We start from the raw sequence: 72,089 nt of genomic DNA, 5'->3' as shown, positions 1-72,089 counted from the left end.
GTCTTGTGCCCGACACCACAACTGCCCTGTGTACGCCTACCTTCAACACGATTGCGCACTTGAGCACACATCTTCCCAAGTTTCCTAGGGGAAGAAAAAACAACGCCTACACCATAGCGCTGCGCTACATTCTTTAACCCACGCGTCAGTCTGTGAGCATAAGGAACAACTGCGTACGGCCTCGGTTTTGAGGCAGTACTATCGCGCCCAATTTGACTCGGAACAGGCGAGCGGCCGCCGCAGCTGCTCCCCAGGAGGAGGTGGCGCCTTGCAGCGAAGCACTCGAGAAGTAAAGGGAGATGGGGTTTGCTCTTCCGATAATCATCACCAACCACCGAGTGCTCTGCTGCCTTTCGCGCTCCGAATGTGGTACGCATGAAGCTGCCCGATGTAGTTCAGCTTGGTGCACCCTTGCGACTCCAGAATAGTAACGCGTGATGGTTTAGTTGCGAAACGAACGGTGGCTCAGCTATTGTTATAAAACGTATTTTTAAAAAAACTTTGTTTTTGATCGTCTTAAAAATTAACACTGTCGTTTATGTTATCCTTAAGACGACTTGAAGGTGAAAGCCCGAGTGCCGCTGCATTAAAGACATACGCATTATTTACATGGTTGCACGTTTGTTTACGCATTCATGTCCACAGTAGACATACCTTTCTTCCTCTTCTTGTGCGAATATTGTACCGAAAGCCATGATATTGAAGTCCGCTAAAATGCGCTTTTCATCCACATTTCCCACGTTAATTAGTATGCTTAATTAGGCTCGTAAATTAGCGAATTAAATTAGCGTAAATTAGCGAATTAATCCATTATTATTAGCCCTAATTTTATTACTCATCCACCATATTACGGTTCGCCATCTCCTTTAAACCATCGAGTCGTCTACTTTATTCGCTTTTAGTGATCCATCTTAATTTGCTGACTCATTCCCTTCTATCGCATAGTCATCCGGCTTCAATAAATTTAACTAACTTTTATTCCCATTATTTACCTAGTCAGGCACCTAATTCACTTGATTTCACTTCGATTCCTCATATTCTCTTTTATAACCTTCATTCACTTATCAATCCCCTTTCATTCATTTTGATTCCTCTAAATTAACTTCGAATCATCTTAATTCCCAATAATTTCTCTTTGTTTTGTCGTCCTTCCTAGTCCGCTTTGATCGATCATAATTCAATTGCGCTCATATTAATTTAGTTTCATCCACCTTAATTCGCTTTGATTGCTCTTAACTTTAACAACTCTCAATTCGCTTTGTCAGCCACTCATGCGCCGTCAGTTGGTCCACTTTAACTGCCTTGAACTCGCTGGAGTTGTCCAGAACTTTTATACAATGGGTATTGGCGACCTGTTTTCGCTCAAGGACTTGACGGAACGACGATATAAATAAGAGTCTTGCCTTATTGATATCAACACTTTTGGAAATACACAAGCCATATTTACCTATAGATGTCCATTACAAATTTGAACTCACCAAAATAAATTCAGAGTTAACAAATTGAAACTGAAAGAGTTTATTGACCTGCGCCACTGTAATGCCGTTACATATCTGTTCGTTATGAGGCAGCAACAAAGCAAAAACATGCAATAAAGATAACTTTATTAAAAAAAACCTTATGGAGACGAAGTTGATGGTGCCTCAGTATCGAGTCATGCCTCTTTTAGCAGTGATCACGTGTTGGATTCTGGATGGAAGCGATGCATAAGGAGCCGCCACGTAGCCTCTGTCCGCCTTAATCACGTTCCATGCGGCTTCAACCACGTGCCACAGATCGTCCACCGATGCTCTATGGAAGTCTTTCCTTCGACAGCGCTACCTTTATCCTTGCCCCTACAGGCTCGATAATGCTCACGTCGGCGCCTTTAGGGATACATTCAAGTTGCGCACACCGTGGTCAGTTAACAATTTCTTGACACTTTTTGCGGTGTGCACAGCGGCCAGGTCTTGCTGGAAGAGGTAATCACCGTCAAGGAATAGGCCATCTAGGGCCTATGGTATCATTACATTTTCCAGGATTTCGGAATATTTCTCTGCAGTTAGGGTGCCTTCGATTCGGTGCAGTGCGCCAAGTCCATCTCTGGACATGACGGCCAACACGTTTACGGAGGTCCTTCCGCTTGAGGCCACTTGTATGTATTCCGGCTCGTAGCGAGTGCTCACACGACGCCAGACGCGACGTTTCTGGTCCAATCTTGTGGTAAACGTCAATTCGTCCGAGAACACCGCCTGCTTCTTGTCGTCAACGCTCCAGATGTTGTGCTCAGACGCCAAACTGAGACGTGCTGCTTTGTTTTCGTCGGATAGAAGAGGCTTTTGCACGGCGACACGGCTTTTCAGTCCGGTTTCTGCCAACCTTCTTTTCACAGTAGTCAGTGAAGCTGAAACATCTGCAAGTTAAGCATGCTGCTGTGCAGTGCCAAACGGATTAGCATAAGCCGCGGCGGCCAAAACTTCGTCTTCAATGGCGCTGGTAACGCGAGGGCGACGATCATGAGGGGCGTCACAAATTCGCCCTTCATTTCTATAAGCCTGAATAATGCGGTTCACTTTGTTCGTTAATCGGACAGTTAATTCAGCGATTTATCGCTGCGACTTCAAGCATAATTCCACAATGCGCACACGTTCACTGTAGAGGCACTCTTGACATGGTGCGGCCTGCTGTGAAAAGAACAATGCAGCCGAAAAGGGCATTGAAAGGGGCGTATAAAAACTGGCATCAGCATAGAGAAAGGCATCAGTGCTTTGTGCTCTCCTCTCGTTTTTCAGCGTGAAAGCGACGCTGTGAACAACAGAAAGCAGTAGGCGATAACGGTTCCTCGGAAGATAGCGTCGTGCATATTTTCTTTTATTCTTAGCATATTGTTTTTTACGGCACTTATAGGTTTTCATTGTGGTAAGTGAAGCATAGCGGCGCAGTGGCCATCAGTGACGTAGCTGAAAGCATTATTGTGCATTTAGTACCGTGAGACATTGTCAGAATTAGAGGCACAAGCAATAAATACAAAATGCGGCCAGCCAGTGTTTCAGATATTTTTATTTGTGTGGAAGATTGAACGTTATCGATATTTCGCGACGCCCTATTATTGCCAAACTGGAAGGCTTCCGCAAATGCGCATAAGTGCATTGCAGCCAATGATAAAACTTATCGATGGCGATGCAGTAAGCCACCGCGAAAACTTCTGAGGTAACAATTTATACCAGCCGCAAACAAAAGAAGCCAGCAATGGTGCACACGGGGGATGCCGATGGGTATCGGAACAGCTGACCCCTCTCCCTTTACTTCTCGAATGATTCGCTGCGAGGCGCCACCGCCTCCCGGGGTGCAGCTGCGGCGGCCGCTCGCCTGTTGCGATTCAAAGTGGGCGCGATAGTTCCTGGAGCTGCTGCCGATTCCGATGTCCGTAGGCGCTTTAGCAGCTTTTTGGATGCGCTAGACACTACATGACGTGAGAACCCAGCGCACATTAGTCGGTTAACTTGCTGGTCAAAGCTTTTGTGAACACTATCATGGCACGACTTTAACAGGGCGGCCCGAAGTGAAGAGAGGGCGATACCCTGCTTAATCAGTTCGGAATGGCTAGAAGCGTACGGAAGCCGAGGTTTTCTAGCACGTGGCTGATAGCACCAGCAGACATGGGATGGCAGGAACGTCAAACTCAAATCCAGGAACTCGATCACACTTTCTTGCATTACCTCGACAGTAAACTTCAGCCAAAAGGCCACACTGATGGAAAACGTCGAGAAAAGAATAGGCTGCACTGGTATAATCTACGGCTTTAAACAGTACAAGGAAGTCATCAACGTATACCTCCACACATGAAAGACCTTTTGATGAAGGTTGGCCGCAAGCTTCCTATCCAGTCGGCTCAGATAAATTTCACTTAGTACGGGCGCTCCTCTGGACCCTATACAAACACCCTTCCTTTGTATAAACAGGCCTCGCTCAAAGCATACAACAGTGGACTTGAGGTAGAAGGAAAGTAGTTCAATGAAGGACGGAATGGGCCTGACTGAGCACAGGCAGTCACTGAAAAGGAGGTCATACTCTCGGCTGGCAGAACATTGTAGCGCCCATGGCTGCTACCCGATATTAAAAGAAGCAGATGTTCTCTCTAGTCATGTGAAGCAGACCTGCCGGGAAATAATCGAAGCGTTCCACATCCGAAGGTTGGGGGACGCATGCGTCAGTAAACCGTCCATTACACTTTGTGAAAAGGAATACGGCTTCTTATCTAGCACGTGCTATGATACGTGATTGCTGGGCTGGGATGTATTACGCGTCTTTTGAAATTGTGATTGCCCTAGCGGTTATCATTTGTACTAGCTGCACGGGTGCGAGAGTGTGCTCGCTAGGGTTGCTGTTGAGTGTTTTTTTCTCCTTTATCTTTCTGTTCCTTTGAAGCCAAAGTGATAAATTATGCGTTTTCAATGGAATAAAAACCAGTTGTGGGTCAGCGCTCGTCTTGTCTACTTCTTCCGTCCTCGTCCGTATTGCGCTGTTTCCAGATGTCTCCACAGAAATTCTCGCGGACGATTATAGTGCTTGTGTCGGGGAAGCCAAACTCACAGACTGGAGCAAATTTCGATAGCGTCGGGAGACTCAATCCCCGAAATAAATTGAAAGAATAGAGGAGTGGGCAAGTGAAGTAAAAGCGGACATTAAAGCCACGACGAAGAAGGTTCACCTCACGACGGAAATCCCGCACGCCGAGGCTACTCCACATGTGGGAGGCCCGGTGGGGTCTCATTTGTCATTGGAAGCGGCAGCGACTTAACCGGAAATTAAAGAAAAGCATTGCCTTCTTACCGAAGAAGCAGCCCGATACGCAGTGCAGCTCAGTCGAGAAAATTGGCTCGCGCTCTGTGACGAGTAAAGGGAGACCCTAGTTCCCCCAAGATTAGGAGGTTGTTGAGGTACCTTATACACTTGACAAAAAGCAAGGGTGAGTCCGCCAGATTAATGGCCACTGTTGTGCATTCCTTCCCCGGTACGCAGGACGACCTCCTTCAAGAACTTCAAACAAGGTACATACCAATCTCTTCCGCTTCACCCTTCCCGAACTACACAGGGCAGCCCAACCCCAATTGGGGAAGCGACATTCATATCTTCGAAGTCAAGGCAGCACTTGCGAAAATTCGCAGGAACAGCAGCCCTGGCCCAGATCAAATAACAAACAAGACATCTTGATATGTCCAAGGTGATTGCGCTAACCTCATTTCTGAATACTTGCTGGAGGAACGGTGCGCTCCCAGCGGAGTGGAAGACGGCCGAGGTCCGCTTAGTTCCGAAAACGGGGAAAAAGCCAGACGTCTAAAGCCTCCGTCCGATCTCCCTCACCTCTTGCGTGGGGAAGCCACTCGAGCATATAATCCTCGACAGACTTCAGTCCTACCTGGTAGAAACAAACAAGATGCCACCAACCATGTTTGGTTTCCGTCGTCACCTTTCAACCCAGGACATTCTCCTACAGATAAAAGAAGTTGTAATGTGCCAAGCCAATCGCCACACTCCGAAATCCATCCTGGCTTTGGACCTGAAAGAGGCTTTCGATAACGTCACTCACCAAGCGATTCGGACCAACCTGAACAGCCTTAACTGCGGGACACGGACTTACAATTACGTCCGAGAGTTTCTTTCAAATAGACTTGTCCTCCAGTCCCATTGACGTGGGTGGCAGAGGCACACCACAAGGAGCGGTTTTATCTCCCGTACTTTTTAACATAGCCCTTATAGGCCTACCTACCATCCTGGGGGCCATCCCTGATCTGCATTACGGCTTATATGCCGTGTTGCGACCGGGCGGGGGCACCCGATCCGAGCTCCGTGGCCTCCGACATACGAGTGGTAGCGTGTATGATGCGAGCGGCCAGCCGCTGTTGCAGCCGTGAAGAAGTCCAGAAGCCGTAGGCTAACGTAACTGTTTACTTCATAGCGAGAGGTGAGCCGAAGCCAAAGAACAATGCCCCGACGGGCGAGGTTACAATACAGGACTCGAGCAGAGCGACAACATCGATTCGCTGCTCTAACAGGAATGGTTTACAACGCTTGGGAGCTCTATTTATACCCGAAAGCGGTAACGGTCAAACGCCAACACGCTGGAACACGCACTACACTCTTTCCAGAGTTCGTAAGCTGTTCATAGCCTCGGGCACGTTGAGTCCGAGAGAGGGGAGAGAGGAGGACTCCGTTGCGATCACCGGGGCCTGCCTCTGTGTCCTTGAAGAGCGTGGAGACGAGCCGTGCAGGCAGCCGCCGAAGTTCAGCCGCCGCAGGCAGCCGCCGAATGCGCAGAGAGCGAAGCGTCTGACGAGGCTTTGTCGCAACTTGTTGCCGACATGATTGCGCCTGTTTTCGAAGGAGCACGAGTGGCTTCGCCGCACAGCCGAGGAGTGATGCGGGGAAGTACTGCGGCGCTGGCCCATTCGTAACAGCTTCTCCGCCGGGGGTCCGAGATCCCGATGGATAAGGGTCTGCAACCGTTGTCCGGAGGGATGCTGTCGAAGTGAAGTGTTCGGCAGACGCTCGACTCCAGGCCTTGGCTGTACGACACCGTGCTGGAGCTTCACCGGGCGGGTCACTGGACGAGTAGTGGCTCCCCAAGAACGTCTCTGGCTTGGTCAGGCAAGCAACAGAACAACACAGGAAGACACAACCGCATCGCCGGCAAGTGCGAAGACAAATCAACACTGAAGATCTACCAGGCTTTTAGTTGCGATAAAATACGCTAATAACTAACTACTCTAGTTATATTTTTGCCCAGCAGTACTTTAGACAAGTGCTAAACTTGAAAGGTGACATTTCGCTTGATTGGAAATGTCCCATACAAAAAGAAATGTAATCGTAAAGGGCGAAACCTGTTCCAGGAAAAACAATGAACTTGAGAAAGTCAGGCGTCTACAAGCCACTTCTCGCGCTGAGAGCTGCGATTCGAGCTCTCATCATTGCTCCGAGCTTTTCCCAATTTGTATCGCACTTTAGGTGCACCCGTTCTCTGAACGCTGCTGCGACCGCGTGAGAGGACACCGGTCGTTCGCTTCGACAACAGTCGAGCGCGCGGAGGAGCGAACGAGATTTTCCAACGTTCAAACGAGAGGCGCGCACTCCTTTTTGGAGGCGGCGTTCCCTTGGCGCGAAGCGAGCTCACTGCTTTGCCTCTCGGCGTGCCCGCACTGAAACATGCGCCACAAGCACGCGCGGAAGTTTTCCCTCTATCCTTCTTGCTCGCCTTTTCGTGAACGCGTTCGGCAAGCAAACGCCGGAACGCGTTTGCGTTCTCTGCTCTAGGCTGGTCGGTTCCCGACTTCGGCTCAGCCGCAGTCGACACCGCAACCTGAACTAGCTCCGCCGATGTTGGCCTATCATCGGGAGCATCAGCTGGGAGTGACAAGGCCACGAGCCGCTCTTTAGACACCTCGTAACTTCCAACAGACCCTATCTCGTCATCCCTCGCGTTTTCGGCGACAGCCTCAGCACGCGAAGGCCGAAGTGTGTTCCCGTTCTCCTTCCTCACTGCTAGAACTACACTACAACCAGGCTGCTCTGTCTCAAAAGACGGCTCAGCCGCCCTAGACACCTGAATCTCTACGAGCTCGGCTGGCCGTTGCTCGAGGTCAGCTACCTGAGCTGGTGGCAGAACGAAATCGGCTTGCTCAGTGGCGAGATCGTCATGACTCCCAACTGAGCTGTGCAAACCGCTCGCTGCCTCGGCAGCAGGCTTTGCCACCACGTCGCTCGTTTCTGCACTACCGTACGAAAGAACCTCTGTTTCAGCGGACTCGTGCGGTCTCTCGGTAACCTCATCGGTTACGCATTTCTCCTGAGCTGGTAGCAGGACGGAATCGGCTTGCTCAGTGGCGAGATCGTCATTTCTCCCAACTGAACCGTGCAAACCGTTCGCTGCCTCGGCAGCAGGCTTTGCCACCACATCTCTCGTTTCTGCACTACCGTCCGAAGGAACAACCTCCGTTTCAGCGGACTCGTGTTGCCTTTCGGTAGCCTCATGGTTTCCGCACTCCCGCGAAACGTCGCTATCTCGCGAAGTGTTCACGTTCAAGTCGGTAGCCGTTGCCGTTCCCAAGGCCTCCCGCGAATTTGAACCGTCCGAACACTCCGCCGAGATCTCCGAAACAAACGCCGACACATTATCGCACTCAGTGGACACGCACTGCCCTCTGCCGCCAGTCTGAGCTAATGCGCCGTCGTTATCTCTCTCCGCAACCTTGACGCGCTGCGGGGCAGCAACGGTCGCTTCCGACTCCCGCTCCCGAGCGTCTGCTACTTTCTTTTCGTTACCGTGGCCAGTTTCTCTATCCACGACAACGAGGTCTTTTCCGAGCAACAATTCCAACTCTGGCTTCACTTCCTGCTCGAGTTGAATTTCATGCTCTAGGTGCTTGTTCTCCCATTGGAGTCTCTCTCGCTCGAGCCTCTTTCTTTCCTTTCGCATTCGCTCGATATCGAGGTCGTACCATCGCATCTTTGCCTCGTGCTTGAGCTTGCGTTCCTGCTCTTGTTTCTGCCACTCGAGCTCCTCACGCTGGCGCTCAGCCTCTGCCTCTGCCTCGGCGGCCTGACGTTTCGCGGTCTCCCCGCCATTGATCAGCTCAATGCATTCCGACAGCTCCTCATCGTCAGCCCCGACAGCGAGTATAGCCTGTATCAGCTCTGGCTTTCTCAGCGCGTCCGTAACATCCAAGCGCAACTCTTTTGCAAGCTCCAACAACTGCGGTTTTTTCAACGCTTTCAAATTCATGGCCGGTCTAGAGTACTGCTTTCCCACTGCTCCAAAAATGTTTTGCGCGAATAACCCACGCGACAAAAACACACACCCTACCAGCTATCCTCAGAAGCCTGGTAAAACTCAGTGAAGAAAAGTCCCGCACTCACCCTTGACCGCCGTGAATTCTGCGAAGTCCGAAGCCGCCTTGACGTCCGTGGTGTTGGGTCTCGCACCGCTGGCTTCAGGTGTTACGAAGTTGCCATCCCACCGCTGCCAACCAGTTGTTGCGACCGTGAAGGCCGACTGCAGCCGGGACGAGGTCCAGAGCCGATAGCCAACGTAACTGTTTACTTCATAGCGAGAGGTGAGCCGAAGCCAAAGAACAATGCCCCGACGGGCGAGGTTACAATACAGGACTCGAGCAGAGCGACAGCATCGATTCGCTGCTCTAACAGGAATGGTTTACAACGCTTGGGAGCTCTATTTATACCCGAAAGCGGTAACGGTCAAACGCCAACACGCTGGAACACGCACTACACTCTTTCCAGAGTTCGTAAGCTGTTCATAGCCTCGGGCACGTTGAGTCCGAGAGAGGGGAGAGAGGAGGACTCCGTTGCGATCACCGGGGCCTGCCTCTGTGTCCTTGAAGAGCGTGGAGACGAGCCGTGCAGGCAGCCGCCGAAGTTCAGCCGCCGCAGGCAGCCGCCGAATGCGCAGAGAGCGAAGCGTCTGACGAGGCTTTGTCGCAACTTGTTGCCGACATGATTGCGCCTGTTTTCGAAGGAGCACGAGTGGCTTCGCCGCACAGCCGAGGAGTGATGCGGGGAAGTACTGCGGCGCTGGCCCATTCGTAACAGCTTCTCCGCCGGGGGTCCGAGATCCCGATGGATAAGGGTCTGCAACCGTTGTCCGGAGGGATGCTGTCGAAGTGAAGTGTTCGGCAGACGCTCGACTCCAGGCCTTGGCTGTACGACACCGTGCTGGAGCTTCACCGGGCGGGTCACTGGACGAGTAGTGGCTCCCCAAGAACGTCTCTGGCTTGGTCAGGCAAGCAACAGAACAACACAGGAAGACACAACCGCATCGCCGGCAAGTGCGAAGACAAATCAACACTGAAGATCTACCAGGCTTTTAGTTGCGATAAAATACGCTAATAACTAACTACTCTAGTTATATTTTTGCCCAGCAGTACTTTAGACAAGTGCCAAACTTGAAAGGTGACATTTCGCTTGATTGGAAATGTCCCATACAAAAAGAAATGTAATCGTAAAGGGCGAAACCTGTTCCAGGAAAAACAATGAACTTGAGAAAGTCAGGCGTCTACAAGCCACTTCTCGCGCTGAGAGCTGCGATTCGAGCTCTCATCATTGCTCCGAGCTTTTCCCAATTTGTATCGCACTTTAGGTGCACCCGTTCTCTGAACGCTGCTGCGACCGCGTGAGAGGACACCGGTCGTTCGCTTCGACAACAGTCGAGCGCGCGGAGGAGCGAACGAGATTTTCCAACGTTCAAACGAGAGGCGCGCACTCCTTTTTGGAGGCGGCGTTCCCTTGGCGCGAAGCGAGCTCACTGCTTTGCCTCTCGGCGTGCCCGCACTGAAACATGCGCCACAAGCACGCGCGGAAGTTTTCCCTCTATCCTTCTTGCTCGCCTTTTCGTGAACGCGTTCGGCAAGCAAACGCCGGAACGCGTTTGCGTTCTCTGCTCTAGGCTGGTCGGTTCCCGACTTCGGCTCAGCCGCAGTCGACACCGCAACCTGAACTAGCTCCGCCGATGTTGGCCTATCATCGGGAGCATCAGCTGGGAGTGACAAGGCCACGAGCCGCTCTTTAGACACCTCGTAACTTCCAACAGACCCTATCTCGTCATCCCTCGCGTTTTCGGCGACAGCCTCAGCACGCGAAGGCCGAAGTGTGTTCCCGTTCTCCTTCCTCACTGCTAGAACTACACTACAACCAGGCTGCTCTGTCTCAAAAGACGGCTCAGCCGCCCTAGACACCTGAATCTCTACGAGCTCGGCTGGCCGTTGCTCGAGGTCAGCTACCTGAGCTGGTGGCAGAACGAAATCGGCTTGCTCAGTGGCGAGATCGTCATGACTCCCAACTGAGCTGTGCAAACCGCTCGCTGCCTCGGCAGCAGGCTTTGCCACCACGTCGCTCGTTTCTGCACTACCGTACGAAAGAACCTCTGTTTCAGCGGACTCGTGCGGTCTCTCGGTAACCTCATCGGTTACGCATTTCTCCTGAGCTGGTAGCAGGACGGAATCGGCTTGCTCAGTGGCGAGATCGTCATTTCTCCCAACTGAACCGTGCAAACCGTTCGCTGCCTCGGCAGCAGGCTTTGCCACCACATCTCTCGTTTCTGCACTACCGTCCGAAGGAACAACCTCCGTTTCAGCGGACTCGTGTTGCCTTTCGGTAGCCTCATGGTTTCCGCACTCCCGCGAAACGTCGCTATCTCGCGAAGTGAAAGTTGAAAGTTGAAAGTTTATTGCGACAACATGTACAAGACTGGCTATACAGTTGTCGAGGGGGACGGTCAAAAAGGCTACAGGAAAAAAAAAAAAAAAAAGCCTGACAAGGTGACGTCCCCCTCCCCCCCCCCACGTGTTGGCGCGACTCTGCGGGAAATGGCACGTACTTTGTGACAATAAAAATTAACAAAATAATGCACACAACTAACACATAGAAAATCAGCTTTCAGTTTACAGAAAGACAATAATTACAATGACAATTCCACTAGGAAAAAAACATACACATCAGCTCTCGGATTTCAGGAAACAGTGAGTAGAATTCAAGAATTCACAGCAAGAAAGAACAAAAAAAAGACAGTTCTCAGTTTTCATAAACAAACAATAATACAGTAAAAAGATTTCATACAGCGGAAAAAAAAAATACCTCAAAGTTTCTAAAAGAAACAAAAGTTGAAATACACGTTTTTTACTGCAATTCCAAAAGGTACATGTCTAATTTCCTCTTAAATCCTTGTTCAGATTTAGCATCTTGTGCCATGGTTAAAATTGCGGGGTGACTGTTTAAAATGTTAGGAATCTGGTAGCTCAATTTCTGGTGCCCGTAGTTTGTGCGAGTTTTTGGCTTTGTATATATTACCTGCCTAAACCCATATTCATGTGTTCGTGACGTGTATTTTCTGTAAAAGTCATTAGAGTCTGTCTTTATCTGGTGATAAATAGTTAAAGAGAGTTTTTTATTTAGAATGTTCATAATTGTCAATACCCGATGTTTCTTAAATAATGGAGAACTGTGGCTGAAGTAGGGTGCATTTTCAATTATGCGTAAGACTTTTTTTTGGAGCCGGTATAGGTTTTCTATGTTTGTTTTCCCTGTTGAACCCCACACTAGAAGGCAGTAGTTAAGGCGAGAATGTACTAGACTGTAGTACAGTTGCCTTTTTAACCAAGCTGGTAGTAAATATTTCATCTTATAAATAATACCAATGCACCGGGATATATCCGTTCTAAGTTTGTCAATATGTGGAGACCAACTCAAATTTTCATTGAACACAATGCCAAGAAATTTGTGTGAAGTAACTTGTTCAATACATTCGCCTCTGAAATTGAGGAGAACCTGTTGCCCTAAACGTTTGTTGTAAGCTCGAAAAATCATATATTTTGTTTTTCTTGTGTTTAAATTCAGTTTATTTGTATTCAGCCAAATTAACAAATTTTCAAGCCATAAATTTGTTTGTCTTTCTAGCAGAGCCAGGTCTCTGCCAGAAAAAAAGACGTTTGTATCATCTGCATACAGTATTATATCCGGGGTGAAAGGCAAGTTAACAATGTCATTTATATATAATAAAAATAATAGCGGGCCGAGAATAGATCCTTGTGGAACACCGTACTTAATTTGTCCAAAGTTGGACCTGGCGTGACTAATTTCTGTGTATTGAAGGCGATTATGTAAGTAACTCTTGATTAGACTGAGACAGGTTCCCCTGATTCCGTATGTCTCAAGTTTCTGAAACAAAATATCGTGTTTAATAGAATCGAAAGCCTTTTTAAAATCTAGAAACACTCCTATAGTAAATAATTTTTGTTCAATGTTATCAATAATTTTATCTTTTATATTTAGTATTGCCATTTCAGTTGATTTTTGTTTTTGGAAGCCATACTGTTGTTCGGCGATGATATGGTTAGTTTTACAGAAGCTTAAGATTCGAGTATTGATTACCTGTTCTATTACTTTTGAAAAAATGGGTAGAACTGAAATCGGTCGGTAATTGTTCATATCATTTGGATCCCCACTTTTGAAAATTATGGAAACTTTGGCAATTTTCAAAACATCAGGAAAATCACCAGAATTGAGTATCAGGTTGCATATATGTGAAAGTGACTGACATATATATTGCGCGACTGCTTTTATCGGCTGTATTTTAAATTCATCAATCCCACATGCCCGGCTGTTGTTTAGTTTTTTAATTAAGCTCAGAATTTCTGATTCCGTAACGGGAGACAAAAATATTGAACCTGCAGTACTAGATGGAATACAATGTTTTTTACTAGGACTAGCTGTGTGTGTGACCGTAGCAGCACCCGATTGTAAAAAATGATTGTTAAACTTATCTGCAAGCAAACTTCCCGTGCATTGCTCTCCGTCAATAATAATCTCGGAAATAACTCGTCTCTCGCCTTTCGCCATGAGGTTATTAATACTGTTCCAGATTTTCCTGGGGTCGTTATAAATGGCTGCAAATTTATTTTCAAAGTATGCATTACGCGCGTTTTTAATATCTGAATTTAATTTGTTCCGCACTTTTTTAAACTGAGTAAAAACATCATGATTTCTAGTTTTTATAAACGAAGCAAACAGTTTATTTTTTTCTTTGATTCTCTTAAGGATACTGCGGTCAATCCATGGTTTCCTTATTTTTTTGTTTCTCTTTAACTCTACATTTGGAAATGCTAAGTTATAATTGTAACGAATTTTGTCTGCGAACATGTTGTAAGCATCTTCAGGATTGGTTGCAAGCAAGACTGGGTCCCATTCGGTCACGGCCATTAATCTCTGAAATATCGTAATATTATTATCATTTATTAATCTTTGCATAGTGGGTGTATTTGTTGCAGTTTGTTTGTATCGACTTGAAAATGGTGTGAAAAAAAGGAAGATTGGCATATGATCACTAACATCTGAAATTATTACACCTGCTTGCAAACTGCTTGTTTCGTAGTTCGTGAAACATAAATCAATCAATGTCTGAGATACCGCTGTCACTCGCGTCGCGATATCAATGACGTTTTCATACCCACAGGGAAGAAAGATGTCCAGCAGATTTTGTGAAGAAGAGTCTCGGGATAATAAATCGACATTAAAATCCCCAGTTACGATTACCGGCGTACGGAGAGATTCGCAGTATTGCAAAACATTTTCTAAGAATTCCAAAAACACAGTCAATGTACCAGAAGGGGGTCTGTACACAACCAAAAATATAGTGTTCAAACATTTGATCATGATAGATTCGTAGTGAGGATTAACAGTAGAAAATTCTCTGACAATAGTAAAATGTACATTTTCGTTGACGTAAATGGCTACGCCCCCTCCCCTCATATTGCTCCGACACATTGATGCACATCTGTACCCGGTAAAGTGCACAGTATCCCAATCATCTAAAAACCAAGTCTCAGTAAAAGCTAACAGATCGAAATTATGATTAAGCTCTTGAAGGAGCATATCAACAGAATCCTTTTTATTTTTTAGTCGGTAGCCGTTGCCGTTCCCAAGGCCTCCCGCGAATTTGAACCGTCCGAACACTCCGCCGAGATCTCCGAAACAAACGCCGACACATTATCGCACTCAGTGGACACGCACTGCCCTCTGCCGCCAGTCTGAGCTAATGCGCCGTCGTTATCTCTCTCCGCAACCTTGACGCGCTGCGGGGCAGCAACGGTCGCTTCCGACTCCCGCTCCCGAGCGTCTGCTACTTTCTTTTCGTTACCGTGGCCAGTTTCTCTATCCACGACAACGAGGTCTTTTCCGAGCAACAATTCCAACTCGGGCTTCACTTCCTGCTCGAGTTGAATTTCATGCTCTAGGTGCTTGTTCTCCCATTGGAGTCTCTCTCGCTCGAGCCTCTTTCTTTCCTTTCGCATTCGCTCGATATCGAGGTCGTACCATCGCATCTTTGCCTCGTGCTTGAGCTTGCGTTCCTGCTCTTGTTTCTGCCACTCGAGCTCCTCACGCTGGCGCTCAGCCTCTGCCTCTGCCTCGGCGGCCTGACGTTTCGCGGTCTCCCTGCCATTGATCAGCTCAATGCATTCCGACAGCTCCTCATCGTCAGCCCCGACAGCGAGTAAGCCTGTATCAGCTCTGGCTTTCTCAGCGCGTCCGTAACATCCAAGCGCAACTCTTTTGCAAGCTCCAACAACTGCGGTTTTTTCAACGCTTTCAAATTCATGGCCGGTCTAGAGTACTGCTTTCCCACTGCTCCAAAAATGTTTTGCGCGAATAACCCACGCGACAAAAACACACACCCTACCAGCTATCCTCAGAAGCCTGGTAAAACTCAGTGAAGAAAAGTCCCGCACTCACCCTTGACCGCCGTGAATTCTGCGAAGTCCGAAGCCGCCTTGACGTCCGTGGTGTTGGGTCTCGCACCGCTGGCTTCAGGTGTTACGAAGTTGCCATCCCACCGCTGCCAACCAGTTGTTGCGACCGTGAAGGCCGACTGCAGCCGGGACGAGGTCCAGAGCCGATAGCCAACGTAACTGTTTACTTCATAGCGAGAGGTGAGCCGAAGCCAAAGAACAATGCCCCGACGGGCGAGGTTACAATACAGGACTCGAGCAGAGCGACAGCATCGATTCGCTGCTCTAACAGGAATGGTTTACAACGCTTGGGAGCTCTATTTATACCCGAAAGCGGTAACGGTCAAACGCCAACACGCTGGAACACGCACTACACTCTTTCCAGAGTTCGTAAGCTGTTCATAGCCTCGGGCACGTTGAGTCCGAGAGAGGGGAGAGAGGAGGACTCCGTTGCGATCACCGGGGCCTGCCTCTGTGTCCTTGAAGAGCGTGGAGACGAGCCGTGCAGGCAGCCGCCGAAGTTCAGCCGCCGCGGGCAGCCGCCGAATGCGCAGAGAGCGAAGCGTCTGACGAGGCTTTGTCGCAACTTGTTGCCGACATGATTGCGCCTGTTTTCGAAGGAGCACGGGTGGCTTCGCCGCACAGCCGAGGAGTGATGCGGGGAAGTACTGCGGCGCTGGCCCATTCGTAACAGCCGATGATATTACAGTGTGGATAGGCCTCCTGCGCTGGAGTTTTGGCGACATGCAGCGCCCCTAGCGGCCGACGCCTCTGGGTCGTACAAAAGCAGACGACCCTCGCCGCCCTCCATGTGTTTTCAATTACAAGCCAGAGTGAAAGTTGGTTGTGGCGCTTTGCGGCGTGTTTAAATGACTGCATACTGTATGAAATAGCCCTTAAAGTAGCTGCAGAGGCTAAACAAAATAATATCCGCTAAAAGAAGCCGATTTGTCGGCTTTCTTTTGAGCGAGCTGACGCGGTGGTCGCGGCGTGGGACAGTATCGCTAGGTCGGTGGTTTAACTGTTTGACGACAGTTGGTTTTTTTTTTTCCTGCGTGCGGTCGACAAAGGAAAGTTCACGAGTAGCATAAACACGGAACGCTGCTCATCTTACATCCTGAGGTAACTGCAAAAGGTTGCTTCATCGGGAGCTTTAAGCGAACGCAAGAATTGCGCAGCCGACTCAGCTGACACTGCTGGCCTGGCACCACCTTTGAAACGAGTGGAAATTTTGTTTCACCGCGCGATTTACGAACGGCAGGGTTCATGTATACTAGCGAGTAGGTGGCGGCAATAGAGCCAAATAAATAAACAAATTAAGCGCTATTAAAGGACGCAAAACACGCACCAAATCACGCGCACAGCTTAACATAACACAGCCGCATACACGGCGCGGGTCCCCGAATATTTACATACGATCATCCCTGACTGTGTTGGTTTTCTAGTGCAGGGGTCGTCGAATCTGAACGCCGACACGACAGTTTTGACTTCAAATGGATGTTAGACAGCGAGACAAGAACAGAGAATTGGCGTCCTCCAGTTGAATTGCCCCCATCCCCCGATGTTCACACTTCGCCAGAATATTGTCAAATGTTATTAGAAATTCGCTGAATTTTTTCTCTTTGCATTCAAAGCCCCCTCCTCCCCCCCCCCCCCCCCCGATTTGCCGTCCAGCCCTCCGCCGTGTCGGCTGCATGGAACTCGGCCATTGCTGACCCTCATTCTAGGCTATTAAGTGCGAACTGGGAATGTATGCTGCAAGAGCATAATTAAGTAAAGTGAGAGCAAACAAGGAAAGCGAGCGGCCTCTTAGTTCGCCCGATCACTTTGTTTTACGGCCACTAATTTCGTAATTACAGATTTCACGCTTCTGACGGTCGCGGCAATTTGTCACTGAGACACGCAACAAAACGGCAAGCTAACGCTGCACCATGTATTCGTAACGGCGACGCAAACGAGCACTGTTTAATTAAAGCGCACGCATAGTGTGCAGGTACGCAAAAGAGCGGCGCACCGCAGCAGGCGAGCCCTGCGGTCCACCGGACTCGCTGGCTTTTTAAAGCGCGATCATCGCCGATTGCGGCACTCTTGTTTTTTGATCGGCTGTTTTTGAGAAGTCTTTGTCACCTAGAGTATTAGTTTAAACTAGAAATTTCACTTAAAATTTCACTTCGTACGACCATCGATCGGTGAACCTGCGAGTAGCAGACGCCGTCACGGTCCCGGCACTTTCGTCGGCGCTGTAAACGTGTTTAGCGCTGGAAAGCTTTTTCCCCTAATGCCAAGTTGATCGCTGAAATAGATCGGACGCGTCGGGGATGAGCTGGTGACCACGTCGCAAAATAATCGGGAGCGTCGAGCTCATTTTGCTTCTGTAAACACGGGATCCTATGGGACCCACGCAGCTTTGTACTACCCGGAAGTACTGCCCGGAAGCCGCTTGCGCAGCGCCCCCTGGGCAGCGCAGGAGGCCTATAGGCAAGGGCTCGGTAGGCGAGATGCAGGACTGTCTCCAGCTGGCTGCGGTTGCTGTGAGTGACTACGCAAGGAGGTGCGGGCTTTCCTGCTCACCACACATGCCCGAACTGCTTATGGTCGGAAAGAGAAGAACAAAAATTCCAAGATCCGGGCATCCAGATCACCCTGCAGGGCCATACCATCCTGCCGTCACCTCACATTAAAGTCCTCGGATAACTTTTCAAGAGGTCTGTTCAAACACCATTCTTCTGAATCGCTCAGCCACACAACGGGGCAAATTGCCCACATGCTCAGAAAAATAACTACCAAAGCGAGGGGAATGAAGGAAGCGTCGTCTGATATAGGCCTTCATCACCTCACGCTTTAACTACGCCATTCTCTATGCTATATTAAGCAAGGGCGGCTCGGTCAAGATTGACACCATGATCTGGAAAGCCCATAAGCATGCTCTGAAGCTCTTTATTTGTACCTCAACCAACAAATTGGTCCTACATAACACTGCCGCCGAACTAGACGAGCCCCACCTCGCCAGCCAGCGTCTGCGACTAAGTACCACACCTTGCGGGAGGAGTCTCCTCACCAGACGGGGAATGGCATCCCCCGATGGAAGATTCCAGCAACTACGCGACGTACCTCTGAAAATAAGAATTAACATTGACGTTGCCCCTATATCCCGTAAGATGGACCCTGCTCAGAACGCAGGGATAAGAAAATCAAGAGCGCGCACTCTCCACAAACGACACAGGGACCGAGACCACACGGTTTGCACCGACGCCGCCGACTATGCCAGAAGGGGAGCCATGACCGGCGGGGTTACTTCAACGGTAAACAACCTCAGTAGCATCACCTTGCCCTTCACAACCACTGCCCAGGCGGAGGAAGCGGCCATTGCTCTGGGCATCATCTCCCAGAAAAATGCAGATACCGTTATTACGGACTCGCAACAGGCTGCCTGAAACTTCCTTCAGGGGAGAATTTCTAAGAAGGCTCCGGACATTCTGCTGCAAAAGCTACCCGAAAGAAAAGTGAAGACTGTTTGGACGCCAGCCCACTCAACTCTCCAGAGCAACACGACCGCCCACGACATCGCCCGAGATCTATCCTTCCAGGCGACACGAGGGTGTTGGTTAGAGACTGCGTGTCCTTTGGTTACATATCTTGACAACGGAGTACTATAAGTCTCATAGAATGATCCCGCTCATGAATCTCTAACCAAAGGGCAGAAGCACTGCCTGCGGCTCCTCCAAACAAATACCTTTCTTCATCCGACCAAACTCCACTTGCTTAATCCAACGTAGTACTTCTCGCTGTGCAAATTTTGCGCTGCCCCGGGCACCCTGCACCCTGTACCTGTACCATATGGTATGGGAGTGTTCGGCAAAACCGAAAATTCGAAGAATCCCGCACCCTTCCCGTGAGCAGCAGGAGAAGGAGCTGTCCGCCTCCCGTCTCGATTCCCAGCTTAGGTTGTGGAAAAGGCCGTAGCGGCATGGGTCTCCAATGGAGTCCTGGACTGAGGGCCCCACACCACATTACGATGCTCTTAGTAAAGTTTATCCTCCTCCTCCTCCCCAGTCCATTAGAAAACACTTAATTGTGCCCGTCTTACCGCGCACCCTGTGCATCACGACGATCGCACAGAATCCCGAGCACGGACAATATTTAGATTGTATGGAGATACATCATCTACCACCCACACGGACACAGCCTGTTACCCCGGAAGAGCAGCCATGGCAGCCACCGTCGTTTAAATAAGCAGAACAGGTGCAGCATCTCAATCCTCGGACACAGCCCTCTCCAAGCCAAAGAAACCGCGATAGCACGTGCGCTTAGCCAAAGCGGCGCCAAAGTTATAATATAAGACTCCCAGCAGGCGTGCCGCAATGGTCGACTGCACGTCACAACCCTTCGACTAATAAATCAAAGACCACCAACGAGACCAGGCAGGATTGTATGGGCACCACCTCATAGCGGCATCCCCGCCAACGAGATCACCAACCTCGTAGCTCGAGATTTGACCCGACGAGCCAGCGCTGATGAAGTCGAAGCAGAGCCCGAGAGCATGCAACTTGTCACATACTAGGGAGTTACGCAGCATTATAGGCTGTCTCGTAAAACCTACTCTTTACCCCACAAATCGCTACCGAGGAACCAGGAAAGAATATTGCGTGCCCTGCAGGTCAACACCGTCCCACAGTCCACCAGACGTCACCTCTTTGACCGGACACAGACTTTGCCGCTTCTGTGGAGAGCCTGGGACTCCCAGACACATAGTGGGCGGCTGCGACAAGTCTACCCTAGACCCCCCTAACATCCACCTTTCCACAGAGCTTTGGGAGAGAGCCCTGGCCAGCTCCGGCCTCGAAGATCAGCTGCGCCTGATCGAAAGGGCTGTCGACACGGCCAGACTCAAGGCATCCTGGAATGAGGATGCCTGTCTTAAGCATTTCCTTCATTTAATTAAAGTTTATTCTCTCTCTCTCTCTCTCGCAAAAGAAAAAAAAAACGAAAGTGAGAGAGAGACGCAAATACGAATTAGCAGTAAAAAAGCTGTTAATAAGTACCGCCGGGCTTTTGCTTGCGAAGCACGTAAGCAGATTTAAGTGCCCCGAAGAACCTTTGACACGTTAGGGCATCTATTGCTATGCCCACAACTGGAGGTTTTGCAGCATTCGTTGCATGGTTGCTGATGGGAGCCCAAGGTCCAAGTTAGGTATTGGGCAAGCACGGCTGTCCTAATTCTTGCAATGCCAGGTGATATTTGATCTTTAGAGAGTGCGTTCTCACCGTTTAAAAGTCATACACCAAAGTGGCGGGTATCAGAAGCAATCATATAGCTGAGCCTGGGGAATAAAAGAACGAGATGGGGATGAAAGTGCGAGACACGTGAACGTATACAACACGCGATTGGCATGCGACTGATTGTGACGACGCTAACACAAGACTAATTTTCGCGTCGTGAGCTGGTAATACGAGCCTCACGACGTGCGACTGGCGAGTCAGATGCAATCGTACGATCGTTGCGACCGTCGTGCGGCCGCAGCGAACGACAGCCCGACGGTGTAGTAATAATGACGTCACTCTGAAAGCTTCTTTTAAAGCCCCGAGGAGGCGCTAATGGCAGCAGTTGTAGTTACGAGTATTTCATGGGGCTCAGCGAGGGGCGCGCTCGCGCCGCCTCCGCTGACAGCTCCTGCGAGCGAAGAAGGGGCGCTCCTGCCGTAAGTCGTTTCAGCGCATTTTTCGGCCTTGGCTAATTTTGTTCAGAATTGGCTTGTCTTGGTGGGCTAGATGGCTCATAGCTGGGCGAAATTGGCGGTGACAAAAAAGGTTCAGCGAACACCTGAGAGTAGCATAGGGACCGGGCAGCTGGACGGGTGGCGCCACCACTCGGCGCTCCCCTCGTCAGTGGAATGAGCCGTTGCATTGGACTAGACAGCCTCACGTTGTTTTTGTCGTGTTTGCTTCGGTGCTTTGTATGTTTTGGTGGCGTTGTGAGCAGACATGTGAGATGAAACTAAGTCTAGACATATGTGTTGGGTTCCTAGATGCAGTAATGACTACGTAAACTTGTCAGACGCGTCTAAAGTTGGGTATCGGCTGCAATGGCATTAGCGCTTTTTGCAGCGATCTGCGCTTGGCCCCACCCGTTCTGAGTACGAATAAAACTGCTATTATTAGTATTATTTTCTTCTTAAATGGACTAACAGCTACGCAAACTTATTGGATGCTTGTAAGGTTGGGGAAGGGCTACATTGACACGAGCGCTTTTTGCAGCGCTCGGCGCCTGGCTCCACGCGATCTGAGTAGGAATAAAACTATTAGCAATATTAGAATTCATTTCTAACACTTTAAATTATCTTCACTGGTTTCAATGACTACGGTTTCCACGCCAGCCTTAGCGCTGGGATACCTTGATACGTGTGCTTTGAATAGAAAGGCACCTGCATACGAGATGGATTACCGTGTAGCCGTAGAAATGTTGCGGTAGTTTACACTTTCTGTAACCGTGAGCTTTGTTCCTTCGGTTTTGGTGAGCGACACTGTGACAGCATGGGAGCCTGAAAGCCGAAGTGGAAATCCCACGTTTGTGGTGGTCCTTTTATCAAGAGCCAAAGTTATTCACCAACTCAACAGCCAAAGGTACAAACCATCCCTCCTCCTCAACCTCCTCCTCCCGTTTTACCACCTGCGTAGAATAAAGGCTGGCACCGATAGTTAAAAATGTGGCAGTGTTAACGTCAGCCGGTGTTTTTTAGTGCTTAAGTATTCTTTACGGAGTACCTAAAAAAATCGTGTAATGCCTGGTGAAGACACGAAAAACGCGTGATTAGTTGCCTCAAATATGAGTGCATAAGCCCGAGTCCTGCACCACAGACACATTTCCGACACGCTGGAAAAAGTTTAGATTTGGAGAGGGGGCATGGAAGTTCAAAATTAAACAGCAAAATCATCTAGCCCTCCGTCTAATGATTATGATGGTTGAACACAAAGCTTTCTTCGTGCGAGATCGAATGGGAAATGGTCAAAGTCAAAGCTGCGATCAAAAGACCAAACTGCATGGTGGTCAAATTCGACCCTTAACAAGTCAAAGTTTAAAGGGAAGGTGAAGCGGTTTTAGAATTAAAAGAAAAGTTGACTAGCAGCAAGTACACATTGGATAGTTCATGTGTACGAAATATTTTCGCAATACATGCAATAGAAGCGGCGCAATGAGCAAACAAAAGTGGCCCGATGCCCCGCCCCCATATCGCCTCGCGATGCCGGAAGACCGAAGAGCGCGGGCGAAAACCGGCTGAAAAACGTCATATCTGGACTTCCGGCCGGATCGGCCGCCTCGGCCATGCTCTTTTCGCCGTGTTTCCTTGTGAATGATACTTGTTGTTGTTGTGGTTGATAGCACTCATTTGTACAATTTTCGTGTTCAAAAAGTATGCACGAACGCCAAACGCGGCATACGTTATCATGCCGTATTGCTAAGCAGAATAATGCCACGCCGGGATGCTTGATAACATACGGAAGCGACAGCCGAGGTGGCTGTGCTCGATGACAGAGAATATACTACACTACGTTAAATACTTTGTAAACCGCTCCAATGCGTTTTTTTTGATGCGACGGACGTGAATGTTCACATTAGATTCTAGATTTAGGAAGGACGGGGAATACTGCTGTACTTTGGCCGGGGATGCTTCGTTCCATTCCAGAAACCAAGTCACATTTGTTCAGGAAATACTTGTTTCGTTAAACGCGTCGGTTTTCTTTCCCTATTGGCGGTGAGCGCGACCACGGGCGGCGCTGCGAAGCGCGCCTCCGTGACGTCGACTTAGGGATTCTCGTATTTGTCGTCTGCTTCAATCGGGCTCACTCTCCTTGTTGCTTCTTTGCGCTCGGTTGACGTGTGATGGTTGTCCGCGCCAGATTTTGCGCGTGCGTAACTTTTTATCATGATGATAGCCTTAAAATTGCATACACTAGCTCAAAGCGTGATTTAAAGTATAGTTTTTGATGTCTCTACGGAAGAAACATTGACGGCGTCGTCCCGTTCCTTGCGAAGCCGGTGCTGGCGGAGCTCGAAGAGTCGGAGCTAGGCGTCAGCTTCTGTATTAAGCAATCTTTCGAGCCAGCTGCTAGTAACCGACAACAGAGAGAATACAAGACCAACACAAATTCCCGGCCTTTGGAGCTGTCGGCTTTGGCAGAAGGCATTCCGATTCCCGGTTATCATATGTAAGATAAAACAGTTTTTGCAACCTTGCCGAACGCTCGAAAGTATCGTATCACGACATGAAAGTGTGTCGCCATGCACTATAGGCTGCAGAAACTGTAGGGTGAGTTCCAAATAACCCACTGTGTGTATAGCTAGGCGCGTGCTGGTTTTATACCACGCTTCTAACCAGCATGGAGATTTATTGAGCAAAACGAGCAACGTCTACGGTAAATATACGGTAACATTATGTTTGCTCAGACCTGGACGGATATTTCGTTACGTTTTCCACAGTCAAATATTCCCAATACTCAGATATGCGTTATAGGAAAACTGCACTCGAGAGGCGGAGGGGGAGGAGCAGGAGGAAACTTTACTTAACAATAAAATCGACGTGGTTAGTGGGTTGGCTGCTCAGAGTAACAGTAATTTTCCTCAATTCATAGAATGCCATCCCAAATAGACCAGGATTTGTTCTTTAAACCTGGAACTGTTAGAAAACAATGAAAAGCATCTTATAAATATTCATCCGTTTCGATTCTTCTAATATGCGGGCGTATACTATTTATTGCGTTCGTTGGCGAGTATAACAAGCCTTCAACACCGCAATCACGTTATAATTGTTCGGGTTGATAGTCAACTCGTTATGATAACGATGGTTGCGATAGAAATACTGAGCACAAAAGCCGCCTTCGAGTATTGTGGACAACGTTGTTTTGGGTGCGATCGCGATGGCGTAGCAGAAACCTTCTCATTGTATTTGGATGTGAATAAACAACGCACGCTGTGGATATGCACCTCCTTGAACGCAGCCATAACTAAAGCCAATTTGTGAAAAAAGAATGTGTGCCATACAGCCTGCAAAAAATAGCCACACGATCTTTGTGAGCCTCCCAAACATCCCAAACCTAGTAATAGGACGTTTGTGACGGTGCAGAAAAATCAATGCGTTGGGCACACACACACAAAAAAAAACATTCATTTGATACCAGTTAACAACAACGAAAGAAAAGGAAGACATCTGCTTTTTCCTGCTGTGCCGTGCGCGCGTCGGGGCCCGCTGCTTGGTACGTAGCATGAGGCTGTTGTCACCATTAGAGCATCTCAAAAGTACAGTAGGGTAGCCTACGCATTTTGAACACTTATCGAGGAACTCTGAGCGCTGAACCGCGCGAATAAGCTCGAAAGGACGAGTTACACACAATCTTCTCACCGATGCTCTGAAGAAAGTTGTTCTCGCTCTTTTCGTGGGTTGCAAGCTTGTAGGGTATACAGCTTGAAATTATTCAGATGGTCAGAAGGTGGCAAAAATCACTGAAAATAACTGAATTACTATAAATGCGCTTTTTAATGCACTAGAGCATCAAGCGGGCGATTTCTAGCACAGGCACTGCTGCCCTTCGCAAGCGGAGGGTAGCAGACGACAGCGGCGCGAGTCCCTAAGCCGACGTCAGAGCCAGGGGGCGCCACTCAAACATCTCACCGCCAATGGGCTCAGGACAGTGTTCAAAAAAACAAATTTTTGGCGAAACTAAAACAAGGGACCAATCCTGATAGAAGTTCTCTCCCGGCTAAGAGGTAAACAGTATTCCTACAAAGTAAAAGAACCAAGACAACCAGATTACTTATTTTGCAAGTATACATGTCACGATAAGGTGATGTTTGTCTGGAATTAAAAAAAAAAAAAAAACACCACTCCGAACCACCACCGTGCCATTTTTTGTGTTGACTGCGGGGGCCTAATTTTTTTGCCCAAGATTCCGTGTGGCTGCATATTATAACCTGGCAAGCACTTGTTGTCACCACTGATCTCCACCAGAGTTGCTGGATGGCGCTTCGAGCTCTCCGGCGCACGGCCGCCGGAAGTTCGAGCGCTCGTCCCGGAAGTCGGGCCGTTCCAGCATAGCGCATGCTACGCATGGGCTGGTTTCGCACGCATTCCGCCAAAAATGCCTGCTTGTTGTGCCGTCAACTGCACAAGCAGACCAGAGATGTCGTCTGGGAAGACGTTCTACTTGGAAGTATTACAATATTCTGAACGACGTGCGTGATAAGCAGCGAAACGCAAATTTCATATCAGTGTCGTTTTTAAGCTGGGGCTCTTGTTACGCAGATTCCCTCGCTCTAAGCCGGATTTATACCGGCGTTGGGTGGCAAACTTATACCCTAGTTACACGGCGAAAGTAACCGCAGTTAAGTTTAACCGTGGTTACTAAACTTTAACCGCGGTTATCGCCAACTGCGGTTTTGGATGTTGCACGCGAAATTGCAAGTTTGGTAACCGCAGTCACTTGATTATGAGCGCAACAAAAAAAAATTACCACACTTTTAACTTCACGATAAAAAAAAGAGAAGCAGTGTAGACAAAAAGAAATATCGTTAAAGCATTCGCTTCTGACACAAACGCAACGCACTCGTGCGCGGCGAGAAGAGGGGCTTCCCCAACTAGCTCACAACCGGCTTGGTTTGCTTAGGTCTGTTCGGTGTTGGGAACTTTCATCTTAGCATCGCGGTAGATATTTGACCACCGCTATCTCTACAACTGCGAATTACAATCCATAGCACAATTTTTCACCGCACTAACATTCATTTTCTCGAATGCGGAAGTTCTTTTCCGCGATCAGATTGATTTCGAAGAGCGGCGATGCGATAAGCTGTTGCTGCCGTGGTCTGGGACGGTTCGGGCCGCAAGCAGTGCCGTGCGGGCAAGCGCGCCGGCGTGTTTACAGGCACGGCCGACGCGCGCGCCGATCGTTTCCGTGCGCTGAAAACGCTTCAAGATTGCCTGCTATATCCATTTTTGGCGGACGACGCGCGGAATTTACAAATTTAGCACGGCGTTTGTCGTAGTTGATCGGTTGGATCGGGAAACGAGCCGCGGACGGGCAGTCGCGCTGATTGCGAGAGCGATGCAAAGAACGTAAGCGCGTCTTGGGGACAGCTAGCTTTTGGGCGCCCACTATTTGAGAACCTTTGTCTCTTCCGAACGCCAGGTGATTTTTTTTTTCGCCTCCGCTGATGCGCCGCCACTTGCGTCCGAACTGAATTGTGCGATTTTGAGCACTGCGGCTGCAGAAAGTGCGGTTAGCGTGACCGAACTGAGGTGCCAAGCTCAGTTTGCGCTAACCATGGTTAGCGACGTAACCGTAGTTTCGTCTGTCGTGTAACGCAGCAAACTGCGGTATTGTCTAACCGCGGTTTGCTTAACCGTGGTTAACTGTGCCCGTGTAACTAGCTCTCCATCCCCAGGCAGCAGGCTCTGCAGTGACCACTTTACTGACAACTGTTTTGACAGAACGGGCGCACGAACTCGGCTACAGCCTGTCGCCGTGCCCACGTTGTTTTCTTTCTAGCACAAATCCCTAGCATAAATCCCGTTAGAGCTGCGTCGTCTCTCAAACCAAGACCCAAGTGACATTGTCGTTCTCCTTTGCAATTAAATTCTGCTTCATATTAACGTCTCATATTTCGGTATAGCATATGTTGTGATCTGAACGCAATGTGTATAGCCAAAATGCAATAAAGTGAGAACAAAATTCCAAAATCCGCCAATGGGGACGCTTATCAGCGGTTGAAAAGCATAGCAGACGCCCGACTTCCGGGACGAGCCGTTGAACTTCCGGTGGCCGTGCGCGCGCCCGGCCGCGACAGCGGCGAAGCGCCATCCAGCAACTAAGTGGAGATCAGTGGTTGTCACTGAACCTCAAGTGTGCTCCAGTGATAGTCGGTGATATATATAATGATGATACTAGAAAAATTAGGAGTGAAGAGTAAATATACGGTTTCTGACCGACTAGCGCGGTAAATGCTTAAATCTAGAAATGCTGAAACAGGCCAATGATTCATTATCACAAACGTTTGGTGATTGTTACCTAAAGTAACGTAACTACAACGAAACTGTCTTGCCCGACTGGTCTGTTAATTATAACGAGGTGGCCGTAATATTGTAGCAGAATGCGCAACGCACAAGCGAAAATCAAGCCCTACTACAGCCAATAATGCTGAGCAGGCACTAGTATGCTGCAGTGTTTTCAGAATAAATGCATGTGAAGCAGTAAGACGCCACTCATCGAAGTGCAGCTAGCAATCGCGGAGGCGCCGTAGCGCCGCTGCCGAAATTGCGCGCGCGTGTGGGTCTGTGTACGGGGATGAGTAGCGGGGCTGGGGTGGGCGACAACGAACAAAGGAAATGCGGAAGCAGAGTCTGCTTGTTGGTTTATGCGTGTACCGGCAAGATGTGTCTCGCATATACGTTTACAGCGCATGAACGCTATTTTTTCGCGCAGTGCACGTACGTGCTTTTCGCTGGTAGATTGTTTATAAAACGCCCATTAATCTCGGCATAAATGGTTTCGTGTATAATAAGAAACAGTTAGGGCAGTACCTAAGATTAACATAAGGTATAAAATCCCCCTATGCTGGTTGCCTAATTCAAAAATATTTTGATGGAACCCACTAGTCGACGTCACAGTCACCGCTTTGGGGTTCTCTGTCGTGTAAAGCAAATTTAAGCTCCAAGATAATTGAATTAACAGCACGGGAAATTATAAAACAAACTTCCAATCATGTGCGAAAATTAAACTGCAAGCTAAATTGCCGCAAAGGCAACCGTGCGATCGTTCGCAATGCTTCCGACAACCCGCGCGGCCGAAGGGTGTCCTCCTTAGACGTCATGACGGGCGCAACCAATCAGGGGCGTCAAAAGACGAAAAGCGCGCGTCTTTCAAACGGGGCCGTGCTTTTTGCAAGACAAATGCCACTTGGACTCATGTACGATAAATTTCAATGTGATATTCGGAATCAGCGCGCAAGAAACTATATAACTGTTAATCTAACTCAAATTATTTGGAAAGCGCTTCAGCTTCCCTTTAAATCCAGAAGGCAACCAAGGAAACCCATACGATAGAGCTTTGCGATAAACTATCATCGTCGTTACACGGAGGTGTGCATGATTTTTCAAGCGTAGGTGGCAGCTTGTAAACCGACCGCAGCATTCAGTTGTGAAGCTGAGTACAGGTTTCGGGCACCCTACTGTCTTGCGTCCTTCAGCCACGCAGGAATTGGTTTTTGAAAAACCATTTACCAACTAGCCAGCAACCATTGCAATTCTTCTAAAGCAATGCTTCTCCACGACATGCAATAATGTTCTACTATCATGCGGTATTTATTCTATTAACGATTCCCGATGACTGCAGTAAGAGCATTTTTGTGAAATTAAACACGTTTCAGCCGTAGGTAATGAAGTTACGGAAGCGTCGTCCGTCACAATTTCTGTTTTGAGGTAAATCTTCGAAGACACCCCCCAACTTTGTCTTTCGCTTGTGCACGACGTCGACGCCGCTTCGTCATCAACTGCCAAAGGCCAGCGCCGCAGCATTCCTAGATCGGTTGCACACACCGGCTTTGTGGGAGCATTTAGCGGCAATATACTCCTCGATTCGCGAAACTGCATGCAGGCACGAAAAAATTGCATGAAGCAACGAACTTTCTCTTCCAGCTTGACTTCCAGCTTGGCGCATTGAGCGTCGTCTGCTATTTGTAAATACTGAGTATGGGCGTAAATAACACACATGGCATGCCCCGTAAACGTCACATCCACGCTCAAGATTTACCGATCTGAAAAAATGCACGTGGGGTTACGCACGCTTTGCAAGCCACACCGCAGAAAAACGACTGAAAGCCATGCACAACTACGCTGCGCTGACCGCCACCGGCATTCCACTGACGAGCGGTTCGCCACGGGCGGCGCTGTTAGCTGAAACGACGGTGGTGCCATACAACGGCCGCCCGGTCCCTATAGAACATAGAGATAACATGGCAGGCGTCATGCATGAAGAGCGGCAATACAGGCATCCGGTAGACACACGTTGCCAGCGGTACCAACAGCCTGGACGAGCAGAAACGTCGGTGCAAACGTCCTCACGCCGCTTTACTGAAGATATAAAATGCAGTGTATAACGTATTAGCACTATTAATTTTTACTTCAAGTGGATAAATGTCTGCTTTTACTGCTCGCATTACTCTTGCACATATGTAAATCGGCCTGAGTGCACCTAAAAAGAAGGCAATAATGGAGCGACAACATTGGGCGAAGCGACGCGGACGACGAATCGCACGCACGGATCATAGCATGTGTCTCAAATTCACGCGTGCGGCTAGTCGTTGCAGCCATATTTCCGAGCAGCCGTACATCGCCTCGGACTGCTCTGTCGTGCATGTATCTCGCGCTCTAGGAATACTGGAATAGTTAACTTCGCAGAAGCAACCTCCAGGGCGTAGGGGGCGCTGCGAGCGTCAGAGGCGATCGGACGTGCTTCGCATCGGCTCCACACGGGATGAAGAAGATCTGCGGTTCTACTTGCCCCATCTTGACCGGAAAGGTGTGTAAAGACTCAGTTTGATCTCCGCTACGACCTGCTGAAAGAATGTTGAAAATCGGTGGACTTTTGGGCATTTTACGCCCACAGTTCCGAAAACCGAGGTGGCGACCGCACTAAGCCTAACGGGCCGGCGTGGTACGGGAGCGGCCTCGGCCGCATCGGCGACTGTTTCGGACTTCATCCGCGAAGAGATGTCGTCATCGGAGCCTCTACCGGACATGGATACTACTCCAGCGGTGGATTGTGATGGACTTTTGGACCGCGGTTCCGGCCGCACGGTTATAACTATGAGTGGAACGCCGCTCGGCGAGGAATCGTCGTCGGAGAGCCACAACGGTTGGGTCGTCGCCACTCGGCACGGCCGGTCGACTAAGAAGATTTTGCAAGCGCCTTCGCAGCAGGCCAAGCAAACCGGTAAGCGTTCTTCGTCGTCTCAACCTACGAGAGCGCAGTTTGCCCAGAAATTGAACGTCGCCTTTTCGAAAGCGGCTCGCATGCCCAACATGCCTATCGGAGAGCACAAAGTGGTTGTGCGGCCACGTGGCGGCTTGCTGGTAGGGAAGACCGATCCGCTCGAGCTACTTCGGGCTATGGCCGTCGCGGCTAGGATGGAGTCGAACGCCTTTCTTGCGGACATCGTGTGTCCGAACGTAGTGCAGAACATTTTCGTGGTCGGCACGGCCAGCGAAGAACACGCTGGGCTGTACGACCGCGTGCGGGAGATCGCAATAGGCGGACGCAACTTCGAGATCTTTGCGTACCGCGTGGCGCCGGAGAACACGGCCAAAGGAGTGGTTGACTACATCTCGCAGGCACACTCTGCGGAGGTGATCCACAGCGCTGTGGTGAACGAACGCAACCCAACGGCACTGGCAGCGCAGAGAATAGGAAATTCCAAATCGGTAATTATCCTGTTCGAGGGTAACAAAGTCCCCTCGCACGTTATATTCGGTGGCATGATAGTACGGTGCAGACTGTACAGGCAACATAAAGAAGTGTGTCGCACGTGCGGCAAAGTCGGCCACCGAAAGGATGTCTGCCCTAACCCTAACGCGAAAGTGTGCTTCGCATGTGGAAGATCCAACCCGGGTCCAAACCACGAGAAGGAGTGCAGACCGCGCTGCAAGTTGTGTGGAGGCCCGCACGCTTCGGGCACCGGTAACTGTAAGAATAGGTTCAAGACTCCATTCCTAGTCCGCCAGCGCGAGCAAGAGCGCAAGATGGCGGCCGAAAAGGCGGCAAAATCTGCCGGCCAGGCGATCAAAGTCCGGTTTCCCGAAGAAGAGGAGTTCCCCGAACTTGGCGCACAAACAACACGTCACAAGAGCCGCAGCGCAAGCCGGGGAAAGAGCAAGGAGAGAGGGAAGAGCAGTGAACGGAAGAGAAGTACGTCACGCAGCTCAAGGTCGTGGGTGACCGTGGCGACCGCGCGCGGCGGCAACGGTGACGCCCCTGGCGGGAATGTCGGGGGCGCCCCTAGCGGCGGCGCGCGGGCGGGCGGGGCGCGCGAAACGAACGGCAGACCGGCCATGCCAGCGGCCAAGCAAGCTTCCCCGCAAGGAGAAAGGATGAAGCAATTGGAGAGCACTATCCAAGTACTTCAGGAAACTATCAAGAAACAGCAGCAGACTATCGACAAGCTCCTGGCTGCACAAGAACGGCAGAAGGCGACTCCCACGTGGTCGCTAGGATCGGCACCGAAGCCGGCCAGCTTTACGGCGCTGGGCGCCAAGCCACCGGTCGAGAAGATCACACTACCAACGGCAACATCATCGCCACCGGCATCACCGAAAATGCCGTCGCCGCCGCGAACGCCGACGTTCAAACCAACACCACCCAAGCTTCAGAAGCGGGCCCCGGCTCCCCTCAACGACAGCGAGGACGAAAGCTTCCAGCAAGAAGAGGACATCACCAACCCGGCGCCGCCATCTAGCGGCGGGTTCGACTACGAAACGAGAATCAGGCAGATGAACGCGCGCCTGGTGATACACGACAGGGAGATTGGCTCCCTCACCGCACGGGTGGGCACCCTGGAGATCAAAGTCGAGAGAGGATTTGCTGAGGTAAACAAAGAATTCGCCGAGGTGAAGCAATCCATCGAGGACCTCAAGAACTTCATAGTGACCCAATTCAACATGATTGGTAAAGGAGCCCAAATTCAGATGGAAACCCTACCCAAACATGGATAGACGGCCCCAAGGAGATCGGATAGTGGTGTGGCACTGGAACGCTAACGGCTACCGGTGCCGCAAGGCAGTACTTCAACAGCACCTGCGGTCGCTTGATCAGAAGGAGCTTCCCGACGTGATAGCGATCCAGGAAACACACGCTGAAGACCCCAAGATCACCTCGCTACCGGGTTACCGAGCGTACGCCCGCCCGCCGAGCGCCCGCACCTGTGGGAAAGGCGCCGCGCAGGGCGTGTGCACGTTTGTGAGGAAAGGCATCACGAGCGTAGGCAAGGACGAAATCCTAAACTACAAAGACTCCGCCAGCGAAGCCAACGTGACGGAAATCATCATTGCGGGCAAGAAGGGAAGAGGCAAGAACAAGGCTTCGACCACGGTGTACATAGCAAATGTATATAGCAACCCACAGCACGGAAACCAAAGATTCAAGACCCTGTTGCACAAGATCCGCGACGCCGCCCACAGCTCTGGGGCCGCGGCGGTCGTCTGCGGGGACTTCAACGCACCGCACGAGGAACTGGGGTACACCCGCACAACGGTGAAGGGAAGGAGATTACTGGAAGACGCCGAGGAAGCGAGCTTCGAGCTGCTCACCGACCCGGCACAACCAACGCGAATCGGAACGTCGACAGCCAGAGACACCACGCCCGATCTTTCGTTCGTGCACCTGCCGCGAGGCGGGACTGCGCGATGGAAGAACACGGGCTGGAATCTCGGAAGCGACCACCACATCGTCGAAGTCACGATACCGCTCGCCCACGCTCGCGTGGTCGACGGAACGACCAAACGACGTCAGCTCCTCACCGATTGGCACAAGTTCAGGGAAGCCGATCTGGGCGAGGTGGACGACGTGGAGAGATGGTCGGCGAGCCTTGTCTCCGCCGCCAAGGACGCCACGACCGAAGTCGAGGTACCGGAGGAAGCCGATCGGGTGGACCCGCGCCTCGCCCATCTCGTGGAGGCGAGGAGATCGCTACAACGAAGATGGAAAAGACAAAGGCACAACCGAACGCTGCGCAAACGCGTCGCGGCACTCGGGAAGGAAATCGAGCGCTACAGCCGCCAACTGTGTTCCCAGCAATGGTATGCCATGTGTAGCGAAGCGGACGGCCAACTCCATAGGGGAGGCACGTGGGCCCTCCTGCGCCACCTCATGGACGAGACCAAGAGTAAGGAACATCAACGACACCGCATGTCGCAGATCCTCCACGCCGCGGCCAACCAGCTAGGCGAGGCGGAGATGCATAAGCGGCTAAACGACAAGTACCTCCCGGCCACAAACCACGTGGAGCATCCGGAATACGACGGCGCGCCCAACCCAATGCTCGACCGCGAGATCGAGGAGTGGGAGGTGCGCCAGGCAACGAACGCCCTGAACTGTCGCTCAGCCGCGGGACCGGACAAAGTGACAAACAAGGCTCTACGTAACATCAGCGACGCTGCAGTCTCGGCCCTGACGAAGTACTTCAACGCCTGCTGGACGAGCGGAAGCCTTCCCAAGCAGTGGAAGACGGCCAAGACGATACTACTGCCCAAGCCCAACAAGCCGCCGGGAATAGAGGGCCTGCGCCCCATCTCGCTCACGTCCTGCGTGGGCAAGGTGTTGGAGCAAGTCCTCAACAACCGGTGGCAGCGGTACTTGGAGGAGAACGGTCACTACAACGACTCCATGCTGGGATTCCGGTCTCGCCTGGGGACGCAAGACGCGATGTTGCTGCTGCAACGCGAGGTACTAGAACCAGCCGGAGGCGTTCCGCAGAAAGACAACCGGGCCATTCTCGGCCTGGACCTGCAGAGCGCCTTCGATAAGGTGGAGCACTCGGCCATCCTTGCCTGCGTGGCGAAGCTCAACATGGGCAAGCGCATGTACGACTACGTAAGATCCTTCCTCACTCGTCGCACGGCGAGGCTAGAGGTGGGAGGCGAACGATTCGAAGAGAGGGAGCTAGGAAGCGTCGGAACCCCGCAAGGGTCCGTGATATCCCCGCTTCTATTCAACATCGTGATGATCGACGTCGCCAAGAGCCTTGACGCGCTTGGGCCGAAGATCCGGTACTGCATCTATGCCGACGACGTCACGATATGGGCGACGGGCGGCAGCGACGGCGACATCGAGGCCGGACTGCAGGCAGCGATCGACGCCGTGGAGACCACGCTGAGAGACACGGGGCTGAAGTGCTCGCCACAGAAGTCCCAGTTATTGGTGCTCCCACCACCGGGAAGATGGAGAAAGCGGGCCGCGGAAGAAGCGATATGCAACATAGTCGTCCGAGCCAGCGACGGCACGCCGGTCCCGCACGTCCAGAGCCTCCGAGTACTGGGCATGTACGTGGACGCCCACCGCACGAACGGGACGGCAGCCAACCACATAGTAACGAAGATCGGGATAGCGACGAGACTCGTCAAGAGGGTCACGTCGAGGTCCCGAGGAATCCGAGAAGCGAGCCTCCTGCGACTGCTGCAGACATTTGCAATTAGCCACGCAGCATACGCGGGGGCACAAGTGGACGGAAGCGGAGAGGAAGCGAATCGATGCGGCCATCCGCAAGGCGTATGCGGGTGCCATGGGCCTGCTCAATGGCACCAAGATGACGGCCTTGCTATCTCTGGGAGCGCACAACACGCTCTCGGAGATCGGCGAGGCCCAACGTACTGCTCAATTGACGCGCCTGGGCCGCACCGCGGTCGGCAGGCGGCTGCTGGAACGAGTGGGCCTGTCCTCCCCCGAGGAACAAGACCACGAAACGTCTCCACTCACGGAGTCAACCATGCGAAGACTGGTGGTGTATCCGCTGCCAAATAACATGGGTCCCGGCGAAAGCGAGGGACGACGAGCGGCGCGAGCCAGGGCGCTGCTGCTGCAACATCAGAACGACGAGGGCGCCGTCTACGTGGACGTGGCCAAAGTCAGGAACAAGGACGCCTACGTGGCGGCGGCGGTCGCCGCAACGACGGGCAAGATCGTCACGTCATGCAGCGTGCGTACGCGGAGCGCGAGCCAGGCCGAGGAGATGGCGATAGCCTTGGCGGCGCGCTCCCCGGGCGTGCGGACAATACTCAGTGACAGCAAGACGGCCATCCGTAGCTTCTCGCGCGGAGCCGTGTGCGGGGCGGCTGCTAGGGCGCTGGCAAGCGACGAGTCCAAGTCGAGGCTGACACTAAAATGGTTCCCGGCCCACATGGGTAGGGACCTGATACCAGGATCTCCGAACCGCAACGAGGAGGCGGATGCCGCGGCCCGTGGTCTCGCCACGTGCCGGACCGCGGCCGCGCCCGCCTCCGAAGACGCGACGGCGACCGAAGAAGGCGAGGAGCATCTGCTCGATTACGGCGACATCCTCGCGTGGTACAGGGAGCAACGGCGTGGCTTCCCGCCTCCGCACAGGGATCTTACTCGGTGGGAGGCGGTGAGGTTGCGCCAGCTCCAAACCGAGACTGTGCTGACCCCATCGCTAGCGCGACACGTGTGCCCCGAACTCTACGTGAGTGAAATGTGCAGTGTGTGCGCGAGCGCGAGAGCCACCCTGGCTCACATACTCTGGGGATGTGACGCAGACAGCGCGGACGGTCCGGTGTTACCGCCGCAAGTAGAACAGCGTGTGGGGTCTACGGACCCAGAAGACCAGCGAAGGGCCGTCCGGCAGCTCGAGGCCGCACTGGCGCTGCAAAGGCGAAAGGGGGACACCCTCAGTAACCCGAGCGGCGCCGGGGCACGAAGGCCTTAAGGTCTAGGCCCGCGTGACACTAGGACTTCTAGTGTAACGTGAGATAAGGTGAACCCCGCGCCCTGCGCGGCCGGAGGGAATCCCGCATGCTGGAACCCAATAAAGTCTACTCTCTCTCTCTCTCTCCAGGGCGTACGCTGTACTAGGCATCACTTGGCTGCACTTGAACATAGTTATTAGGCTAGCGCATCGATAAGCTGCTTACAATCGGGATTCTTCCAGTTGTTGGCCACAGTACGCAGTGTCAGTAAAGAGCAGTCAGACGGGAGGAAATGGGGAGCAGCCAACTGCGTGATTGTGTCCGGGGCTGCTGAGTGCTTGCAGGTGGCTGACTGACAGTAAAATCACTGCTGCAGTGGCAGCTGTGTGCCAGTATGCTGATTTCTTAAGTCACTCAATTGCAGGAGACGAAATCTTAAAATGAAGGCTATGATTGCCCTGTCTTCTCATTTCTCTCATTCATTAGAAGCGGGACCTTCTGCTGCCGAGCTGCTGGAGAGTATCTATCGGGAGCATGCGGTGTCACCGTCTACTGTTACGCATGATGCTGAACCGGGACAAGTGAACAGCGACCAGCAGGAGCACCGTGCCTCACCAGAGCTACCGCAGCAGCAGCAGCCTTCCCCAGTTGGGCAAGAGCGCCACCAGCCTCCTAGTACACAGCCCGTACTTCCCGCCACCAGTAGAGGCAAGCCTGGAGAAATGGTTATACACTACTACACAACAGGGTGATTTGCAGGAGAGCACCACAGACACACAGGGGGAAAAAGCATTTTTGAAAGCATGACCAGTGCGTGTAGATGAGGACAATCAAGAAAGAAAAGATGGCACAAAGCACTGAACAGCAACTGATCTTTCATTCAGATAGGTATGACACGCAAACTGGCATATCCATTAGGAGGGCCAACAAAACCTTCTCGTGTATGCTTGTCCTTTGCTGCGGGAATTACTGCGCACCGTGTGCACAATGCAGCACAAGCACACGTTTCACAGTGCAAGGCTAAGGGGCCCCAAACGAGTCTTATAACAACGTTCTTATGCTATCGTAGCCTATCCTTGATGTGTCAACCTAGCTGGCCAATTTTTATAGCTTTCGCCGCAATCCAAGGGGAGAGGGTAAATGAAACCTTTCTTACGTGAAACATATTGCTCCCTGTGCGTCTTCAAGCAGCACGGTATTTTTTTCTGGCCGTGCCATTTATCATAGGACAATGCTTAGAAAGTTTCCCAGGGACAGCTAAAATGACGTCAGCACCTGAGCTCATTTAGACCTGTCAACGACAGACTAAGTGAGAATAAGAACCGTGTTGAAAAGCTGTTTGGGGTCCCTTAGCTTCACTGTGTAAAAACTTGCGTTTGTTCCACTGTTCGGAGAACGCACGGTAACTTCCTGGTGAAAGTATTGCACATTCATGGGACCTAATTAAGGCGTTCAAAATTGATCGTCCTAATGACCACTGCATCAGCACGTGTCAGCTCACATTCGGCTGCTGCGTTCTCGAAAAAAAAAGAATATCTGAAGCAACGAGGGTGGCAACCAGAGAATGAAATGATAAGTGTTTACATTAGGGTTTTTTGGCCTTCTCCATTGGATGTGTCAGGGCTTATATCGTTTCTGTCTAAATATAACAGTGAGTTGTAGTTCAGAGCGTTGTTCTGTCTTTTCATTCTTGAGTGCCCTTGCCTACCTGTGCGGATACCTCTTTCATGATGCTTTACCAACTAGCCTACCAAACCATCTTTGTAATAGTAAATGCAGTTGTCAGTCAGAACTCACGCACTTCTGTCCAGTAGTGGAGACAAGTAGGGCTTCAACGCTCGCTTTGTTAACACTTTCGCGGTGTTTTGACGCACAATCTATATTTTTCTGAAGCACATGCTTGCAGCTCACTTCTATATACGTATTCTCAAAAAATTTACACCATCTTCCCGCGAGGGGGACCATGGGGTAGATGCAACGCATCGGGGGTTGCCGTTGCGTTTTCGTTATGTTAGCGATGTCAGCGTGTGGATTGCTGTTGTTGTGTATCCTATTTACGCAGCATGTTCACCCCCGATGCGTCGCATCTACCCCATGGTTCCTCTCGAGGGAAGATGGTGTAAATTTCAGATTTACACCATCTTACACCAGCGGGAAGATGGTGTAAATTGGTGTCAGCGCGGTTAGCTGCGCGCTAACCGCGCTGACGCACAGATGGCGCTGCGGTGAGAGCGGCGGAGCGCGCAGCTGCCGCGGCGAGGACAATGGGGGAGGGATGCGGACTACGCCGCGACAACGACGCGGGACAAGGCGAGTTAAAGAGATGCGTTGCATCTAAAAAGCCTGTTTCCATCAGGGAAGGAGGAGGCAGAGGTTTGTTTCTCTACCTGTGATTGTTGACTTTTGCTAACATCGGTCACTTACTATGACCCGTTCAACTGGCACATTATGCCGTTTGGGCACATTATAGCTTGATACTTCAGGGCGTGAACTCTCTTGTGGCCGCTGAAGTGCAACTTCTGATTCCTTGTTGGTCGACATATCGGCCGCGCTGTGCCATCAATAAAGGCCCAGCAATTCGTCAGCGGCGCACCTTTCGCGTGAATGGCCTAAAAAATAAAAGAATATTTAAGAAAGTTAAACTTGCAAACGTACAATTCTAACTATTATAGCTTACGTGCGAGAACTCCTCCAGGGTGTCCAGGTTCAGCCACGTGTGGTTGTTAACGTCATCCAACAGGTGGAAAAAGTTTTCCTCGATCTGCTTGAGCCCCTCGTTCGTCAACGACGATATGGCGGAGCTGTGTCGGGCGAACAGGTGCTCGAGATCGCGCAGCCGGTTCGGCTACGCTAACCTTCTAAGCGTGATGCAGAGGGCCTCGTCGCCGGGAACTGACACTCGCTGAGGAGTTGTTAGCACTTTAGGTATGCACAATGGTCTCTGCAGCCTCGGTATGTCGTCCTTTTCGAAACGAAAGTACGTCCGAAAGACGCCACTGTCGAACGCGTCAATGTTCAAAAGACCGCGCATGGACAGTAGGTCACGCTGTGTCTCGCCCAGTACTTCTAAACACGCGGCGTCGATTATGTCCGACCATTTCAGCCGTGTCATGAGCAAGGGTTCCTGAAGAATGCTTTTAGACATCCTGGAAAGCGGTTGTCTGCAGCAAGTTGCAGCGGCAAGCCCAAAACTGTGTGTTAAAATTCGCGGCAACAAATAGCTGGCTTGGAGCTTCGGCTTCAGCTTGCGTTGGTGGAGCATGTTTTCTTACTTTAACGTCCTCGCTAAAAAATCCAAATCACAGATAAAGTAAAATAATATGTACTGAAACATAAAATTCGTGTTTGTATTGTGGTTTTAGCATCTTCAGATAAACCTTTATTTTAATTCCTATCAGGGTAGTTCAAATTTGAACGGACAGATGGCGCAGTACAACGCTTCGCTGTAGAGCCACTAAATAAGCCACGAAAAACCTTTATTTAGTGACGCTACTTCGCTGGAGGCAGCAGCCGATTGCTCGATTTTCGCGCGTCGTTCCGCTGGCGCTGCGCTAGTCCGCTCCGGTCCGCTTGCCGCTGGCCCGGTCTGCTAAACCTCTTTACTGTGAGCTCCCCCCTTGAGAAGCTCCGTCGGGTTCGGTGGCGTCATCCAGCGAAGTCAGCAGGAGCGAGTTTCCCGTGCCGCTGCGCTGAGATTCCTATAAGAGGGAGCAAAATGGGGATGACACATTTCTTGCTATAAAAAGTAAGCTGGGGTAGAGGACTCAATGTTGGGGCTGCTCTTGTGTCTGAATTACTATGTGAGACCATCAAAGACGACTCTGCTTCTATGCACACTTTTACGGCATAGGGAATCCATAATGTTACAATTAAGCAGAGCTCACCAAAATGATCATGCGGATTTTGTAAAGTGTGCAGATAGCCAACTAAGTAAAGCGTGAACAGGTCCCCCAGTTTTTGCTTACACAAAGCAAAATATTAAATGCAATTCCACCCAGTAAGAAATCTGCTGAAATAGCGGAGCTGTGGGTTGGATTTACGAGGATTCCGTTTAGATTCGGATTATTTTTTCAGCATAGCGTTAGAGTTGTGTTATCGGCTAACTTCAATATAATTTGTGCCCAAGTAATTTAGACAAAACAACAGATACAGCCGTTTTCTGTAACCGTAACTTTCTCCGTATAGGGCCCTGTATTGACAGCATACAGAAATTATGTAAAGTTTACAACTTCACTGTGAACTAATTCGTACAAGTGAATGAAACTCGGCGTAATGGTTGAGTCGTCTTAGCGGCATATTTTAAAAGAATATATTTCGCAACACCCTTGATAACGCAATAATGAGAGCCGTTTTCTGTAATCATACTCGTTCCGTCGATGGCCATGCTTCACCTCGGAACAGTAAATGTGGAAAAGCCAGCTTACAAAAACCAAGCTTACACCGATTGTTTTAAAGGCGGCTTCACCTTAAATACAAATGCATTGCTAGGAAGATATTTTTAGGAGCAACAGAAGTCGTATTAAATTGAAATATGAAGGCCCTTTGACCCTTTTAAATTTGTTATGAATTTTTCTATACTTTAAACATGTTTTTTCGGGGCGGAGAAACCTGCTACGGAGGGAGTGTGACAAGATACCAGGAGAGATTGTCGTTCAAGCCAGCTCTAGAACAGCTAGGCTGTTAAAAAACGCGCATCTGGAAAACGAGAACTCAGTACGCTTTGTCCAAAAAGCAACTGAGGCTTAATATGTGTTTAGCATAATGTAACTGGGAATAAATGGGCAATGTAACAGATGACGCTACAACTTCCTATACACTAAGAGAAGTGGAGAGGCGTCGAGGAAGAAAGCCTCAAGAAGTGTGCGAACAAGCTTCATAAATGCGTCGGCATGACTGATCTCGCACGCTCAAATTCGGCTGAAACCTGTCGCATCGGTCTAGGGTGTGTCCCAGATATATGGTTTCTCTTCAGATTAAGCGAAAGGGAAGCCTGGCACAAATGTTTACCCGGCACAGTAGAATTAGCATGTTGTCCAAGCTAGGCTGCACCGAGCTACTACAAAATGCGAGAAATTGACGACGAAATGTGAAACACCATCGCTTCTCAAAGTGACATACATACTATGAGGGACACGTTTACGTTTATTGATTTAAGGGAATGAACTCGCCATCGCATCATTGCCAGGGCCAGCAGTTACGTTTTTCTCAGTAACTGGTGTGACGTATAAAAACTTTCAAAGCATTATTATTATGAGCCCTTTTTCCTACACGTCTAATAGCGCGAAAACGAAGCCTTCACATGATCGTCATGTGCTTTTAAACAATATTACACCGCATGTACAATATGCTTCGCCAAGTAATGCAGCCTTACGAAATAAAATTTGCCTCGCTATTTGAGAGAACACACCGATCAAAATGTCTTACCAATTGCAAGAGATTTGTGCACTTATGGGGGCGTATCATGCCCCCTCAATAAACCACCTTGTCTCCAGTGTCGTCATTGAAGCGGGAGAGCCTATATCAGACGATTCTTACTCCTGTACTGTAACTGAAATAAATGAGGCTGCACAAATGTGTGACAAATATGCAGATTCGGACCCTGTATTGTGCAGCGACAATGAATCGTGAATTTAGCATTGTGCAAATGAGCACTGGCCGCAGAACGCAAGTTGAGAATAATATGAACGTGAGAACGTATCCGGATACGTATGTATTGATGAGTTCATACTGTGTTGTCATTTATGCGTCATAAATGCAACTGCACCGGTATTCTTGCTATCTCTTCTTATTTCCCACCTTATTCCTGCTTTGAATAAAAAAAATAGTTGTAACTGTTGGTTTGCGGATAGATAAACACAATTTGAACACGTCGAACATGATCTTGTGTTGGCTTTTCCGCTAAGCAATGGAACTCTGCAAGTATGCCTAGCCCGTATACAAGTGGTATAAAAATACACGTGCACTAATATGCCCTACGAAGTTCAATAGTGCAACAGCGTTTTGTGCGGTACTGGAGATGATATTACCGCGAATTATACATTGCGTTTGTTCGTTTATGTTTTGTTTTTAGATGCGAAGCATCTCTTGCTCTCGGCTCCGTCGTCCGTCGTCCGTCCGTGCTGTTCCCACTGCGCCACAAAACCGAGACCCGAAAAACCGAGACTCCGCACCTCTCCCCCTACACTATAAAAAAAGAAATAGTTAGCGGCGCCCGGTTTCGACCCCACGACTCCCTGGCCGCAACGGAAGGTACGTGGCGCTCTTCCCACTGCGCTACAAAACTGGGACAGGAGCAAGTGCTACGAACGCGCCTTATGTCCTTGACTCATTCAAACTACGTCAAGAAGCTACTGATACACAGAAGGCACGCGAAGCTGAACGTCGACGGAAACGACGAACTGAAAACTCTATAGGAGATGTTGAATTTCCCGCGGGAAAGGTGTGGCGGGAAGCGCCACACGCCTTGCAGCTCAACCAGAGAAGAGGACGAAGAGGGCGGGCAGCGGGGTAGGAGCGTGAGCACGCAATAAAGAAAGATGAGAACCAGGAGGTGTTCGATCAGGTAACGCCGGTGTCGGTCTCTTCGCTGTGTCTACATTTCTCTATATTTCTCTGTCTCTACATGGGGGTTCACACTATGTTCCCATTCGTGCTCCGAGAAATGAAACAACATAACGGCAACACAATGGAATCTACACGGAACCCCTATGATGCTTCGCATCCTCCTCATAGTTCCCCACGGGAAGATGGTGTAATTCTTACTACCCGGCCGCGCTCGGCTGTGTTATATGTGTCCCAAGTGAAGCGCGTATTCCATTTTTTATTTCTATGTCACACGGGTTATCTCTTTCTCTTTTGAAAGGGAGAGCGTTTCCAACTAACGCCACTAGCCTAGAATGATCTTCTTTGACCCACAATGTTCTGGATGTAAAGCGACGGTTCGAGAAACACTCGCGCCGAAAGATGAAAGTTTGCAGAGCAGACGCCGGGATATTCGACTCGCTGACGCTCCCCTGCGCAAGTCACATTGTTGACTGCTCCTTCGCCGCCTGTGTATTCTTTGAGTTGTTAGGGGAGCACAAGTTCGCTCCAACAAACTTGTTTTCCTTGAAGACAACTGCGTCGTCTTTGGTTGGGTGACAATATAAAAAAGTGCTACTCCACAAAAGTTTATAAAAGAAATGCGCAGTTGTCTGTAGGTGTGGATTGAACGGCCAAACTGATTGTATGCAATATTTATGTTCTGAAATTGACTTCTGTCTTCATTCCTAGAATTTTTAAGCAGGTAATAGATAGCACCTTCAGCAACGTATGCAATATGGTAGGTCGTCGTATCGACCATTGTAGTGCCCTACTAGAACCGTTGTGCAGTCCTTGGAGGGCCTGAAATTTGTTCGCCAATGGATCTGTATGCATGCCTAACAATTTAAAAATCATATTTTTCCTTGAGCAACCCGCCAGGAATTTTTCTTGGATTGCGTTGCCAGCCTTGAATTTTCCCAATTCATTGTCCAAAACAATTATGTGGAAAAACTCCCACCTCCCCTCGCGGGAACCCCTGTATAGATGCGACGCATAGGCGGAGCGGCGAAGGGACCGCGTTTTATAGCGCGCATAACGTTGAGGGGACTGCTTAAGCCGGTGCCAGTCGATGACGACGATGGCGTACTTGTAAAGCGGCGTGGATTCTACGTGTTTGAGCCAAGCGTGGATGTTGCTTCGCCGGAGAACGGCACACCGGTTATATGCGCAGCGCGCCCGAAGGAGAGGAAACCGCGGAAGAGAGAGTACTGCGCATGCGCCAGCCCCAGCGCGTCTGCCGCGGCTATGACGCAACGTGCCGCGGCTATGACGCAACACAATCCAACACAATCCACTTTAATCCAATCCAATCCAAATCCAATTCAATCCAATGCAAGCCAAGCCAAGCCACGCCACGCCACGCCAAGCCAAGCCAAGCCAATCCAATCCAAGCCAATCCTATCGAATCCAATCCAATGCCCCTCGCGAGAGAGTGTTCGCTATCGGAGAGGAGAGGGGGTGAGCGGCGGAGAGCGCAGCTGGCGCGGCGAGGAGAATGGGGGAGGGGCGGACAACGCCGCCGCCGCCGACGACGACGCCGGAGGGACAAGGCGAGTGAATGAGATGCTCTGCATCTAAAAGCAAGCCCTCAAAGGTACCCTATTTAAAGGGGGTGTGATGATTGACATCCCCGGGCCGTGAGAGTGCGCCAGGAGACGACGGAGGTGAGCCGGCGGAGGAAGGGAAGATGACGACGAGCGGGAGAGACCACTAGCGGGCCAACCGCTGCAGTCATGCTTCACGTCGGCTCCAGCAAATACCGGTCCTCTGACGCGCCAAGTGCATTCAATGCCACGAAACTGGTACCAATCGACAGAGATTCTCCACGCTATCACCTGGAGACCAGATTTTCCCCAGGCAAGGCATTAATTCTCATTTTACGACCCCGGGAAGTTCCGAAGCGGCGGCCGCCACGGTAACCCTAAATCAAGGGTTAGCCGGCCAGCGGCGGTTACGTAATGGCTTCCTCTTCTACGAGGGAGACGGCGTCTCCGGTGGAGGATTTTGCGGCTTCTGGCCCCGGCATTAGTCAGACGCAAGTAGAAGTGGAGGGAGAAGAAATTACAACCGAGGATTTTTAAGAAGGCTCCGGCTGGACGCACGTGGTCCGAAAACCTAAGATCCAAGGCAAGGAGGCTGCGAGGCCGGCGACACCAGAGCGGCAATCTCGGCCTCGAGAAAGGAACCAGTACGCCAAGAGAGTCATCGCCTCCACGGCAAGGGCGTCTAAAATGCCGAATGTGTTACGACGCGATGACATCAAAATCGTCGTCAGGCCTCGGGGGGGCCTAAACATTGCCAAGCTGCAGGCGACCGTGGCGACGGCCATTCGCGCGGCAGTGGGGGTATCAAGGGAAGACGGCACGGCAGACACGTTTTGCCCGAATGTACACCAGAACATCGTGGTGGTGAGCACCCCAGACGAGGGACGAGCCCGGGCCTACGCCAGAATTCAATCCATCCGCATTGGAGATCGCGTACATGAGGTAGGAGCATACCAAACTACGCCAGACGGCACGGTGAAGGGAATAATACGAGGAGTTCCAGTGGAGGACACGCCGGCAGAAATCCACCGGAACATTGTCCACCCGTGCAACCCGCTGGCTCGCGGAGCGCAACGCGTTGGCAATACGACAACGGTGATCGTGGCCTTTGAGGGGCTGAAGGTGCCCAATTATGTGTTCTATGAAACGGTACTCCTCCGGTGCAGCCTGTACCGCAAGCACATTGACGTGTGCAGACAGTGTGGTAGGGTCGGACACAGGAGGGACGTATGCCCCAATCCCAGTGCTAAAGTGTGCTTCGACTGGAGCGTTAACAATCCGACTGAGGGGCACGACTGTAAGGTCAACTGCAGGATTTGCGGGGGCCCACACCCAACAGGCGATCACGACTGCAAGCATCGGTACAAGGTACCTTACGTGGTGACCCGGCGGCAGTGGGAAAGGAAGATGGAGGAGCAGCGTGCAAGACGGCAGCTGCCAAACCCAGACGAGTTCCCGGAACTGAGGATGTCAGTGGAGAGAACAACAGCTGCTACCGAGCGGAGCACGTCACGTTCCAGGAAGAACAGCAGGGGCCGAAGCGCGAGTCGCCAGCGCGGCAGATCCAAGTGAGGAGAGCGCGTAAGCTGGGCGGACGCCACCAAAGCAGGAATTTGGAAGAGGGGTCCATCGCTGCAGCAGAGCCCAGGGCCGAGCGGTGGAGGTAACAGCGGGGTCAAGAAAGGCGACAAGAGGGACGAGGAGATGGAGCTACTCAAGAAGAACGTAGTCATGCTTACCAGAGCAAACGACTTCAGAAAAGTCGCGGAGCTCGTGGCAGCGCTGGACAAGTCCAACAAGGAAGAGATGGCGCTCAAGCTGGGTCTACCGGGACGACCCACGCCGACACAACAGTTGGCGGAGGAGCGGCAGTGCGAGCGGCGACAACAGAGCCGCCGCATCAACAGGCGGAGCAGGCGCAGAACCCGGCTGCCGCAGCCCCTCAGGCTATGGAAGAGGAGACTGTGGAAGACGAGACGACGACCGTCGCAGCGGGACCGGTGCCCAAGAAGAGAGCCACCGAAAGCCTCAAAGAGCGGAGAATCAACGAGAGGCTCAACAGAAGGGAAGAGCAACACAACTTGACAATCAGTGCATTCAACGAACACTTTGCGAACATTGACACCGCTCTACAACAAATCATGTGCGGCGCTGCAGGCGTCAGGAGGACAAGTACCAAGCCAGCAACACCACCCACCGCAAGCAGCAGCAACAACATCAGCTGCAGCAGTAGGGACCACGCGAGGCCTCCTAGTCTTGCAGTGGAATTGTAACGGCTTCGTCAGAAAGAAGGCAGTCCTGCAGCAACACCTGGAACAGACAACCGTGAGGCCCTACGTCATCTTACTGGAGGAGACCCTTACCGAGGAGGTCCAGCTCCCAGGCTACAAGGCGAGCGTCAGCCCTCCGAGCCTGCGGGACATTACCGGCAGCACCGGCAGAGGGGCCTGCACCCTGGTGAGAAAGGGCATCACTTTCCTAGAGCACGAGGTACTCGGCGTGAACAGCCTGATTGAGCACACTTTCGTCGAGGTGGTAACCGGGAAGAAGAGTAGGAAGGAGAGCACATTCATACTAAACGTCTATAGCAGCCCGGCACACAGGAAACAGAAATTCAAGGCTCTGCTCCACAAGGCTAACCGCATCGCCGGCCCGAGCAACAGACTGGTCGTGTGCGGAGACTTTAACGCGCCGAACCAGGCCTGGGGAACACTGGGGAACTAGCAGAACACTGGTCAAGGGCCGGGACCTCCTGCAGGACGCGACCGACCTTGGGCTGACCCTGATCACCGACCCGGCGGACCCCACGTGGATCGGCAACTCGGTCACCCGAGACGAGACGCCGGACCTCGCGTTCGTTCGGAGCGGCGGCAGCGACAATGCGGAAACGGGGGACTTTGGCTGGGGGAACACAGGGAACGAGCTGGGCAACGATCACTACATCGTGGAGATCGCCGTCCCGCTCAGCAGCGGCGACACGGTCACACACTCCAGAAACTGCGTCAGTTCGCACAAAGTGACCGACTGGGACGCCTTCCGAGGGTCCCTACCGGGCGATACGGTGGTGATCGACGACATCGAGGAGTGGACGGCGGGGCTCATGGAGCGGGCCGCGGCAGCGACCAGAGAGATTGAGACGGATGCCAGTATCGAGCGAGTGGACAACCGACTGGCCCACCTCATCGAGGCCAAGAAAGCCCTCCTGGCGAGGTGGAACGCGCAACGCACCAACAGGAAGCTCCGCAAGAAGATCGCGGAGCTAAACCGAGTAATCGAGGCCCACTGCACAACACTGTGCGCCCAGCGATGGCACGAGATCTGCATCGCGGCGGACGGGCAGATGCACTGCGGCCGGACGTGGACCCTGCTCCGGCACCTCCTGGACGAAAGCAGGACCAAGTCGCACCAGCGAGACCGGCTAACCAGAATCATGCACGCGCAGCGGTCACGGAATGCGGGGAGGACGAGGTGAGAAGGCGCCTGGACGCCAAGTACCTGCCGGCCACCCCGACGGTGCATCACGCGAATTACCAGTGTGCGGCCAACTCGAGCCTGTACAGAGACATTGAGGTATGGGAGGTCCGAGCGGTCCTGCATGACCTCAATACCAGATCGGCGGCAGGACCAGATCGAGTGACGAACAAGGTGCTGAAGAATCTCGGCGAGTCAGTGATCGCGAGCCTGACAGAATACTACAACCGTTGCTGGCGGGCTGGGACTCTACCCCGGCAGTGGAAAGCGGCCAAAACCATCCTGATCCCCAAGCAGGGCAAGCCGCCAGACATTGGAAACCTCCGGCCCATCTCGCTCACGTCCTGCGTGGGCAAGGTGCTGGATCACGTCCTGATGAACAGGTGGCAGCGGTACCTGGAGGAGTCGGGGCTCTACCCGGACACGGTCATCGGCTTCAGGAGCAAGCTAGGCACCCAGGACGCTATGATCCAGCTTAAGAGGGACATTTTGGACTACAACACCAGGACGAGGGACAACCGTGCCGTGCTCGGCCTGGACCTGCAGAGCGCCTTTGATAAGGTGACGCACTCTGCGATCCTGGCGCAGGTGTCGAGGCTGAACATGGGCGAGCAATCATACAGATACATCAGAGATTTTCTGTCGGGTCACACGGTTGAAATACACGCTGGCGACCTTGAGCTACCGGAGAAGAAGCTTGGCAGCGTGGGGACCCCGCAAGGGTCGGTCATTTCGCCGCTGCTGTTTAATCTAGTGATGATCGGAGTGGCTGAACGGCTCTTGCGCGTCAGCGGGATCAGGTACACCATCTACGCCGACGATATCACGCTGTGGGTAAAGGGAGGCAGCGACGCCCACATTGAAGACACCCTACAGGCGGCGGTGGACGCCATCGAGGAGCAACTGGACGGCTCGCGGCTGGTGTGTTCACCGAGCAAGTCGGAGTTGCTAGTGGTGCCACCAAAGGGAGTGAGAAAGAAGAAGCGAGACCCGAGAAGGGACAGCGAGAAAATCATGATACGAACGAGCGGCGGCCAGGTGATCCCGCACGTCGAAAAGATCCGTGTGCTGGGCATGCTCCTAGTGCGAGGCAGAGGCAATGGCGAAACCATCAACCACCTAACGGCCAAAGTCAACACGGCAATACGCCTCATAAAGAGGGTATCGAGCAGAAGGGCCGGAGGCATGAAGGAGGCCAGCCTCACGCGGCTGGTCCAGTCCTTTGCCGTGAGCCATATTGCCTATGTGGCGGCCTTCCAAAATTGGAAGGTACACGAGCGCAACAGGATCAACGTGCTCATACGAAGGGCCTACAAGGCCGCACTCGGGCTTTTCGACTGTGCAAGCACGGAGAAGCTCCTGTCACTGGGGGTGCACAACACTCTCGAGGAGATTGCAGAAGCCCAGAGAACGGCCCAGCTGGAGCGGCTCTCGGGCACGAGAACCGGCCGGCAGGTGCTCCGTTACCTAGGACTGGAGCTGAGGAGAGCGGACGAGGAGATTGCGGAAGGAGCGGCGGTACCAGAGTGTGTGCGGAGACACGTGCAAGTGTGCCCGATACCCAAGAACGTAAATCCTTAGTACAACAGGGAGCGGAGGGCGGCAAGGGCCAGGGCCTTGATCGACCTCCACGCCAGAGACAGCGGCGCCGTATATGTGGACGCGGCAGAATATCAGGACAGGAGGGGAGCTTTCGCCGCGGCGGTGGTCAGTGCGGTCACCGGCGAGACGAAGGCGGCGGCGAGCGTGTGGACGCGGTCGGCGCATCAGGCCGAGGAGGTAGCCATCACCCTGGCCCTCGCCCACCCCAGATGCACGACCATGCTAAGTGATTCCAGGACCGCGGTGCGGAACTACGCCAGAGGCAGTGTGTGTGTGGCAGCAGTGCGGGTGCTGCGCGCGGTGAACCCAACGAACAGAGCGGTGACTATCAAGTGGTTCCCGGCTCACAACGAGACGGCCAACGATGCGGCGCGAGGTCTCACATGCCGCCCCGCCCAACCGGCCGACTCGACGAAGGAGTGGTGGTGCGAAGTCAGACAGGATGACGGAGTATAGTGAAGTGTTGAACTAGTACAGACTAGGGCGAATGACTATGCCCCCGCCTCACCCGGGCCTGACCTGAAGCGAGGCGGTGACGTTCCGGCAATTGCAGACTGGGTCGCTACCCACGCCGGTGCTCATGAAACACGTGTGCTCTAGCGTATATGTGAGTGACTTGTGTCGCGTGTGTGAATCGGAAAGGGCTACTGCGGCCCACATTTTGTGGGACTGTGAACAAAATCCGAGGGAGGCACGGACAGTGACGACGATCCCGCCGTGGCTTGCGGCCGCTGTGGGAAGCGACCAACGGGAACAACAGACACGGGCCTTCCAGTGGATTTCGGCTGCCCTCGAAAAGCAGCGCCCGAGCGAAAGCGCCAGGTGCTCACTACCACCCCAGCACAGGGGCAGGCGCGGGTGCCAGAAGGCGGGAGTAGTGAGGGCTGCTCGCCGAGTAAAGGACACCCCGCCGAGATTATGTGTGGCCGCATCGCGATTACCGTCCCTCGTGGGGCTAGGATAGTCGTCCGCCGGATGATCGAATAAAGTCTTTTCACTCACTCACTCACTCACTCACGATGAGCGGGACCACGCGGGGGGAAGACGCACGAGAGGGGAGTGTGCCGGCAGTGACGAGCGACGAGACAGCGCTGGAGGAACGGGCTCAAGGATTCTTCGGCAGGTGGTTCGAGGTCAAGCCAGGAGCGCGCTTGCGCGGTGCGCCGAGAATCGTCCCCGGAGCTGTTCCGGGGGCCCTCTGCGGCAACGCGGAGTGCCTGTTCCCGCTGGCGTGACCGCGAGGCGTGTTCCGGGCCAAGATTCGGGGCGAGGCCTAGAGGGGCTAAGCACGAGCGCGGGCATCGACATTCTGTATCTGCGACCACTGAGTCTCAACAGGCGACGTTCCACCGACGTTCCACACGTTTCATCGACGTCATCCCGCCCAGCGTCGGATAAACTGGAACGTGAGCGTGCCCCTCGTTTTTCCCTTCCGCGCGAACTTTGGTTCGGACTTGTGTATTAGTTTTCCCTCCGCGTTGCGCGTGTGCGGTATTTTGTTATCGTTCAAGTTCCTAGTGCATTTCTCTAGTGTTTGTGTGTCCGCCAAAGAATATATGTTTTTTTGTTGTTGTGCTGAACCCATGGCATCACTTGTCGTTGATCCTCCTCCGCGAGCCACATGCCCGCCTTCTTAACACGCGGCCTCACAGGGGGTTTGCATCAAAATAATTATTTTGCGTCCTCAGAAATGCCTCACACCAAATGAATGAGACGCATAAATGCGAGGGTAATTTTCGTTTTTTTGCGTTAAATACGCAGCCAAAAGCGTGATAATCGCAGATATCCCTTCATTGGTGCACCTTGCCAAAGTGCGACTGCCATAGAGGTCATAGACAGGATTTATAGGCACCCGGAACATAACAATTTCTAGGACGGAATTTTGACAGAGGGGCGTACAGGCTTTGGGTCACTCACCTGGGGAGTCGACGGGGAAGACGAGAAGGACGAGCCAACGAGCCACGGCTGCTCCACGTCCGTCAGCAGGGTTTCAGGACTTTTGTTTTGCTCGTGCTCCTGGAACGACGAATCCCTTGGGCGGGACGGCGTCCTCATCTTGTGGGCGGCGCCCACATTTCCGTGTTGCACCTGGACAAGCAAGCGTAAACTAATTTTGAATTCAGGAATTCATCACAGAACATCCAGTGACCCGTATAAACACTTGTTCTTTCAAGTTTCTGCATCTATACTGAGATCACGTGGAAGTGCTAGCCGGCTTTGAAATTGCCCCCTGCCACGTCACTCAGCACTTCCCTCTGGTTACAGGCTGACCGAACAGGAATTTTCCACATTTTCAGTCATGAATACACCTTGTCAATTCCCAGTTGCTTTAAACGTACGGTATGTATTTGTCTAACAATCTGTCCCCACAGCTCAGCGACTGCGTCATGCGCAGAGAATTTCATAATGCGCAGAGAAAAGCAGTGACGGAACGGCAATTCACTGGCTCATAGGAACAGTCACTGAAGCGCGTAACCGTTCTCTGCAATTCTATTTCTCCCGATTCGGAGGAAGGTGTGGGAAACCGATTACTGTTTTCCCCTTCGTTTTACTTTTCAGGCTGCAGTTGCAGTTCAAATGTGCTGCGCAGTCTCGAAAAATGTATTGGGAAAAGTGTTCAGTACCAGTGGAAGGAGCGCGTCCGCTGTGATGACTTGTTCGGTGCGTCGGCTGTAATGGCGACGGGCAGCGTTGTGTTCCGGAACGCGGCCGTGCTAGTGCGTCCAAAACCTACTGGCGCCCCGGCTGCAGAAATTCGGCTTTTGCGCGTGAGCGTACTGGCCCTAAGCTCGGAGATTCGCGTCACGCATATATATGAACCCTCTCAATGAAGATCGAATGCCATCGCGAAGGATACGCGCCGGTGTGTCAAGCAGCAGCGTACCCACAGAATGAAAAAAATTGGCGGACCCCGTGAATAGGAGGAAATCGAACTAAAACGAAGCTTTCATGGTGCCATACCTGGGTTGAATGAACTTGTGTACGGCGTTTTTCTAGAGTTTGTTGTGAATGGCGTAATTGGGGATTTTTCTCAGGGCTGAGTGGTGGAGAGTCGATAAATACAAGCTGTGACGAGGAACTTTCAACTCCCCAATTTTCCTGGCGACGACGCCACCAGCTCCAAACGCAGAGAACGTTATAGACGAAGGAACTGAAGCTTTTCGAGGCGCAGCAAATGATGCATACATTTTCACGCGTGGATATGGAAAAGCGCTGTAGGCGTCATTAGAGGAGCAAAGAATTTAGAACGCTATCTTTGATTTAACTCGCGTCGTAACTTAACGCCCGGTGTTCACTATCACTGGGCGGTCGTGTAATCTTGTCGATGCCACCAGCGTATTGCGCCAGATGCATTGCTGATCCACGCGTCCTGATGACCTGGATTGTAAAAATAAGGTTGGTCTAGAATAAAGAGCCAAGCCAGATAATGACCTATACTGCGTCGTAAGAAGTCGTTCCGGATTTTCTAAAATGAAATTTATTGAAAATATTTTAATTTAAATATAAATGTGTAATATGTGCGCAAATCCACGCCTGTCGCTATCTTATTAATAGTGGCATCGGCGGAAGACTGCTCCCTGCATGTAGTATCTGCGTGTCTTGATTAACAGCCGGACAACCGGTTGAGGGGTCGCAAGTATTCAGAAGCTAGAGAGAGAGGGGGAAAGTGATGTGTCAAAAAAGCGTGGAACATACTGGTACTATGTGGAGCAGTGATAATGAAACATTTTTCGAAGCGTCGTCCCTTGTGCTCCTGGCGTGGTTGTTTGGAACTACCCACAACTAGTGGGAACTTATGAAAGCAGCAGCTGTAAATGCAATTGAAACAGTTAAGGCGATTTGAAACTCAGTGTTGCCTTCAAAAGCGCATAGCCCCAATCATCATTTTTCAAGCAGCACTCCGCGTTTTACATGCGTACTAGAGCAAGGCACAATTAAACCTGCTTTTCGACTGTGTGGATGTAGCTCTCAGCAGCGCAGTGCACTGTATAGTATTCTGGTATGCAGTCCGCATACTGCAATGCGTATACTGTCGCGTGCAGTCACAAAAGAGAAGAAAAAAAGCTTGGGCTACACCCCAGCACGACATGAACAGAGATACTGAAAGAATTCGGCATGTCAGGTGACTCTTAGCATTCATACCGAGCTTGGGCCAGTAAGTATAGTTTACAAGTGGCGAGAAGGTAGAGGGCGCTTTTAAAATCGCTATTCGTCAGAACTAGTTGGCTTCTGTCGGCTTTTGTAATACATGTAGCACACAACATAATTCACATTCACCAATTTATGGAACGTAGTGCCATTCGGGGCACGCAGTGCGGAAATGGTAGCGTTTCTTTAGCGGCCAGATGTCTGAATGTGGTCTCTACATATCGTATTCCCGCTTTGCAAACCAATCCTTGGGGTATGTTTGCCGCACGATAGCTTCATTTCGTCGGGTACCAGTTACCCAGGAGGTGCTGTCGAACCCGTTAATAGGCCCGCAATGAACCCGGAGCTGCGCCAAACGAACAGCCGCAGAAGCAGACGACAATTTCAGCCGGGATGCGCCTCGCCGTCGCGCCCGGGACCTGAGCAGCTACAGCGCGCGGGGAAAGCTGCCCCACTCATAGCGCCATCTACATTCTACTCTGCGAGTGAGGGACATTAAGAGCCCGTCGGAGAGAGCAAAGTCGGCGCTCCTCTTTATCTTGCTCCGTGACACGTCACTTTGTTGACTGCTGCTTCGCCGCCTATATATTCTTTGAGTGGCTAGGGGAGCACAAGTTCGCTCCAATAAACTTGTTTTTTCTTGAAGACAACTGCGTCGTCTTTATTTCGTGACAATATTTTTTTTGTGTTTGAAAAGCAACATAAAATTACTGAATTTTAAACAGCGCAGAGATATAAATGCAAGCATTCTAAAGGGTCTTTTGCGCGCAGCTTTAGTTAAATGGAATTTTAGCGACTCTGACGGCAGGTTTGATGTGTTGGATCACTTATTTAAGTCTTTCCCCGCAAGTGAACTTGTGAATTAAATTGCTAACGCGCGCAGTACAATCAACATCTCATGTTTAGCTAGACTTGCAAAGTGACAAGCAGGTTTACAGTGTGTAAACCAAGCCTCTGGGACCTCACAGTGAGCACAGATTTTCTTCTACGGCTGCACTGTTGACCATTTGCGTTCATTTTAAAATCTCAAAGGTGCCTAGAACAGCGAAGATGCGTTTGCGTTCTTGCGCAATGTTGCTTACGAACCCTAAAGATGGCAAATAAAGTTGCCCTGTCGCAGATGTAGTAAAACGTTCCTTTTTATTTCTCGCTACGAAACAGCGCAATGGGTTCCAGGTAACTATTTTGTGTTTTAAACGGGTGACCTGTCTTTGTCTTGGCATTTAATTCTTGAGCATTGGTTAAAAAAGGCACGGATGAAATTTTCTGTACATTTCGTTTTTTTTTTTTGGGGGGGGGGGGGGGGAAGCGCACCGAGAAGAGGACGCATTTAGCCCGAAAAGCCAAACGTTAGTTATCAGCATTGTTTGCAATTGAAAGTACGCTAGGCGTCATGTTCCGTAGTGCTAAAAAAGCAGTACTTCAAGAAGTAAACGCCAGCATTTTTGAAATTGATGAACCCTCTTTTGGCCCGAGATTGTCCAGGAGTTGGGGCGCGCCTTTTTCAAAATTGTATTGAAAGCGAGCATTGTGGGAAGAAAAAAACAGCTCATGGCACACACCCTCCTCACATCTGGGCAACAACGTGCATTATATTACGTGATTTTTCCTCCTTCTTTAAACTTACGTCCGCCTTAAGAGGCTAACACGTGACCATATTAGGCATTTGGTTATGCTGAGTGAAAACATTTCTGGCTGATATATAAAAATGACACATGAAAGGCCACAGGACAGACACAAACTGACAACTGCTTACTTTTACTGAGAAATCCCCCCGAAATACTCTTGCGCGTCCACAAAAACGTATTTTAATAATTCAATTAGCAACACAGTATAAGCAACGAGTGTCCAAAAATTGTATTTATTTTCAAGATGTTACGGGAAGAATTCGATCACACAGGCGCTTGCGGGGGTAAAATACGTCCCCGGTTATGTATGGGCGATAGCACACGGGTCGTGTGCAGCGTAATTTTTTTTGTTTGTTTCTTCTTTCTATAAGGACACAGCGCAATTTTATAAGGGTGTGGCAAATGTACGGGTATGCACAGGTCTTGTCGCTTCTTACCCGTTTCGTGTATTCTTTTATCCCTTAAATAACCACCACGCCACCTTCAAAAAGCACCATTTGACGTTCCCGAAACGGCAGATGACTGCACTCATCAATAAGAAAGTGCAATTTGTCGAAGCGATGTTTATAACACGTTTCACACCCAAGCGGTGACCACGGCGAAAATGTTTCGTGGAATTGAACCAGCGCATTAACGTGCAACGGCCGCTGATTATAGCGTTTCTAGAGGAAATGCGCAAGCATAGGTAACTATGTCATTTCTTACTGCCAACCAAGTGCACATATTCGTTATTTATCGTGTGTAGCACGAGTCTTGCGCTGAGCGCAACGTGAACGAGCAGACGACGCGAGAGCGGCATCCACACTAGGAGCGGTTCGTCCCGCCGCCGCCCGGGGCCGATTGTGTTCGATCTCGGGGCGAATACTCGGAGGCCACCGTTATCTTGTGTAAGAGAAAACCCAGGGGCACCCCCGGCATCTTCCCGGAAAGCTGGGAGACGATCGAGAGAGGCGGGACCTTCATTTCTTTCCCTCCCCATGTAAACTTGCGCGCTTTTGCTAGAGCATATCGGGTGAACGCAAGAAGCATGGCTGCGGGAGGAAGCGCTCAAATCGCTGTGTCGAATGTACTCTCTCGCTTTCTTGCGGAAAGCCTTACGTGAGCCATACTATCGCTTTGTTCGCCATTGGGCCAGGGAACATGAGCTATCCATCAGAAATACCTACGGCGCACATTTCCCTACTCAGTTCCACGCCTGCGGTTGTGAGCTACGGTTTAAACAAGTTAAGATACTGAACCACTGCCGCAACACGGCGCCGCGGTAGCTATAGCTGAAGCGTAGCACATTAAAAAGAGGAAGCGAGCGCATGTGTAAGTGACCCAATGGCATTTTGCGCCAGCAAATTGGGCTTTCTGGAATAAGTGCTGTAAAATCTTCCAACTATGCTCCACGAACACGATGTCATATGGGTATTTGTTACACCCGTACATTTTTTTTGTTCTACTTAATATCTACAAGATCGCCGGTGTATTGGATCATGTAAAATAAAATGAAGTTACTTGGAAGTTAGCGCTGTAGTTCTCTACTTTGTATTTGCTGCCCGTACCTTTTGGCAGCGTTTCATACATTGGGGAGTGATCAAGCCCAGCAAAAATTTCTACGTAGCAGAACTTTGTGACCATAGTTAGTGCCACGCCCTTTCGAAAGTGCTCGAACAAACACTGCCGTTTCGCTGAGTCGGGGACTCGGTAGGTGGTAACGCTGAAGGGATAAAGAACTCTTCGGTGACTGTGAAGCAAAATAAATCCTAGAAGTCCTGTTGGGCGTCGGTTGGCCTGCGGGACATATGTTAATTGCACCCAGAGACAGTAGGACCACTCTCACGGGCGCCGAGCTGACCTCTAGATTACAAACATACAGAGCCTTATGCTAGTGGGGTCGGCTGTCATCTATCAAGTCAGATTCCTGGACACCGGCTCACATCCACCGAAGATGAGGCAGTAATAATAAGAATAGAGTATTTATTACATATTTAATATATTGTTACGAGGCAGATGCGGTCTATTTACACGCTGTGCATAAAAGCGATCCATTATCAAAGAATGAGGCGTCTAGTCCAAAGCCGAGGACACCAGCGCAGCTCGAGCCAGTCTGTCTCTGCCGACCTCTTCGTCTTCGCTTAGGCTTGCCTTGCGCGACCCACTGATGCGCCACGTACCAATAGATGAAGTGTACGATGGTGATTCAGTGCATTGCCATGCGAAATGTCAAGAGTGCCGTGACATGACCCCTCCGGTGGAGAAACGCCGTCTCGGTGCACATTGAAAATGAGGCTCAGGGAACAGTTGGAGTCGTTGAGTAACACGGCTTGAGGCGGCCGACGAGGACGACTTGAGCTGCTTGGTCCAGTGACGGTGAGGAAGGAGCGGCGGGAACAATTTCGTACGTCACGGGTGTGACCATACGCTTGATCCGATAGGGGCCTTTGAAGCGAGGCAGCAGTTTCTCGGAGAGCCCAATGTGGCGGCAAGGGGTGCTGACAAGAACCAAGGAGCCGGGCGTAAAGTGGGCGGGGCGGTGTTGCTCGTCATAGCGGTGTTTCTGAGAGGACTGGGAAGCCGAGAGCTTGGCACGGGCAACCTGGCGGGCCACATCAGCGTGAGTGACCGCATCCCGGGCATATTCCGTAGCCAGAGGTGTCGCATCAGGAAGTAGGGTATCTAAGGGAAGAGTGCGTTCACGGCCGTAGAGAAGAAAGAACGGTGAATAGCCGGCGGTGATGAGTTATATGCGAATGTAACATACGGCAAAGTGACGTCCCAATCCAGATGGTCCTCAGAAACGTACATCGCGAGCATGTCGGTGATGGTCTTGTTAAGTCTTTTCGTCAAGCCATTAGTCTGGGGATGGTAGGCGGTGGTCAGCTTGTGCTTCGTGTGGCATGAGCGGAGGAGGTCGTCAACAACCCGAGACAGGAAGAACCGACCACGGTCAGTAAGGAGCTGACGGGGAGCACAGTGTTGTAGGATGACGTTGTGAAGCAAAAAATCAGCAACGTCCGTGCACAGCTGGTGGGAAGAGCACGTGTAATAGTGTAGCGGGTCGCGTAATCGGTCGCCACAGCGATCCAGCGATTTCCCAAACGAGAGAGAGGAAAAGCGCCAAGCAGGTCCAAACCAACACGAAAGAAAGGTTCGGAAGGAATCTCTATCGGTTGGAGCAGTCCGGCTGAGCACAAGGAAGGTGTTTTCCGGCGCTGGCACAGGTCACATGCCGTTACGTAGCGGCGGACTGATCAGTAAAGTTCGGGCCAATAAAATCGCTTACGTACACGGTCGTAAGTTCGTGCGACGCCAAGGTGACCAGCCGTTGGCTCGTCATGTAGCTGACGGAGGATGTCAGATCGGAGGTGTTCAGGAACAACAAGAAGCTCGCCAGGCCCGTCTGCGCGAACGTTCCGGCGGAACAGCACGCCGTCGCGGATCAAAAACGCGTTCAATGCAGGGTCTGGCGGCATAGTGGTGAGACGTGCAATGATCGACTGCAATGATTGGTCGTGGCGCTGGTGGTCGGCGATGTTGAGAAAGTCAGTGCGAGGACACAAGAATCCAGGTCGTTGTCAGCTGTATCACGTTGGTAGACCGGTTGACGCGACAGGCAGTCGGCGTCCCTGTGGAGCCTGCCAGACTTGTAGGACACGGAGTAGTCAAACTCCTGAAGGCGTAAATCCCAGCGACCAAGACGACCTGTGGGATCTTTGAAGGAAGCAAGCCAGCATAGGGCATGGTGGTCAGTTACCGCAGAAAAATGCCTTCCGTATAAATATGGGCGGAATTTTTCACGGCCCATACACAAGCTAGGCATTCGCGCTCGGTTATCGAATAGTTCCTCTCGGAAGGTGACAAAAGGCGTCTGGCATACGCTATCAATCGTTCGAGACCGGCGTGTTTCTGAATCAGTACAGCACCCATGCCGTGGCCACTCGCGTCCGTGTGAAGTTCGGTCGGAGCGGAAGCGTCAAAGTGCGCCAGAATAGGTGGATTAGTGAGATGGTTGACGAGAGTTGAAAAAGCGGAAACTTGCTTAGGGCCCAGGAAGATGGCTTATCGTGCTTAAGCAGATCCGTTAGGGGCCTGGCAATCTTAGCGAAGTTTCTGACGAAGCGGCGAAAGTAGGAGCAGAGCCCAACAAAGCTTCGAACTTTCACCGATGCAGGAACAGGGAAGTCTTTTACGACCGGTGTTTTTTCTGGATCAGGTTGGACTCCGGTAGCGTCAACGAGGTGCCCAAGGATCTCTATTTGACGGCAACCGAAGTGGCACTTTGAAGAATTTATCTAAAGTCCAGCTCTGCCAAAAACTGCCAGGATGTCGGATGGGCGATGCAAGTGTGTCTCAAACGTGGTAGAAAAGACGATAACGTCACCCAGATGGCAGAAGCATGTCATCCATTTAAATTAATGGAGAAGAGAGTCCATCATCCTTTAGAATGTGGCTGGCGCACTGCAGAGATTAAACGGCATGACCTAAAATTGGTACAGTCTGTCTGGTGTTACAAAAGCGGTCTTTTCGCGGTCCATGGCTTCGACTGCAATTTGCCAGTACCCTGATCTCAGGTCAATGGACGACAAATACGACGCGCCAATATTACTTTTAATATGCTTAATACAGCATCATCGTTATAATTGTCATTATAACTATTTTCCGAATAAAATAAAATTTTCCGAATATAATTTTCCGAATAAAAAAGAGGTATTTAAAAATTTGTCCCCATTGAAACAATCAGAAAAGTGGTCTTTTTTATTTGTTTGTCTGTTTTTCAAATTACGTATTCAAACCGACGAGTTATTTGCACACTTACGGTAGTGTCACGTTCAGGCACTACATGGCGCAACCTTTCACACTTCATAAAGTTCGGTGCCAAATCAAAATTATTTCCACAAATTTATTCAGAAATTTCTTGTGGTTACCCAACTATATAAAACGTTGGTTCGTTATGAGCTAGACTACATGCACTCCCCAAAAATCAGCTACTGAAGCGAATTTTTCAAGCTACCGTTTGTGCTTGCACTGCGTAGACTGGCTCAAATTAACACACTTTTCGTCGTTTATCCGGTTGATAAGTCGGTAATTACTTTATAAAGCGCGAAAGAAGAAAAACTACCATGCGCGGTCTGCGGTGGCCGCAGCAGCTAAAGGCTGTGACGAATTAGCATTCAAACAAGTTTCGGTGTCGGTTATGTAAAACAACATGCTTGACATCCGACGGCATCGCTTGATGGGCATTCTCGATATCTGAGTAATCGTCATACCGTGCTTTTGCCATGTTGCCGGCTCTAAAATGCCTAAGATAAGCCTCCCAGGACGGCTTGGAATCGTAGCAATCACTAGCCGAGGTCTACGCAGTGGTTGAACGCCCTCCGCGTCCCCGTCGACGCTCAAATGCCATGCGCTTTTCCCCCATATTTGGAGCTAGCCTCACTCTTGCGTGTATCGTAAAAAGCGTGTTCACACCAGGCCAATGGTCTGCTGATTCTGGCCTGTGCCCACTGCCCGCAAGCAGTCGGTGCTTATGGCAACAGCACGCCAACGAGAACTCGCTAGCGCGTCAATGTCAGCCTGCGCCCGTTCTGTGAACTAGTTCGTGGAGCAGTGAACGTTACGGCCCAAAAATGGTGAACTCAGTATAGAAAACATCGGCCGAAAACAAAAAAAATCAACTTAGAAAAAAAAATCTACCCTCGGGAATTCGAACTTGCAACTTGCAAAATAACATGCCTAGCTAGCACCCCAGACCACTCGGCCACGCGCCAGCGCTGGCGGTGTTGAAAATATGAGGTATATAATGTATAACCAGTCTACACTTTTATTTAATTTTAGCATTTCAATCGGCTTAGGTGACTATTTCTTGTATAGCGCTCGTGCAGTAAGCGTCCCCCAAATTTCCACAATATCTCACGTCTAGCAATTGCATTTCTTAGACGGAAAAGCGTTCGCAGTTGTGTTGTCGTGCTGTAGACCGCTGTAGTTGTTCACCCAGCGCAAAAAAGTTCTTCCTGCTCCCTAGTTTTACGCTGTACGGTAAAAGTTTCAGTTGATTTTATTTCCTTAGTACCTATATTGACTTCGCTGACTCTTTTCCTGCCTTCCTTAGATTTTAGCGTACCAATCAGCGAATCGTTGCATGTGCGCTTGTGCAGCGCTTGTGTGGAGCGACCTGGACTTGGAGCTTGATACAGTGTACAAACTAACAAAGCAAAGAAAGACACATTCTTCCACCCACGAACGTGTCGTGGCTTAGTGTCAACTGAGCGAACGAATTGCGACAACTCGTCGGCGGGCGGTGGACTAAACGCTGAGTCGGCTGACTCTGTCGGAAGGTCGGCGAGCCGTGCAGTAGCGCAGTCAGGCCAAGTAATCTCCTCCTGACGTCACACGAAAACGCCACAGGAAATGGGCGAGAAAGCAGAGAGGAGGACATGATTTATGAATTGATTTTTCTACTAAATAAATTCGCGTATAGGCACTCTGAGTAGTCGAAATATGGCCTATAGACACCGGACTACAATTTGCGCTTGTGAACCCGCAATGTTTACAAATCACTTCAGTGTCCCTTTAAGGAACAAATTCTCCGAGAATGACCGATAAGCAGAAGCAAAACTCACCTTCTCTTGTACAGGAGTAGAGCTCTTGAAGGACGCGTCGATGAGGAATGGCTCCGTTTCGTCAAGGAGAAAGCGTTGTTCCCAATGACTGGCCTGGACACAGAGCGAATGTTCTTTTAGCACAGAGTGTGTCTCGATGCACGTTTCCATGAGATACCCGCCACATGTGATTACCACGTTTAGCGATAGGATACTTGAAAAAAGCTTCGAACGCGTCGCTCTGACTGCATTGAGGGAGAGGGTCTCCGCTTCCTGGGGCAGAGGGCGCATGATTACAGCAGACGGGGTGGTACTGTTGCAGGTCCAGTCGAAACGAAGCGTACGACCAAAACTTGTTCAACTGCTAGCACTGTGGGCACGGCCTTCGCACATCTGCTTTGGTCAGCGCATGAAAAGGGGTTAGCACCCTTATTTTAATGAATAGTAAACACTGCCTTAACCGTTACTAAAAGAAACAAGAGTAAAGCCGACGCATGTCCGTTAACAAAATGTTTCGAAAGAGGACAAGTAACTTCACACAAAGAAAAAAAAATAGAACATGCCTTCAGAGAAGCACATCTATTGAAGGGTAGCGGCAATTCACGCCAAAGATTGCAGCGGCACGTTCGAGTTTGTTTGAAGCGATGTTGACCTGAAAGATGAAGATAGGCTCAAGGCAGTAAGACAGTCTACCTAATACCATGGGATGGAGACATTTTCATCCGCTGAATATTCGTGTTTGTAAACTAAAATGAGGCGAGACTCCCTGTTGGGAAATTATGATGGAGTGCAAAGCTTGCATAATTCAATCGTCGTCTTCACGCTTTCTTTTCAAGGCACCGACCGGACAGCGCCGGGCAACCTGCCTTTATTTTATGTTTTGATTGTGATTGCTCCCGTCACCATCAAGGGGAGTATTTTTTATCATTTTGTTTTGTTCTGATTTTATCTCGCCTGCTCTCATGGCCGTTTCTTGCTCCGGTTTTCGATGTATTTTTAAAAAACCACCTGACGTGAATCTTGGTTCAGAGAAAGCTGTACTTCTTGTGTTTATGCATCCGTCGGTTGCCCTACATCTGCCGGGGGATATCTGTGCGCCGAATTGAAATCTATGAACAGTGCCGCCAGCGATAGTAGTGTGACCCGCCGCGGTGGCCCAGTTGAGAGAAGTTGCTCTGGTGTCGTTTCTTAGCTGTTCGATTTTCTTGGGAGCATTTGCGTATAGTAGATAAGATATTATTTGTATAAAGATGCGTGTGATGTAGTGCTCCCTGAACTGATGTACCGCATGATTTATAGAGTAGGAAGTGGTAAAGATGTGCTTCAAAAGTTAAGTGTATGCAGGTTCCCCGAAGCGTAACAACGTTTTTTTTTCAAGTTGCATACTGGAAACCTCTCTGTTAAGACGTGGATGGGAGAAAAATAATTTTTCGTTCCATCGGGAATTGACTTTTTGTATGTAAAGAAGCTGAAACAATGCAGCATGCATTCCTGTATTGTTAGGATGTTGTGTTCCTGTCGCATACATGTGCTCCAACAAACCCTGAAAAACTGTGCCTGTGGATGCCCAAGCCATACGGCACTTGCCTGTGGAAAGCGAGAATAGCATGTCTTACGACCTGATCATGCTTGTTGGATTGAGCTGTATTTGGAAGGAAAGAACGGCTGTAAGGTACTGGAACGAGTATGTGAAAAACCCGAGACAGTATATTTGAGAGGAAATGGTGTACACCTGGAAAAAAAAATTAAGCCGTTACACTCAATGTGAAAGCTGCCGGAAGCGTAGAGCAGTGGTTCGCCATAATGGGCTGTACCGCCCTTATCCGCTCACTGCTACCACCCCATTTAATTCAAATTTCCCGCCTTCGGAGTGCTCGCGCGCCCCCTGCCTGAAACTGCACCAGCGGGAGTTCGGTTCTTTTTGTGCGGGCTTTAATTTCGTATGTTCAAGGTTATTTTGGGTAATTTCGAGCGCGTATTTTTTTCTTGCACGGCTGGAGCGTTTCTGGGTCATTTCGAACGCGCCAATTTTTTTCTTGCGCGCGGGGCCTTTCTTAGTCATTTCTAACGTGCCATTTCTTTCTTGCGCGGCCGCTTTTTTCGATTACTATCATAAAAACCAACCCAACGAGCGTTCCTAACTAAATGAACGCGGGCGCTGCCGGTTATTTATGTATATTTTGCTTCAAATGTATCTATAGCTTTTTTTGCGCTAAACAACGGAGAGATGTAGAACGAGCGCCAGAGGTTCACGAGTTTCGGAAGCTTATGACTATATAAACTGTTTACTTTCGATGCCTCTGGAATACGCCGTGACGATAGCGCTACAACGGAAGGCCCTGCTGCTCTACTTGGGTCCAGCGAGCGAGCTACGACGACAAGGCGCGCAGCTTAAGTGCTCTGCACTTAAAAATATGTGTCGAATCCTCCCGAAAGTCTTGCAGACACGGAATCCTTGGTACAACTAAGGGACTTTTAAACACATGACGTTAGCCACAGTCAGGTGGACGGCTTTTATGAATTTGCGACCGTGTTTTGTATGTGCCAAAGCAGGAAATAAAGCAAAAAAAGCCGCGGTGGCTCAGTGGCTAAGGGAGTGTGCTGCTGAGCCCCAGGACAAGGGCCCGATTCCCAGTCGCGGCGGCCGCTTTATTGATGGAGGCAAAGAGCGAAAACACCCGTGTGTACGAGATTCCGGCGCACGTAAAGATCCCCAGGTGGTCGAAATTCATCCGGTGCCTTCCAGTACGGCGGGCCTGATAGCCTGTGTAGCGTACGTGGGCGCGTGATACCTCATAGTCAATCAATTATAGCAGTGTGGGAAAGTTTTTGCTGTATATTTCCTCTTTAGGCTCGATGTTACGGAAGGCACACCGATCGCTCGTGTTGCTTTTCGCTGCAAGAACGAGTCCTGCAGCAAGAAAAACGCTGGTTAAAATTAGACCTCCTAAGAAAAAAAAAAACACTAGTCCACTTGGCGCAAAAATATATGCATTAAAAATGCGAGGAGCAGGATTTCGTGATTGTGTAGTGCTGAATAAATTATTTTGATACAATACAGCGTGGTGATTTCCGTTAACATTTCCGGAATCCCCGTTGCAAAACGCGCACCCCGAGGGGTATTGATTGTGCAGTGTTAAAAGATCCACAAAATGTAAGTGCCCTGGTTGTGAAGTTATAAAAAAAACAACGCCGAAGTAAGTGGCAAACATTGTCCCAATACCTTTAACACAAAATGTGTAGAATGCGCAAGTCATGGTCCAAAAAAATTTCGGCTGTTTGGTGCACAATTTTAGACGAGAAAAGTGCTTTTCAAAGTGCTGTGCGGAAGCGGTTGGACGAATGAGGAAGCCATATATACGACCACGTTTGAATTCAAGACCGTGCTGCTTGGACGGTTGAGTGACGACGAATCAATGAGCTGAGTTGGCAACAGCGGGCCGAAACTATAGACTTGCTTCAGTTCCAAAAGATAGTCCAAGAGTCGGAACACTTGTAATAAAGTTTACTGTGCCGGAAGAGCCGGAAGGCAAAAGTCGTGTCGGCTGATGCTTAGCGAAGAGTGGTGGGGGGGGGGGGGGGGGGGGGGGGGGGGGGGAGTTTAATTGCATTGAAGAAATACGCGCAAACATCTAGGAGGTTCAGGTTGGAAAACTCAGGAAGTTTCCTTGCGTGTACAGTACAAGGCCGGCGGAAGTGGCCAGACTTAATACATACTTACATCCACATGAATCATCGCACAACAGCTCCTTAAATTGTCTTAGCAAATGAGCTGAGTGAATACTACGACGCTGTGAAAACCTTCGAGGACGTTATCTACCCGGGGGCTTCATTGCTAAATGTTTTGCTAAAAATTTCTTTCACCAGCAATGCAATTGAGGGCTTGTTCTGTTCAACTAGACAACTTTCAAGTTTTAATAAAAAGAATTAATAGAATATTACAGTCCCAACAAAAATGTTTACTAAGTGTTCTTGCCATAAAAAAAAAAGACGTAAAATGACAACTGCTTTGCATATTCGAAAGCTATGGGGATTTACCGATTTATGCACTGCATAAAATAGAAGAACCAACAGTTTAATGTTGATTACGAAAGTATTCACAAGTTAATCTACCGACCACTAGTTATTTAAATCTACGACCATCTGCAGAATAAGAGGACCATAAAATATTGCAGAGATCACAGCTTCAGAGAACATCTCTAAAACTGACAGACTGTTACAAAGGTTTAGGCTGAATAAGCTCCTTATACGTCAAAACGGTACAGTACTGTCAGGCTTTGTAGGTAGGATGAGAAAATTAAGCATTTGAATTTAAAAATGCGGCACGAAATAGATGCGCGTCACGTCTGCGCAAGCAGTTGCACCTCACGGTGTAAAGATGGTTGTGCGCAGTAAGAAAAGGGTTCACTTGAACACATGCGTCATTAAAAAAAAAAATAGAGGGAAACTGGAAATTTGGGCCACATTTCGTAACCTGTCATAAGCTGGGAGTTCTTCACGGTAGGTATTGAAGGGGCCATAAACACAACTGTTTGCTCAACTCGAAGAAGTATGCGTCTCATAACTAAGAATACACTCTCCCGCCTTTGCATACCTGACGACTCACATCAAACCAATCTCGGTTTCACGTAAATATTTCACCATGGATTTCTGGCTGTCCTGTCGGAATAAATACAAAAACTACCACCTCCCCTCGCGGGAACCCCTGTGTAGATGCGACGCATAGGGGGTTCACGTTGCAGCGTTGGACAGCGGAGGAACGGCGCTGGAACGATGGAGTGGAGCGGCGCAGGCACCGCGTTTTATAGCGCACATAACGATGAGGGGACGCGCCGGCGCCAGTGCGTCTGCCGCGGCTATGACGCAACACAATCGAACACAATCCACTTTAATCCAATCCAATCCAATCCAAATTCAATACAAGCTAAGCCAAGCCAAGCCAAGCCAAGCCAATCCAATCCAATCCAAGCCAAGCCAATCCAATTGAATCCAATCCAATGCCCCTCGCGAGAGAATGTTCGCTATCGGAGAGGAGAGGGGGTGAGCGGCGGAGAGCGCAGCTGGCGCGGTGAGGAGATGGGGGAATGGGGGAGGGGTGGACGCCGACAACGCCGGATGGATGCAGGGACAAGGCGAGTGAATGAGATGCATTCGCATCTAAAAAATTGCCGCAGCTTGCCCTAGTGGTGCAAGGGAAACAGCGGAGCTGGGGGTCGACCTAGGTTCTTCCGGTTTTGCAATGGTTTTCTAGGTTTTGCTAGTCTTTGATACGTTGTGCTTTGTTTTGCGATGTTCTTGCTAGGAAAGGCTAATTGCTGAGGAGTGAGGCCAAGTTGAGTAGGCTTTTCAAAGGCCGTTCCGTTCGGTCGCCCGCACTGTGAGCGCATCCCAGAGGGAAAGAAGGTAGGTGGACCCTCAGCTCTGTCACCACTAATGCACCACTCACTTCTCACCACTAGTGCAAGCTGTGCCATTTTTTGACGTTTTAGTAGCTCAAAAAAGACTATTACCTTTAAAATTGTATAGTAAGGGGCGCACATGCACAGTGCCCCTTGTGCTCACACTCGAGTAGGTGCGAAAGCTTGCTTCACAGTTATAATACCGTATCTGCGGTGGTGCACCATTAACAGGGGGCGGGTTTTTTTTTTCTAGGGTTTTTTTTTTTTGCTAGCGCCACCAGACCAAGCTCAAGCAAAAACAGCTCCGCCGTTAAAAAGAACTAATTTGATTTCAGGTACACTTAGGTATTTTCGCGAGATTCTGTAGTTGCCTCTGGTTTGTTCCAGGTCTTCTCGGTGTCAGGCAATTCTTCACCTTGCAAGGTGCGGAAACCGAGAAAATCCCGCAGCTACCAACCTTCGTCGGTATCTTCGTTGGACTCTGGAGCGTTGACGCGTGAGTGCAGAGAGGTTACGGCATTGCCACAGTCACGTATTGGTTTTGCCGAGTTATAAAACTAAATAAATGTAATTTGCCTGAACTAAGCAACCTTGTAAATGTAGTAACTGTCAGCGTATTTCCGTGAAACATTCAACAGGCAAGGATTGAGACTTGTGAAAAAAATATTCCGAAAAAACGAACAATGTAAAATGCAAGGAAGAGTGCCGGACAAACAAAACAAAAAAGTAACCACGGACAACTTTCTGCTGGGGTAGTTGGCGATGATTTCCCCTGGTTTGAAGCTCTGCGAAAAAAAATACACATGCGGCGAAGGCAAACTAGGAAGTACAAACGTTCGTAAAGAAACTTTAATGACCCTTTCTTATAGAAAGATGATGAAAACGTGAAGCTTTCTCCCATGCAACCCGAGCTAAAAGCCAAAGTCTAAAATACAAACAGCTTCAATCGTTTCGGAATGGTGTAGTCGAATAGACGATGGCTTCATAACGCGAGGGACCTAGGTTCGATTCAAACCATGAGGAGCACTTTTTTCTTTAGGCACTTGGTGTGCTTTCGTGGAAACCCATTTCGCTTATCATCATTATCGTTTAGGGAAACCAATTGTGTGAAGTTGGCTTCCCTGCAGTCCGTTTTCCTCGAAGAACGACGCCATTAGAGAGGCATAGAAGGCTTCGCTTTAAAATTGACAGTGCCTCACGTACTGTTTACTTTCCGCTGGCCGTGCGTGTGTTTTTGTTGATTTGCAAACCCTAGGAACAAATCAGAAAGACACCTCATGCAAGGAACAGCTAATCGCCTTGTCTCCTCCGTTAATTACCCCGCCTAATGTTCACTAGTAGCGCGTTGGCCCTTCCAAATAGCAGCGGCCGCGATGCAGCATCCCATGCTCTAAGCGGCTCACCACGGTTGCGGTACCACCACTGCCGTAGAGCGATGCAGGTGTGTTGTTACGCACCTCATGACCACTGAAGTCTCCACTTGGGGGTGTGGCAAATGGATCTTCTATCAGGCCGGGCCGCCGGCTGCGGAACGGTGGAGTGGGCGGCGTGGAGAAAGGTCCTTCTTGTAGCTCCAGCTTCGAGGCCGGCTCTGCCACAGGTGTCGACTGCTGTAGCGGCCGCACTCGACCAGTTTTTCCGGTCGCCTGGCTACTGCACCGGCAAATAATAATTGTGCGTCATTCTAGCCAATGAAAATTCCAACAACGTAACATGTATTGTGAAGCATAATGTATGAAATATTTCAATATTTTACCTAAAACTTATAGAAAATAATAACACTGGGTCGAACTTCATCGTCCCAGACAAGAAGTTTCAGACTTTCAAAAAATCTGCCGATGAGCACTTTTGTGTAAATGACCAATTATGAGAGCAACTGTTGAGATGTCTTTGTTGCTATCAAATTACGTTTTACTGCGCCAAAATTGGGGTGTCAAAATGAAAAAAAAAAAAAACTGGTTGCATGGCTGTTCGGGTTTAGGTGAATTCATTTCGTTACGGTTCAGTTCCGGTTCGATAAATAACTTACCGAACCGGCTCGCGAACAGGTTCGGAAGCTGTTAACAGGTTGGCGAACTGTTTCGATGAGTTGAGTTATCAGCTAAGTGTGGAAAGATTTTTAGTAATTACAAAAACAAAAATTGCAATAAAAAAACAAAAATTCCAAATACTGCTTTTTCTCAATAACAGGGGTGCGATTTCAAAGACAGCATTGAGAAATTGGGCCAGATATTATGGAAAACAGAGTAGTGACGATCCACCAGTCCCTTTGTCCACAAATTTGTATGTTGTTTTAGGGACTAGTTTTGGGGGAATTCCCGAAAGATAAGAAAAGTGTGCCAATCTGCTAGTTCATTTAGGACGAAAAATTTACACATGGCTCCTTGCGCACAGAGAATAAGATATCTGAAGTTAATGTTTAGACGAAAAACTTTCCATTTTTAAAAAAAGACTCCAAAAGGAGGCTCGTTTCACGGGCCGACTGGACGACTCACTCAAAATTGAAAACTTTTACGTCTGTGAAACGCCCGATTTTGTAGCTATGGCCGCAGAGTTTTTCTGTGGAGACTTTGCATACATTTAAATGAGTTGACAAACTTATTTCTTGCTTACAGAAAGAAATGTTTCTAATAAAGATTTCAAACATCGCCCAAATGTCGGTTCCCGTATTTCTGCATGCATACAAACAAATTACGGTGTTCGATTGTTTTTGCTATTTCGCTCCTATCATTTTCATACTTCGTGAAAATTTTAGTTTGTGTAGAAACAAATTCTTCCTTTTGAAAAAAAAAGCACTGCACTGCCGGCAAGTGGGGCATTTCTCTCTAATATTAAATCGAATATAAAAGTGCCCATCTCAGGTTTTTTTTTCAAACTTTCACAAGTCGAAGCTAAGGTGCTTGGATAACATGGCACATTATTTATGTGACCTTATAGCTTCAAAGCACAAATCTCACGTTGTTAGCTGGGTTGCGGTGACATACGGCGTGGTTTCCAACCGACTTCTGGAGTGAACGTAAGACAGCAAATGGCCGGTACAAACTTGTCCGCTCTGCACGTCCTCAGAAAGTAATGATTATACCTGGCACCACGGCGCTCGCTGCAGTTTCAGCGACGACAAGTTTGTTTATGTGAAAGGTCAGACAAAGGAAGGGACGTGTTTTGTGCTTTTTGGATTTGCTGAAGGCAGCGTAAAAGTGCCGAAATTTCCGCGTATGACCTCTGCGGGGAATAACTTGAAACCAATTGATGGGTTTTTTGTTTTTGTTTTACCTGCGCACACACTCTTCAAAAAATGTTGACGCGTTTGATGCTCCAAAGCTATGCCTATGCTATGAGGCGCACCGTATATTACAGGGCGACAGAAAAAGTTTGACAACCTGGAAATGTGTAACGAGCGTCTAAATATGGACGCATTGACGTTTTCGTTTTTTGTGTGCATCAAAAAAATAAAAAATAAAATAAAAAATAAAAAAAAACAGCCGCCAGGGCCGGTGATGGAACATGCATCAGCCAGGAGACGAGGCACTGAACCACTTCTCCGGATAGCATTTGTCAAGTATTTACTCTTTCCACGTCTGCGGCGTTTTAAAGAAAATTACATGAGGTTTGATTGCTCATACAGAGTCGCAGCGAAGGAAGGGCAGAGGCGTTGTTTCGTCGTAAACCGGTAATCGTACTTCTTTTTTGTTCAGTTCTAATTTGTTATTGGACTGTTCAAAAAATAATGGTTCAGGTTCAGTTTAAAAAAAACAACGATTCATTGCCGGTTTTTGGTTCGGCTTGGTTTCGGTTCGAACCATGGTTAAATTACGGCTTCTGCTGAACCGGAAACCAAAACTACAAGGAAAATTGGAGTGGGCGGACGGGTAACCGGGTCCGAAACGCCCTTTACCAAACCGACAAATCACTGCGCCGATACTTTCCTCAGCCAAATTTCGTTGATACTGCACATGTAACAAATTTTGACTGGCTGAAGTGGAAGCCTGGCATTAAAGAAAAAAAAAAGCTGTAGTATGATCCGCTTTGCTCTTCGCACACTGTTGGCACGAATGAAAAGGGGGAGGTGGTGCTTTGACTGCACCCTTGTGCGGCCATTAATACACTGTCGTTTCATTACCGCGTGAGCTAATGCAGTGAACGCAAACCATTTTCCTGTAACGCCAAAGAGGCACTCAGGTGGCAAGGCAAATATAGTGATCGTATAAATGGTTTCGCTCGCAAACCCGTGGAAGTACAAACATTTTGATGCTGGTTCACAATATAAACCTTTTCGGTGGCGATAAAATCGATGAAGAAATCTCGGAGGGCATGTACTTGTAACTCCCTTGTACAGCACACACACTGGAAGCCGAAACAAAATATTCAACTGTACTTATCGCCCCTATATGGTAGCGCTACTGCCGTAGTAAGGGCAAAAGCGCAATGGCGAAATACGTATGATATTAAATTCCCCCTGGCAGAGAACATAATGAAATTCTGGATTTGAGAAAGATTTTCATTATTTGTTTTTCGGAGGGTGGAATTGCAGTTGGACGCGCGAGGCGTGCCGATGCGCCGTCAACGTAAAGTAGGTGCATGAGTGAGGAACGATAAATTAACAAGTTTTTTTCTTCCGTTTGTTCAAACTTTGTATGATCTCTTCGCAGAAATTAGAGGGGTACAATTTAGGCGGCTATTTGTGGGAAAGTGGAAATGTCGGGAAAGTCCTATACAGACTGCGACACACGACTTCGAAGGCAATCGCAGGATATTTCGCAAGCAACTGTGCTTATAACCGCGCCTAACTAAGATGCACGGGGCTGGCGCGCGAAAGGGCACCACTTTCAGCGAAAATTCAGAGCCTTAATGTAACACAAACTTTTCCCAACAATGCGTTTCTACTGGAGCTTTCGGGGCCCCAAATAAGCTGTGGAAAGTGACCATCATTCAATGTACAGGAGCGTGTGAACCCGTGGGGCTTGGTGGTGCTTTTTTCCCCGAAAGTGAGTAGTTCGTTGGTAACTCTACTCTTTGAGCAGGACGACGAACACTGTCGTTTCCCGACGCGGATTCTCTGGAAAATGACGTCTGTCTCCTGATTCAGTTCGACACAACCCTGCCGGCATGTTTTGTGAACGTGAGGGCGAATGCCTGCGTACCGTAATCGTTACCGTGATGTTGTTGCGCTTAGAATAGCTGAGGTCGCAATGCGACCTTTATCGGGGTCATCCCGAAGGCCAAACGTTGTGCAAACTTTTAAAGTCTCAAGAAAGGTGGCTCGTTCTGGACCGTATTCTCATACTGCGGCACTTTAGTGTTAGCTACTGGCTACGTGGAGTTACAACTTACACTGTTAGCACTGCGTGACCGAACAAATAGCTCACTCGTTGAATGCAGGTCCTGTTGTGGGCAGCTCGTTCTCT

The 72,089-nt window shown here is 50.1% G+C and overlaps 1 pseudogene; it reads right to left on the bottom strand.

Moving 5' to 3' along the window:
• Nucleotides 1-38,216: 38,216 nt before the first annotated feature.
• Nucleotides 38,217-38,870, bottom strand: LOC144163314 (uncharacterized; annotated as a pseudogene).
• Nucleotides 38,871-72,089: the final 33,219 nt, after the last annotated feature.

The sequence above is a fragment of the Haemaphysalis longicornis genome, unplaced genomic scaffold (genome assembly GCF_048455015.1).
Source record: "Haemaphysalis longicornis isolate Haplotype H1 unplaced genomic scaffold, Haemaphysalis longicornis Haplotype H1 scaffold_1, whole genome shotgun sequence".
Lineage (NCBI taxonomy): Eukaryota > Metazoa > Arthropoda > Arachnida > Ixodida > Ixodidae > Haemaphysalis > Haemaphysalis longicornis.
Note: the sequence above shows the minus strand (reverse complement) of the source record. Positions and strands in the feature narration are given on the sequence as shown.